The 72,089-nt window shown below is 36.6% G+C and overlaps 2 protein-coding genes across 2 annotated transcripts; one reads left to right on the plus strand and one right to left on the minus strand.

Annotated features, from left to right (window-relative positions):
• Nucleotides 1–9,118: 9,118 nt before the first annotated feature.
• LOC103926557 (14 kDa proline-rich protein DC2.15-like) lies at nt 9,119–9,529 on the minus strand. Its single transcript, XM_009335357.2, has one exon. It carries the CDS (start codon nt 9,527–9,529, stop codon nt 9,119–9,121), a length of 411 nt encoding a protein of 136 aa, XP_009333632.2.
• A 28,145-nt stretch (nt 9,530–37,674) lies between these two features.
• LOC125475165 (secreted RxLR effector protein 161-like) lies at nt 37,675–38,328 on the plus strand. The gene has a single exon (XM_048579538.1). The coding sequence runs from the start codon at nt 37,675–37,677 to the stop codon at nt 38,326–38,328; it is 654 nt and encodes a 217-aa protein (XP_048435495.1).
• The last annotated feature ends 33,761 nt before the right edge of the window (nt 38,329–72,089 follow it).

Consider the following 72,089-nt stretch of genomic DNA (forward strand, 5'->3'; position numbering starts at 1 on the left):
CAGGTTAATTGTATTTATATACCTATATGATAGATTTTTTTTTATAATCAACATGTCACATATTAATGTGTCTTGCTTGTAGATATGTTATATTATTTTTTTACCTTTTAGTTAGGTTTCATATGTCACTTATAGGTATAACATACATTCATATATTTGTTACTTGACTTAGGGTAGAATGTTTTGCAAATAAATTTTATGTTAGTATATTAATATTTTTTTGTTATAAGATATTAATTAGATTTTTTGGAGTTGGAAAATGATAATATTAGAAGATTTTAATTGGTTTTGAATATTTTTAGAAAATATAAAATCATTTCAAAGTGGTACCTGAAGTTACAATTTTGGGATAATCTCATACATTTGTTAAGGTTGCTGTTAAGTCAGCTGACAACTAATGACGTGACGCCCACGTGGACATAAAAATAGAAGTTCAACCTCCTCGTCAAATGCGATCAGTTGAGTTCAATGGAAACCCATGACCTTTTAGGTGGTGGTGGTAGTCGTGGATTGAACCTCGATTCCTTCCAAACCCACATCGCTGATTGCTTTCTCCACCTCTCCTCTTCTTCCCACGACCGCCTCTCCCTCCCATGGCTCTTGAGACCTCCTCGACTCCTTCTTTGCATACACCAAGAGTTCAAAACTCTCTTCCTCCTTTCCTCTACCAAAACCCATATCCCATCGTTAACCGATACATTTCCGACCCCGTCGACCTTCCTCACCTACCCTACTGGGCCCATCACGATTTTGACCTCTACTCCTTTGTTCCCGATTCCATCTGTCCAATTGCGCCATCCGCTATTCCTGTATCGTCGCCGTCGATAGTTGCCGCTTCTCTTAGTACCAATCCACCGTCCATGCCATCTGCAACAACGCTGTCTCGGGATCCTTCTCTCAGGATTTGTCAGATTCGTTAACAGACTGGGGTCGAGGGAGCTCCTAATGGTGAAGATCAAAGGGCAATTATTTTTTGGGAATATTTTTGAAATGTCATATGAACTTGTACATTTTCTTTTCAATTTGTCGTATAAACTAAAATTTTAAGCAATTTGTCATCCAACTTTCCAAAATTATCAACTTGTCATCTCACCCCAACTCCGTTAAGTTTTCTATCCAAAATAAGTCATGTGCCTTGCACTGTTGCACATGACTAGTGTTCAAGGGTATTCATGCGGATCGTTGTCTTCGAGCAGCGTATATGCATCTACAACTCCATTTTTGACACCAAACCTCAACTAGTTTCTCATATTACAAAGCCCATATAAAATTTGATTTCATGACATGCTAAATTGAACACCCTAGAATTGTTTTGATTGAATGCAACTTAATAGAAGGAAGTGGGGTGTTAAAATGATAGAAATAACCTTAAACACAAGTCATGTGCGAGGCACATGACTTATTTTGGACGGAAAACTGAACGGAGTTAAGGTGTGATGACAAATTGATGATTTTGGAAAGTTGGTATGACAAATTATTTAAAATTTTAGTTGATATGACAAATTGAAAAATGGGTACAAGTTCATATAACATTTCAAAAAAAATCTTTAATTTTTAATTGTGTAATAGGTGTAAGGGAGAGGAGGGAATTGAGGTCGTGGGATGCACTCTCGGATGACAAAAACTTCACGTACCAAATATTGAAAACCAAGAAACTTTAGGGTTAGTAAACTGAGATTAACCCTTTTTATTTTTTATTTTTTTGAACAAACGATAATATCTACACTAAAGGGTGAGAGAATGGGCCCAACCTCACAATAGGCTAGCAATAATATTGTTCAAAATTGCTTTTAATAAGAATCGAACCTTAGACCTCTCACTTATCAATGAAGCGGAATACCACTAGATTGTAGTACTAAGTTGTTATAGTTCTTTTCAAAAAAATAAAAATAATAATAATAACAAATAATAATAACAAATTGGCGGTAGTGTTTTTGATATTGAATGCAAATTTTCAACTATTCGATTTTGTCTTCTTCAGACTTAACTTTTCGTTTAGTTTGATGTGGTTATGTGGTTAAATTTTGTATTGTCTTTCTGTTAGGTTTGTAAGTTTCTGATTGTTTTCCTAATCAATATATTCCTCATTTTATTTCATTACCAAATGTTTAGTACTTTAAAAAACTACTAATTAAATGGAATGAAGTTGACAAAATTATTAGATCCAAAATTAACATAAATAATTGAAATCATTATACAATAAAGTTATTAGATCCAAAATTAACACACTCGTGTCACATTCTTTAATATAAGTGGAGCCCAGATACACTGATACATCCATCTAAGAGAATGTGTTAGCAAGTGGGGAAGGCTTTACAAGATATCGTAAAGAAGTAGGATTATCTCCTTTTTTTTGTTTTCTCTATCTTTTCCTCTCCTCCTATATGAACGGTCACAGTTAAGCCACGTCAACATCTTATATTAATTTTTTTATGGAAAGAGAAAGATAAAATAGAGAATGTGAGAGGCGGCGATGGAAGAGGATGAAAAGACGAGAGGAGAGAATCCTAGTCCATTGGTAAACTTATATCATGACATCATGTGTCCTTGATATAATGCTATCTACAAAGTTCTCTGTACATTATATTGTATGATTGGTATGAGTGGTGACGTTGTATCCATGATGTGTAAGTTATTCTTCAACAAATGTGTGAATTTTATTATGTGTCTAAATTGCATAACCTATCTTTATCATACTCGGAGAAATATTTGAATTCATTCTTTATTCTTAAGATAACTAGTATTAAAATTCAAACACTAATCAGGTTATTGAGTTAAAAATTGAGATGTGATTTTTACATGCATTTTTTAGCTTCTCACAGACTTTTCTTTCTTTCTAGTTATCGAATTGGACTAGTTAAATAAAGGTGTGTAAGAAGTTAACAAAAGTATGTGGGTATCATTTTCCTAATTTATGATGAATGTCAACTTCTTTCATATATATGGCTGAGTTACGTCTGTTTAGAATTAGTATAATAAATTGAAGGTAAGAGGATGCAAAGAAGAATATTTTTTTTTCGGTTGAAATACTGTTTCGGCCCAAAATAATATTGTTGGGCCGAGCAGCAGGTTGTGCTCGGCCCAAGGGTGTGTCAAAAGCTATGGGCCGAGTAAATAAATCCCGGGCCAGTTGGCAGGGTCGGTCGAGTCCTATCCTAAGAAGTAGTCCGGATAAACAGAAAGGGTCGAGGAAGTCCTGGAGCGACTAGGATTTCCGGCCGGCAAAGAATAGAGCCTCGAAAAAGGGGAAAGTTCAAAGCCTTAGTGGGAGTAGGTTTGTTCGAGGTAGAGTTGAAACGGGACAAGGACTCTCAATCCAGATAAGGATGCAATTCAAGGAATGAGGTGCTATAAATACAAGAAATCATGCAACAAAGAAGGCCCCTTCAATTCAGTATACAATTGCCCTGCGCAAAACCTCTCAAAATACCTTGAGATTTTTTCCTTTTCTTGTTCTGCCGACACACCTTCAGTTTGGATAAACAGCATTGTGGAGGCACCCGGTGAGCACCTTCAGTTTGGATAAACAGCACTGCTGCCGCAGAATCAGCCGACCGAGACGCACCTTCAGTTTGGATAAACAGCACTGCGTTGAGGCCGACCGGTTACATATCTAAGTCTCGGCCGAGAAGGGTTTTCGACCCCTTGTCGGTAGAGGTCACCTTGCTAGCCTTCTCGGCGTGGTCAGGTGTTACAAACTGCGTTACTCGACGTACTGGATGCCGAGTGATTTTATGATTGGATACTCGCAAGTAAGTTTCAGGGTTCGGCATTCCGACGGCCGAACTACATTTACCATCAAGACATACATCACATTTGATTACCTGTGTCCATATAGTTTGGTCTCGATTCGACGTGCTTATACTCTTACGAATATAATCACAGTGACCGAATCGGGCTCCGACGATTTGTGAACTCTGCCGAATTAGTAGCCTTGTCTTCAGTCTATAGAACCCAGAGACCGAGAGTGTTCCTTCCTCGGTCGCAATCGCAAGATAGAGAAGTCAACGACGCGCTCAACGCGACATCAACGAATTTTACTCCTCGGCCGAGCTCGGCCGACGAGTTGGCACGCCCCGCATTCAACCGAAGGACGTAGTTAGCTTATTAGTTACTCGGCCTGCGCGCCACGTAGGTTTTGTAATTTTTAGAGTCAACAAATACAAAGAACAATATTAGTTGTTCATTTTTAATGGTCTAATTGTAACATCCCACATTGCCCAAGGGAGAGATCTTTAAATGTATATTCTCATCCCTACCTAGCACGAGGCCTTTTGGGAGCTCGTTGGCTTTGGGTTCCGTAGGAACTCCGAAGTTAAGCGAGAAGGGGGCTAGAGCAATCCCATGATGGGTGACCCATTGGGAAGTTGCTCGTGAGTTCCCAGAAACAAAACTGTGAGGGTGTGCTAGGGGCCCAAAACGGACAATATCGTGCTACGGTGGTGGAGCGGGCCCGAGAAGTGATCAGTCCCGGGCAAGCCCAAAGCGGACAATATCGTGCTACGGTAGTGGAGCGGGCCTGGGTTGTGATGGGAGCCTGAGCCGGGATGTGACACTAATATTATAGGATAATCAATATATACGGTATCAGATAGGATATCAAAAATTGATGTGTTCTTTCATGACATTTGAATATTGTACATTTGATTGTATTAATTAGGGTAGTGTTTTCACACACCTTTATCACATGATATACACTTCCAGTTTTATAGTCGTTAGATTGAACAAGTAACACAAATTAATATTCAGGATTAACAAAGGGTGTAAACAAAATAACAATGTGTTGAAATCACAAGCCATTAATTATGGGATGTGCTATCCACACATTCCATTTTACTTCTCACACACCCTTGATAATTTTTGTCCGTTGATATTCTTCAATTCATCCGATCCAACGATCAAAAATTAAAAAAATATGAGAAGTAAAATAAGGTGTGTGGATATCACATTCCTTAATTATACACTGATTAGCTAAGTGGTCTACTCACCGGATGATTATACAATATATAATTATATATCCTGCATAATAGAAGAGAGGGAAGGAGATTCAACGTGTAGGATAACTGTGGGTTGGTAGGCCAAATTAATATAAATTTGTAATTTATGGAAGAAAAATCTTAAGGCCGTCCTATATTCATTGCGTAATGGTCCATTTATGCATGGTTCTAAATTAAGTCCGCCACTACCTAGCTAGCATTAAGATTTAATAGTGCTATTCACGCATTTACTTTTATCTTTTATACACCTTTGTTAATTTTTTTTCATTAATATTCTTCAATTCATTTGATACGATATCAAAAAATTAAAAGAGGTGTGTGAGAAATAAAAATGAGTGCGTGGATAGCACTCCCCAAGATTTATTAGTGTTTTTTTTTACATTGAACATGAACGGTTGGCTTAGTCCCCCAACTTGTATCTTTTTTGCTTATTTTCATTTATTATCAATAAAATTGGTGGAGAAGGGACATGCGAGGGGTTTTTGGCTGTAATGGTTCTCATGCCTTCGAGAGAGGGTAGGAGCCTCGCATGCGACCATGACTAAAGAACTAATTTCACCTAATCTTTCTCCATTTGAAAAAAAAAAAGAGTTTTTTTATTTTTATTTTTTTTATTTTTATTTTTTTTATTTTTTATTTTTTTGGACAAAGGGTAAATTTCATTACTAACAGACAACACAACAAGAACAAACAAAAGCCCTAATACAAGATTAGCCACCAAAAAGAAGAAGGGCAACAAAACACGGAGGACAAGGCCCAAAGCTAGCTTTGGAGCCCATCCCCCACAAAAAACAGAACAATGAAACCCAAATATATAGCTCCTCTTGTGCCTGCAATCGACACCAACAAAAAGCCCTACAATGATTACCACGATCCGTCGCCCTCCACCATTGCTTGAGATCACGCCTGGAAGAATCCTATAATTGATGAAAAAGAAGAACGCATCATCTACCAGGGACCACCATACTGATCGTCGTCACGAAACAAAGGAAGCCGGCATGAAGAAAGTGAGCAACATCGCCACTAAGGGCGAACACTGGAAAGGACCACCAAAAGTGGAACTCTCTCAAAAGTGGAACACTACGTACCACCAAAAGTGAAATTAATTTATAATAGATTTATTGTTTGACTTAACATAATCTCTCATTTTTATGTTGTTGTAATATATATGAGAAAGAGTCTAAGGAAACTCTCTCAAAAGTGGAACTCTCTATGAACTCTCTGACACCTCATGTTTTGGGCACAATGTTCTATAAAGTTGGCACTATAATTAAGGTTAAACTATAAGGTGGTAGAGAATCCATGGAGAGTCCCACTTTTGAGAGAGTAATGCTAGAGAGATTAAATTTATAGACAAAAATTTGTAAACTAAATAACATGGAAATTGATGATTGAATTATTAATTAAGCATTTATAAACGTGCTCATTCATATTGGTGATACATTATTTAGTTTACAAATTTTGTTTCCCTAGCAGTACCTGTCTTAAGCATTTCTCTAAATACATTAAGAGTAATACTACGTAGAAGAAATTTGTAGACTAAATTTGCAAACTAAATGATGTGTCATCAATAAGAAATAAGCACGTTAATCAACACTTAAGTAATAATCAAATCATCAACTTCCATGTCATTTAGTTTACAAAATTTAGTCTACAAATTTAATCTCCCTAGCTACCCCCTAAATCTATTTTTTTTCCAAAACACAAGCCGATATACACATATTGGGATATGAACAAAATGTACCGACTTGTATTTCAGCCATATATATAAAACTTTATCATACATAAAAAAAAATGTCTGTTCATCATTTAGCTTTTTTATTCCTTTAATTAATAAGCATTATCGGGGTTCAACATTTCATAAACTATATACTAATCTCAGGCATGCACATATTGTCATATATGTTATGCCTAAGGACTAGGATTCTCTCTCCTCTTAATCTATCTATTCTTCCCTTCTCTCCTATTGAAATGGTTACGATTAAGCCATGCCAACATTTTGTTTTGAATTTTTTATATAGAGAAAAAGACAAAAAAAAAAGTGTGAAAGGAGATGAGGGATGATGATGATAATAAGAGGGAAGAGAATCATAATCCGATGCGCAAACCCAAAAACGTGTTCTCATTATTCGACCTCCATGGGTTGGTGTTAGATTGAAATTCTAACATCACCATGTTTCCCAATTGCTTAATTTACTAGCTAGCAAACAATGGCCTATATATCATTACCAGAATTTAGGGCCTGGCCTACAAAATTTTGCCCAACGAACACGTTTTTGTCTGGTGATGGAACTTTACTCGACGTATTTTTTAGTTGGTACGGTAAAACTGGTCAATATTTAGAGTTTACTCAAAATCTTTTATACAATGGAATTATTTGTAGGGCAAAGTACAATTCGTCAGGCAAAATTTTGGCTTCAAATAATTATAACTTAGCTTGGTGAACTCTTTGATTTGAAGGATATAGTCAAGTGTTGGCATATTTTCTTAAGTTACAGATTCAATACTAGGAAGAGGTAGTATGTTTATTGATCAGTCTAAGTATGCAAGATCACTTCTTAAAATGGCAAGTATGGACACTTGTAAACCTGCTTCAACTATTTTAGAACCTCACGCTCAGTTGTTGGTTTCAGAAGGAAGTCCAGTGGCTGATCCTACTTTGTACAGAAGCTTGGTAGAAGCACTTCAGTACCAAACATTCACAAGGCCTGATATTCACTTAGTCAATGTCTTTTGTCAATATATGATTAAGCATACTGATGTACACTTCTTTCTTGTTAAAAGGATCTTAAGATATTTGCAACGCACTTCGAATTGTGGTCTTACCTATACATCTTCTTCTGGAATTCATATTTTCAGCATTTTCAAATGACGATTGGGCAGCAAACATAAAAACTAGAAGTCCATCACTAGGTATGTTGTGTTTCTTGGAGACATTCCTATTTCTTGGCAGTCAAAGAAGCAATCTTATATATCTAGGAGTTCCATTGGAGTAGGGTATAAGGCTTGGGCACACCGTACAACTGATGTTTGTTGGATTAGGTTTGTTTTAAAGAATTTGAATGAGTTTTTACCTTCTCCTTCGTCTCTGCATTGGGACAACCTTTCTGCTATGACTTTAAGTTCAAATTCAGTGTTCCATTCTAGGATTAAACACTTGGATGTAGACTTTATCATTTTGTTGGATAGAGAGTACAGAAGAAAGACATCACTGTACACTATGTTTCCACAGAACAGTTGATGTCAATGTGTCATTAGTTTAGTGGTCCGTCATTTATACATTGATGTCCATATGTAGATATCCCAGCTCGCTTATATGGCTCATGCCAAAGAAATAACTACGTATGTAAGTTTTCATGCACATGTCCTTATTTTATTGGCACAGAACGTCATATGATAGTGTATTAGGTCATGTAAATTGCTCTCTCAATATGGGGTTGTGTTAGACCTTGTGGATCCTCCAAGCGTGGGATTTTGTTTGCTACCCGCTCATAAATTAGTGGAGCAAGTGTAGGTTTTATTTCACAAAATATCGGTACTAATTAAGGGGCAGCTATCACCTAATTTACTCATTATAGAAAAGCATATTTTCGATCAATGTGGAACAATTATATCTTATTGCCAGTTCTTAACAAAAAATTACTAATCTTTAAATTAATCAATTCACACACCAAAGACGACCTATCTAACCGAACAATTGGTTAAATCTAGAGATTCATTTTTACCATGCGGTTGGCATATTCAATCCCTCTTAAAAAGAAAGTGATCGAGCTTTCCATTCAGCTTAGGTAAGAGAGCTCCCGTGCATCAGTTATCAACTTATTATCTTCTAACTTTTTTGTGTGCGTATACACATATTTTATACACACATGGTGCGTGTATGTATACAGAGAAAACGTTAAATATATAAAGCATATATAGTACACATTGAAGTCCAATTTAGTAAGCTTCAAACTGCCTTAGGGAATTAAAATTCGAATTATAATCTCAATGTAAGAGATATTGAACACTTGGCAGAGGGAAAAAAAAATCGTCTAGTTAACCAAACACGAGAAAGAAATCAACCTAGCAAGTTTTGCCTCGCATACGAGAAATACAAATAGGATACATGATATAGTTGCTTATGCACATTTGAAGCCCTCGGGGACATTCTTTGCACAACCATCAATCACCAAGCTCAAAGCAATGGGGATGTTAAGGTTGATACCAAGAATGTTGGCTTTAATGGCAGTGCAGAGGCACACAGCAACTTCAAGGTCAACAAGACCTTCAAGCAAAGCACAACAAGGGTGATCTGGTGGGTTCCCAACAACTGCCCCAACTGCCCCATTGAGCAACTTGGCACAAACCCCCAACTTTAGGCTATCTCTGGGGCAGCTCTTCGGGGAAGCACTTGGAATTGGGTTTGGTCTAGGGTTTCTGATTGGCTGATGAGGCTGCTGAGAACAAGTGTAACAGCCACTTGCAAGGACACAAAAGAGAAGGTTGATAGAGAGGACTAAAGCAAGGGTTGAAGATCTTTTGGAATTCATCTCTCTCTCTATATATCTTGACTAGATATGTAGTATTTTTTGCGTTGTGATAATGACGATTGTCAATGTGGTATTTATAGAGTGCAAATTGGAATGATCGTACTATTGAACTTATATATTAATTGGACATAACAATTACTAACAAATTAACTAAGTATATATTCACAAAGTGAAAGCAGCATGTGAAGCATGGCTGGCATAGAATTTAACTGCTAGTGCTCGAGATTCCACACCAAATTTGGGAGGTCTTGAGTACATGTTAAATATTTGTTATTTTAATGTATGATTAATTATTTTTGGTTATTTGGATCACAAGATGACCAATTGCCTTTGGAGGCACACCTGTGAACACCATCCACTTCTTGTTCTTATATACATATAATATTGATTTATTTGGTTAATTACAGAAAGATGACTAAATTATTTCTAAATTATATCGACACACCAGATCATTTCGTGGGAAGAGTGACCTTCAAGTCCTCATTTGATCACTTCCTTTCCAGTGTCTATGCGTGTAGCATGTATGCAAGCCCATTCCCGTACGTGCAGAGAGGGATACTAGCTCAATAAATCCCAACTGTATAATTTTTAAGACTCTATTCAAATATTATCGTTCTAAAACTTATTCAAATCATAAATGATCTATTTTCTGAAAAGAAAACTATAAATACTTAAGATGTCTAACTATGATATATATATTGCCACCAGTTGTCCCTATTTTTTTTTTTAAGCTATATATATATATATATATAATTAACACCTCGGAATAGCCTTACTGATAGAAAAATAAAAGAAAACATTAATAGAGATGAGGTGCTTGGTAACTGATAAGATTTTTAGTCCCTACAAAAGAGGGTTAAAATGACACACAATACTTGCAAGAGAACAATGTGGTTGTAGTAAGAATGCTTATGCAAGGTCATTCTCACATGGATTATTTAAAACAATTCATGCAAAACCAAATCTTAATTAATTACTTGAAACAAAGTTTGGAAAAAGTTGATTTTGAATTTTAAAATATTAAAAACTTATTTCAAATAAACTAATTAAAGAAATCAGCAAGAGACCAATTTTAAAGAAAACAATTTGAAAGGAAACGGTTTTGAAAGATCAAATTGTAAAAGCACTAGAGTTTTGCCGTCACCTTAACAATCCTATGTAATTTTACCAATTACTTATGAATTACACATGCAACTTTGAAGGTTAGGTTTTCCTTATGCATATCTTCCTTGTGATATTCAAGTAAGAACATATATCTAGCATACAATCCGCCTGTGATATTCATATCAAATGTAAACATGCAAGGCTCATTAAGTTTTGTAAAAACCCTTTGAAAAACCATACAACCCTTAAGAGATATTCGCCTTAAGTGAAATTACAATTACCAATTACAAGAAGCCCTACTCAAACCTCCGGTGATATTCCAACCGAATTAATTGCATCCAAATATCCGATTACTTATCTAAACATCTTAATGGTAGCTAATCATTAAGATATAAAGACAGTATAAACATAGTGATTAATAATTCAAAGTATGCATGCATAATATCATAAGCAATTAAATAAAAACTACATATTCATGCTAAGGCTCATGGTCTTGCCCTGAAAGTTAGTTACACATATGCATAATTGAAATCAAAGGAATTTTTTTGAAATAGAAAAAGAGCGAAAACATCTTGCAGAATAAAGTCTTCAATTCACCAGAGCCTTCGGTAATCTTCTCAAATTGTGTGCAAAGAATTCCTAAGGCCAACCACCTTTATTTATTGTACTACAATCTAAATCCTTCCTAGAAAAGGTCTTAAAATAAAACTAGAAAACAAAATAAATTAAGAGAAACTAGGAAACAATGTCCTAGTCAACAAATGAGAATCTGCCATCAAATTGATCAGCCACATTTTTGGCTCAAAATAGCTCCAAAACAGGCCCAAGATAGCTTATTTTGAAGCTTAAGATGTCTTGAACATATTTCCAGAAGTTGGACCCAAAAGATACAATCTTGGACACCAAAAAGCTCAAATAAAACATGTTTGCATGACGACAGCTTGCGTGAACGACAGCTTGCGTGACGGAGTAAATTTCGTCGTGCAAAGTATGTTTGCGAGATGCAAAAAAAAAGACGTCGTGCAAATGGCCTTTGCGCAAGGGCACTTTGCGCGACGCAGGCTGGTTACGCCGCGCAAAGACGCTTTGCGGGACGTAGGTACACTTGCGTCACGCAAAACACCTTTGCGCGACGTCAGCTTGCGTCGCACAAAGTGCTGTTGCGCAAAGGCCGTTTGCGCGATGTTTTGTGCGTCACGCAAGATTTTGGTGCCAAACCAGGAATGCTTTACTACTTTTTCCCTAACTTTGAGCGACACAGTTGCACCTACGTCGTGCAAAGTTTTTTTATTTGCCCTTTTGCTTTTCTTTTGGGATTTTTGCATTGCCTTTTTCTTTTGTGGTATCCACTTGTGTAAATGTTTTAAATTGACGATCGAATTAGTTCATTGTATTCATGTAGGGTTAAAGAGTGTAGCTGTAAAAAATCATCAAAATCAAAGTTAAAACAACCATTAAATTGTGATTTTTCGTTTATAGCCGTCGAAAAGGTTTGTCCTGTTACTTAATATCTGAATTTTTGTTTTTTGCAATTTTTGGCATATGTGATCTCGAAGTATATACAAATAAGTTTGATGGTTCGATCGTTGAAATTAGTTTCGTACAATGCGTATCCCATCAAAACGATAGATTCCCTAACACTTAGAGTTTATTAATACTTTCATCAAGTATAACATAAGATTTTGTGGTATCCACTTGTGTAAATATTTTAAATTGATGATTGAATTAGTTCGTTGTATTCATATAGGGTCAAGGAGTGTAGCTGTAAAAAATCATCAAAATCGGAGTTAAAACAACCGTTAAATCGTGATTTTTCGTTTATAACCGTCGAAAAGTTTTGTCCTGTTACTTGATCTCTGAATGTTTGTTTTTTGAGATTTTTGGCAAATGCGATATCGAAGTATATACAAACAAGTTTGACGGTTAGATCGTTGAAAATAATTTGGTACAATGCGTTTCCCATCAAGTTAAATGGTATATATATTTACTAAGTAGATTTTATTTTAATTTATTTATTTTGTACTCATAAGCAAAAGGGCAAAAAAAAAAAATAAATAAAGAAATCTTTGCGCGACGTAGGTACAACTGCGTCGCGCAAAACATCTTTGCGCGACACAGTTCTACCTACGTCGCGCAAAGTTTTTTTTTTTTTGCCCTTTGGCTTTTCTTTTGGGGTTTTTGCATTGCCTTTTTGTTTTGTGGTATCCACTTGTGTAAATGTTTTAAATTAACGATCGAATTAATTCATTGTATTCATATAAGGTTAAAAAGTGTAGCTGTAAAAAATCATCAAAATCAGGGTTAAAACAACCGTTAAATCGTGATTTTTCGTCTATAGCCGTCGAAAAGGTTTGTCCCGTTACTTGATATCTAATTATTAGTTTTTTGTGATTTTTGGCGTATACAATCTTGAAGTATATACAAACAAGTTTAACGGTACAGTCGTTGAAATTAGTTTTGTACAATGCGTATCTCATCAAAATGATAGATTCCCTAACAATTAGTTCAAGTATAACATAAGATTTTGTGGTATCCACTTGTGTAAATATTTTAAATTGACGATCAAGTTAGTTCGTTGTATTCATATAGGGTCAAGGAGTGTAGCTATAAAAAATCATCAAAATCGGAGTTAAAATAACCGTTAAATTGTGATTTTCCGTTTATAACCGTAAAAAAGTTTTGTTTTCGTATAATGCGTATCCCATCAAAACGATAGATTCCCTAACACTTAGAGTTTATTAATACTTTCATCAAGTATAACATAAGATTTTGTGGTATCCACTTGTGTAAATATTTTAAATTGATGATCGAATCAGTTCGTTGTATTCATATAGGGTCAAGGAGTGTGTGTCACATCCCGGCTTGGGGCGGATCACTTTCCAGGCCCGCTCCACCACCGTAGCACGATATTGTCCGTTTTGGGCTTACCATTCCCTCACGGTTTTGTTTTTGGGAACTCACGATATTGTACATTTACGGAACCCGAAGCCAGTGAGCTCCCAAAAGGTCTCGTGCTAGGTAGGGATGAGAATATACATTTAAGGATCACTTCCCTGGGTGATGTGGGATGTTACAATCCACCCCCCTTAAGGGCCCGCCATGTCCTTGTCGGCACACACGCGACCAGGGTTAGGCTCTGATACCAAATTGTCACATCCCGGCCCGGGGCGGATCACTTCCCAGGCCCGCTCCACCATCGTAGCACGATATTGTCCGCTTTGGGCTTACCATTCCCTCACGGTTTTGTTTTTGGGAACTCACGAGCAACTTCCCAGTGGGTCACTCATCATGGGATTGCTCTAGCCCCCTTCTCGCTTAACTTCGAAGTTCCTACAGAACCCGAAGCCAGTGAGCTCCCAAAAGGCCTCGTGCTAGGTAGGGATGGGAATATACATTTAAGGATCACTCCCCTAGGCGATGTGGGATATTACAGTGTGGCTGTAAAAAATCATCAAAATCGGAGTTAAAATAACCGTTAAATTGTGATTTTTCGTTTATAACCGTCAAAAAGTTTTTTCCCGTTACTTGATCTCTGAATGTTTGCTTTTTGAGATTTTTGGCGTATGCGATCTCAAAGTATATACAAACAAGTTTGACGGTTCGATTGTTGAAACTAATTTCGTACAATGCGTTTCCCATCAAGTTCAATGGTATATATACTTACTAAGTAGATTTTAATTTATTTATTTTGTACTCATAAGCAAAAGGGCAAAAAAAAAAAAAAAAAAAAAACTTTGCGTGACGTAGGTAAAACTGCGTCACGCAAAGTTTTTTTTTTTTTTTTTTTTTATATAGTTTTTTTTGTGTGTGTACCCCTTTTGCTTTTCTTTTGGAGTTCTTGCATTGTTTTTTTATTTTGTGGTATCCACTTGTGTAAATGTTTTAAATTGGCGATCGAATTATTTCATTGTATTCATATAGGGTTAAAGAGTGTAGCTGTAAAAAATCATCAAAATCAGAGTTAAAACAACCATTAAATTGTGAATTTTCATTTATAGCCGTCGAAAAGGTTTGTCCCGTTACTTGATATCTAAATGTTTGTTTTTTGTGATTTTTGGCATATGCGATCTCGAAGAATATACAAATAAGTTTGATGGTTGGATTGTTGAAACTAGTTTCGTACAATGTGTTTCCCATCAAAACGATAAATTCACCAACACTTACAGTTTATTTATACTTTCATTAAGTATGACATAAGATTTTGTGGTATCCACTTGGGTAAATATTTTAAATTGACGATCAAATTAGTTCATTGTATTCATATAATGTAGGAGTGTAGCTGTAAAAAATCATCAAAATCGGAGTTAAAACTACTGTTAAATCGTGTTTTTTCGTTTATAACCGTTGAAAAGTTTTGTCCCGTTACTTGACCTCTGAATGTTTGTTTTTTGCGATTTTTGGCGTATGCGATCTCAAAGCATATAAAAACAAGTTTGACGGTTGAATCGTTGAAACTAGTTTCGTACAATGCGTTTCCCATCAAGTTCAATGGTATATATATTTATTAAATAGCTTTAAATTTATTTATTATGTACGTATAATACTTAAGAAATTAAATAGTATGTATATTTATTAAGTAATTTTAAATTTATTATTGTAGTACGGATCGGGTTTTTGTTAGAAAAATATATTATTATGGGTTTTATGTAAAAAAATTAAATTTAAAATGAGTAAAGTCACGTTTTCAATAAATTTTATAATTATTTTTTTTAAAAAAAAATTATAACTTGTGCGACGCCGTAAAGAGGTCGTTGCTTAAAAACACTTTGCGCGAGGTCAGCATCTATCCCTCTGTCGCGCAAGTTCTTAAAATTGTGGCGGTTCAATTGTTAAAAATAGGTGCTTACTTTGAATTTTCCCACATTACACCGAACAAAATGGGAAAGAGTCCTCTTCCCGACTACACCCAGCCAGTCTCCTCCTCATCCTCTCCTTATCCTCGCCTCATCCTCTCCCATAGCCTTCCTCCTCAGCTTCCGATCAGTCTCCAAGCCCCAACAGCTCTCCCATAACGACAAGGACTTCGATTCCCATTGCGTCGAGATTAAACACGAACTGGAGGAGAACGACTCCGATTGTATCGTTATTAAGAACGAATTGGAGGACGACGACGCAGACGAGGTTTAATGGAAAAGAAATGGTATTTGCACATTGCAATTTGACCAAGGTAAGACTAGAAACAACTAAGAATTGAAATCTATCTGTTTAAATTTCTGTGCTTCATTGCATATGTACTGATGACATAATTTTGTGATAGCTGACAGATAGGGCATCTGACTATACTTCTCATTCGTCTGAATATGAGCAAGATAATATATGGTATGTTGGATACGCTTGCAGTTAAATTATTCTGATTGACTCTTCGTTTTAACTTTAATTTTTCTTGATGAATGCTTAGGCCTTTCACTGTAATTTATCCCTGTAGCTTTGTTTTTTTCTTTTCTATTTTAATGGAAAGATGTGAACTTTGAGTATACTTATTGTGAGAAGCTTATCAACCTGGTGTTGTTTTCTTTGTTTTAGGAATTATGCGAAGGTACTTACTGATTCTGAAGCCCATTCTCTTGTTAGCCCCAAAAGTAGATCTCTCTCAAAAGGTGTTGGAATCTTTGTTTAGCATCTCCAAGAGTCCTGAATATGAACCAAAAACCATGAATTGGAAGAATGTTGCAACTAAATTGCAGTCATTGGCATCTCTGGCTCAGTGGAAGCACAGCAAGTCAATTTTGGTACTGAACTTGGAACTCCTGATGCTTCTTTTGCATTTACATCTTCTCTTGTGATAGGGATTAATTTCCTTTTATAGTAATGGTTTATTTTGCTCAGAATGAAGGTTTTGATTTATTTATTTATTGAATGTATCCTATTGTTTTCTTTTGAACGAACTGTTATCTATCCTACTATAGCAATGCCTTTATCTACCCAAATATGTAAATTTCTATATTTATATCTGTTAAAGGAAACAAAATAGTCAACTAACATATATGGCTTGGAGTGATTGTAGGACACAATAAGAGATTGGAGTAATTGTAGTGATTGATTGTAATTAGATTTCTTTTTACCTAGAATAGCTTCGCATCCTTGTATAAATTACTACCTATGTACAGCTGCTCTGAACAGCACCAAAAGGAGGCTATGGCGCCCACAACCCTAATTCACGAAAGACTTTCAAATGCAGCTACTGCGACGGAGGCTATCCAGTTGAACGTTGTTTTTTCCTTATTGGCTACCCTGAAGGACACAAATGGCACGGAAAGAATGTGCAGCCCAGAAATAGGCGTGCACCTCCAGCCTCCAACAATGTTGAGACACTACCATTGCCAAAGATTGACACAACCAAAGCACCAATCTCCAGCAATCAACCAACGTTCACACCCGAGGAATACCATCAACTCATGGCCCTTCTTCGCAATAAAAATGGTACCAATCTGCCACTGGTACATGCAACAGGTATCTATACACCCGACTGCAATTTTACACAACATTCTCCGCATTCAACATTGTATTGGATCGTGGATAGCGGGGCCACATATCATATTTCTCACTTATCACCCAGCCATAATCACACTAGAACCCAGCATGATTTTGTTGGGTTACCAAATGGCGGACAGGCTACGATTAAATGCATTGGATCTATTAAACTGTCACCCAAGATAACCCTTGATGGAGTTTTGCAGGTACCACAATTTCGTGTGAACCTATTGTCTATGAGTAAATTAACTTGGGCATTGAAGGGTGTTGTGATTTTCTACCCCGGTTTTTGTGTTGTGCAGGACATGGCTACGAAGAAGATGATTGGCCTGGGCAAGCAGTTTAATGGACTCTACTACCTCACTCCAACACAAAACCCTCATCTCGCCAACCATGTTAACCATACCTCGACACTGTGGCACCAACGTCTTGGGCACCCATCCTCGGCTCCTCTTCACTCTTTATCCCAGACCATTCTAGACATTATTTTTGATTCTACACATGTTTGTGATGTTTGTCCTTTAGCAAAGCAAACTCGTTCATCTTTTGTTTCCAGTTCAATAAAATCAGTTGCACCTTTTGATTTGATCCACTGTGATATTTGGGGGCCGCACCAAATCCATACACCCTCTAGGGCACGTTACTTCCTCACCATTGTAGACGACTTTACTCGTTTCACATGGGTTCACCTCATGCGCTTTAAATCCGACACACAAACCATCATACACTCGTTCTTTTCTTGGGTCAAAACCCAGTTTAATCGTGACATTAAAACCCTTCGTGCAGACAATGGGGGGGAATTCATATCTCTGCGATCATTCTTAGACACTCACGACACCCTTTTTCAACAAACCTGTGCCCACACCCCTCAACAGAACGGAGTCGTTGAACGCAAACACCGTCACCTTTTGAATGTTGCCCGTGCCTTACGATTTCAAGCTAACCTGCCCTTAAAGTTCTGGGGGGAGAGTGTCCAAACTGCCTGTTACCTTATCAATCGCCTTCCAACACCCCTACTTTCCCATCAATCTCCCTATAAACTCTTGCATGGGACACTTGATGCGAGAGTTATGCGCACACAAATTAAACCCTCTTTTTGTCAATTGTAGTAAGTATGTAAGTAGGGATCGTTCTTAACCGGGGATTAGGAGGGATTGCAAATCACTTGGGAACTGACTCAAAAACGTAAAATAAAGTTTAAAACACTAAACTAGACTCAAAGAATGCGAAACTAAACGCTTAGAACACTAAAACAAACCAAAAGACTCAAACATCACCCAAAACACTCAAAACTGCCTTAAAAACACTTTCTGGGCAGTTTTGAGCACCTTGGTGAATTTGGACGAATTTGTGCAACAAATTGAATCAAAACACTTATAAACACAAACTAAGACACTTTCTAACTAATTTGGACAATAAAGTAAAGGGGGATTGGTTTTGGATGAATTTGAAATTAAAACAGAAACTTGGAAACAAAACAGATTGTAAAACGAATTTGATGGAATTAAGTGGATGGTGAGATGGCTAGGAGGTTTTTTCTCCACACATGTTACACTTGCATATAAAACGATTTCCAATTGCTTTTCAATAAACCATGATGCTCAACACCCCAAGTTAACCGTGATGCACTAATTAACTCTCAAATTTTCCTTATGTTATTGAATTGGATGATGCATGCGACAATTCAAATCATTCTCCAATGGTTCTCAACATGAATGCATAGAAGAGATACAATGAGAGATCATTATGTTCTATGAAAATTATAAGTGTTGACGAGGCAATTGTAACTATGAATGCATGATACTCTTGCCAAGAATTCATTTAACGCGATTGTTTATAAGCAACCTCCACTACTTGTGAATATAAGTTCATAACTATTAGGTGAAACTCACTTATATTCTAGCGTCATATTCATGCATGAAAATTAAGCGTGCACTCTCAATAAACATACATAAATAAGTTATCAATCAAACAGTTAAACAAATTGAATTCACAACTTATGAACCGCAATTAGAAGTAATCAAATCATATTGCAAGCATAAACATATATTTCGAATCCCCCCTAGCCAAGGGGGGGTTTAGTTCCTCATACGTACAAAACAAAGAGAATTGAAATTAAACATTGAAATCAAAGAAACACCTAAACATTCCAACAACTCAAACTTGAATTGTATGAACGTTTAGGCCCTCTTATCTTCCTCTTTATTGTGGCACAAGGTCTAAGGATAGTTTGATGGTGTGAATGGTTTGGGGAGTGGTGGAAATGGAAGGATGGTGTTGGATTGTAAGGGAGAAGGCACGGCACAAAGGGATTTTCTGGAGTGTGAATTGTGTATGAATGGGAATCTCCTTTGGTAATGGGAATGCAAGGGTTTTTATAGGAGGAATGGAGGTGTATATGGCTGTTTGTTTAGAATGCATGTGGCTGGTCAATGATGGAAAACAGCTAGGAAAGCATGTGAAAGCTGGAATTGCATGTGTTAGCATGTGAAAGCTGGAAATGGGATGGGTAGCCACGGCATTGAGTGTGGATGAGCTGGAAATGCATGTGTTAGCATGTGAAAGCTGCAAGGATGGAAGAATGATTATGGGTGCATGTGTTGAATGATTTCTTGGTGAGGGGATGCACGGCATGGGTAGGAATGGGTCTTTTGTTGATGATTGTGTTGGTGATGAATGTGGAGTGGCTGGAATGATGAAAGAATAAAGGGTGCATGTTTGAATGATTAAAGGGGCATGTGGGTTGGAAATGCATGTGGAGTGGCTGGAACAAAGGGGGAAGCACGGCATGGGTAGGAATGATGGCAGGTTGTGATGATGAATGCATAAAGGTGGAATGACATGTGCTTTGACAGCTAGGTTATGAGATGCACGGTTAAGGAAGAGAATGGGAGTGCATGTGGCTGATTTGTGGTGCAAAGTGAATGAATAATGAAATGGGAAATGCATGTGGGTGAAATAATGAAGGAAATGCATGTGAAATGGCTGGAATGAACATGAAATGCACGGCTAGGTTGGTTGAATGATTATGGGTGCATGTGGGTGAATGTGTGGCTGCATGGTTGTGTTGGTGATGAATGTGAACTCTTTGTTCTTCATTTTCATTTCTTCATCCCTTTATTTATTCCTAGCCTCCTTTGGTCTTCAATTTCGTCCATCTACTTGGCTTTAAGCATATGCAATCCATTTAATGCCCCAAACTACTCCAAAATGCACCAAAATGCACTTTCTTGCTTCTTTAGCCCTTTGGACCTACAAACACACGAAAATAGCTTAAAGTACTAAAATAACTAAAGAAACACAACGTAAATGCACTGAAAACAAGCAAACTAAGGCGCATAAATATGCTCCTATCAACACTACCTGTCTACTCTCATCTTCGGGTTTTTGGGTGTTTATGCTATGCTACCAACCTTACTCCCTCACACAAATTTGATGCTCGTGCTCGTCGCTGCATTTTCCTGGGATATCCCCTTGGTCAGAAGGGCTATCGTGTTTATGACCTGGATAGCAAATGCATTTTCACCTCCCGCGATGTCATCTTCCATGAACACATTTTCCCTCTTGCTAACTCACCACCAGAACCTGACCACCATTCTCCAGTCTTACCTGTTCCCCATGACGACCCCACTCCTGCACCTTCAGACCTTCTTCCCACTATTGATCTACCTTCCTCACCCACTCCCTCACCTGACATCCCTCCTCCACCCCCAAACACCGCTACCTCGCCCACTCTTACGCCATCGACTCCTTCGCTTCCTCTTCTTCCCCTTCGTCGCTTCGAACGCATTAAACAACCACCTGCCCACCTTCGTGACTATCAGACCCATCATGCTGCTTTGCTTCAGTCCAGCGCCATCTCTTCTACCATGTCTGGCACACGCTATCCTCTTCACCGATATGTTTCTTATGCTCGTCTCTCTCCTGCTTATCGCTCCTTTGTTCACAATGTCTCTTACTTAGTCGAACCAGCCTCTTATGAGCAGGCACGTCATGATCCCTCACTGGCTTGCAGCTATGAATTCTGAGCTTGAAGCCCTTGAAGCAAATCACACCTGGACTTTGGTTCCTTTACCCCCTCACCAACGCCCCATTGGATGTAAATGGGTCTTCAAAATCAAGTACCATTTCGACGGTACCATCGAACGCTACAAGGCTCGCCTTGTCGCCAAAGGGTTCACACAGCGCGAAGGTATTGATTACAAAGAGACATTCGCCCCCGTTGCTAAGCTCATTACCGTCCGCTGTCTCTTGACCATTGCTGCTGTTCGCAGCTGGTCTCTTCACCAAATGGATGTCCAAAACGCTTTCCTTCACGGTGCACTGCATAAGGAAGTCTATATGCTACCACCTCCTGATTATCGTCGACAGGGGGAGACTATGGTTTGTCGACTTCACAAGTCATTATACGGACTCAAGTAGGCATCTCGCAGCTGGTTCCAATGTTTTTCATCAACCATTCAAGAAATTGGCTTTCAACAGTCTCATGCGGACTACTCATTATTCACTAAGGTTTGTGGACACTCTATTACTGTAGTGTTACTCTACGTCGATGACATGATCATTGCAGGAAATGATGAGGAAGCCATTAGTCAACTCAAGCAATTTCTTAGTGGATGTTTTCAAATTAAAGACCTCGGACCAATAAAATATTTTCTTGGTGTCGAAGTTGCACGGTCCAAAGCTGGGATCTCCATTTGCCAACGAAAGTATACCCTGGACATATTGGAGGAAGCTGGCTTGCTTGGCGTAAGACCTGCCAAGGTACCTATGGAACCTAGATTTAGTGTTGACGACAACAGGTGGTGATGCCCTCAAGGACCCGACTCGATATCGACGTTTGGTTGGAAAATTAATATATCATACCATTACAAGGCCAGATATTATGTATGCAGTGAATAATCTCAGTCAGTTCATGCAAGAACCAACACTCCATCACCTTAAGGTAGCACATCGTCTTCTCCAATATCTGAAAGAAGCACCAGGACAAGGGTTACTATTCCCTACAGAGAATCAACTTAATTTGATTGGCTACTGTGATGCGAATTGGGCTAGGTGTCCGATTACACGTCGATCAGTGACAGGTTTTTGTATCTTCCTCGGTAAATCACTTGTGTTGTGGAAAAGTAAAAAGCAAGTCACGGTGGCAAGATCTTCAGCAGAAGCCGAGTATCGCTCCATGGCTGCAACCACTTGTGAGCTTACTTGGCTGAGGAATTTGTTGAACGATTTGCGTGTAAACCATCCTGAGCCAGCAAGGTTGCTTTGCGACAATCAAGCTGCCCTACATATTGCAGCAAACCCTGTGTATCATGAACGAACCAAACACATAGAGCTGGATTGTCACACTGTTCGTGAAAGGATTCAGAGGGGAGAGATCAAGACTTCTCATGTGCAGACGGGACGTCAAATAGTAGACATGTTTACAAAGCCACTGAGAGCACCCATCTTCCTTTCGCATCTTGGCAAGTTGGGTGTTATTGATATCCACACTCCAACTTGAGGGGGAGTGTTAAAGGAAACAAAATAGTCAACTAACATATATGGTTTGGAGTGATTGTAGGACACAATAAGAGATTGGAGTAATTGTAGTGATTGATTGTAATTAGATTTCTTCTTACCTAGAATAGCTTCGCATCCTTGTATAAATTACTACCTATGTACAGCTGCTATGATATACAAAAATACATCAATACAAGCTATTTTATAATATCAATGTCTTATCTTTGTTCTTTCCTTCTTTATTTTTCAGTGTAGCTCAAGGAGATGAATATCATGCATTCGGAGGAACTACAAAGGAGCACTGGGATCCAATGAGGTCCTACTATCAGAAAGTAAGATGGTTTTAACACCTTACTTTCAGCAGTTATTTTAGTAACTTACTGATGAGGGAACATTTTTCTGCAGGCTGCAACGACATATTAAAGAGGAGCACGGGAACATGCAGGTTACCTCGCTGAGCAGGTCTGGGCTTCTCTAAGAGCACAATGTTGTTTTGTTGTTTGGGAAGTGTGCTTTCTGCGTATTGAAAAGAATGTTGTGCTTTGAGGCATGCATGTCAGTTTTTGCTATTGGTCGTGGAGTGGTTGTCCAATGTGTTCTCTAGATTTGTGGGCTTACATCCAAGAAAGCAGCATTAAATACTTCGCAATAACTCAAAGTTTGCACCTTGCATATCCATTAGTTTCCCTCTATCAATTTCCTCATCTACCCAATGGTCTAGGAAAAACCTTACCCTAGGTTGATGCCCCTTGAGTGTTAGTTTAAGGTTCTTTTTCCAAGAGGGCTAAGCCTCACGGACAAATGTTTTGTAATGTATTTAGTTATATTTGATATAAAAGGAGTTGAATTCAAGTTGAGATATTAATGTTACCTCTTATCTTTCGATTGGCTAGGGGAAGGTGCAAACTAAATTGGCACAAGTGTAGACGAACTAAGCTAATGTTCTAATCTGTAGAAACAAGGGCATAGAAAATGTGATAACAATTGATTTGCATGGGCAACATGTCAAACAAGTCAAGAAACTTTTAAAAATCCATCTACTATTTGGAACTTATGCACAATGTAATTGTTTGCAATTTTCATTTTGCTTTCTCTTTGAACAATTTTGGTCTGCAATTTTATTAGGTATGGTCTATTCACTTGTCTGCTTTGGTACAGCGGTTCAATTCTTCAGGGTTATCATAGGGTGCGGGTCGCATGGTTATGAAGCAATCGGTGGGGGTTTTAAATTCTCTTTGGCATGAATTTTTTGGGGAAATAGTGGAATGATTGGTAATGCATATTAAATTGATCAAACTGGTGGCCGAGTTAATGTATGTGTAAATAAAATGTCTCTTACTTTATGATGGTGCCTTTTTTGTATATTGCTACTGTTGTTTTGGTGTTATTTAACTCGATTGTATATTGATTAGGGATATGCTTTTTGGAGCGGTTGAACGCTAACATCTGTTTTCTTTTTGTGAAGTTTGAGTTTTGATAACAACTACTAGAGGTTTTATTTTTCTCTTCTTCCCCTGCCATGGGGGTATTTGGCTATAGCGTAATAAATGAAAGTAATGATCTTTGAATTTTACCTTCCCATCTTTTTATGGAAACATTGTAAGAAGAAATCTCAGAACTGTCCAAATTATATCTTGGTTTCTTTAATTGGATTATTTGATCTCTCAACTTTATAAATATAAGCTTCGTTCAAAATTTTTCTTACTGCTTGCTTTGTGTAGGTCATCGAAATTGCTGAGAATAAAGGTATTCAATGGAGGGAAGAGAATTGACGAATGGTATTACTCTAGGTTTAATAGATTACTATTGATTTTGTAGTGGAACTCATGCTTTTATTAATTTCTTTTAGATTTTAGTTTTGTTGTTCAATGACTCATTGACTTGTATGTTTCTGTTGTAGGAGCTTTGGTCTATGCTAGAGTTTATGATGCCAGATCTTTTCACTACTAAGGATGTTGACATGAAAAAGCTATTAATTGGTGAAGATAGAGATTTGATTGGCCACATGAAATCTATATTGGGACCCTTTATTTTGAGACGCTTAAAATCTGATGTTATGCAACAAGAAGTTCCTAAAATACAGCGGGTATGTTTATGACTTTATGCCTAGTCATTTTATAATTATATTTCTATGGTTCAAAAAGTGTATAGATGTCGCAGTTGATCACTCGTTGTCGGAGTGTGACCAATGTGCATCCCACATTTTCAGCAGCTACTGCTTTAGTCATGAGTGCTCCATTGATTAGGGAGCCTGCACCTTTTACTGAGGCTACTCTTACAGCGTCCCAGATTGCGGTCCAAGAAGCAGCCCAGGAAGCCCAGATTGCAACCCAGTTATCGGCCCAGGACGAGAAGATGAGTATGATCTTACGGGCCTTACACATGTCCGACCTTCAAATCCCGATGCTAGCACCTGATCTTGCTCTATCTTTGATCCTCCAGCCACATCGCCCAGCCGATACCCAGTAGCCTATTGTATCAAACCTAGAAGACTACTTGTAGTTTTTGTCTTTTTTGTTCGAACATCTTGTATGTACATTTTCATATATTCTATAATTAAATACTTTTTCTTGGTTTATTAATTATTGTTTATAATTGAATTACAATATTTATTAAAAATTAAATAAAAATATTTTTGTCAAAAAAAAAAAAAAAGAAGAGGGGTTTGCGCGATGAAGAAGCAACCTACGTCGCGCAAAGGCACTTTGCACAACGTAGGACGTGCGTCTCACAAAGCCTCTTTGCGTGACTCATGTTATTTCTTTGTTGCGCAAATCCTACTGTCACTACCTTGGTGCGATGGTTAGCGTGCGACGAAGTTGTGTCGCGCAAACCCTTAGGCAACGATTTTGACTTTGCGCGACGAAAGTACCTACGTCGCGCAAAGTGATTTTTCTACTAGTAAGCCCAAAAACTTCATTTTTGCTCAGAAGGAAGTTGCATGTTCTACATTGAAAATATAGGATAAAATATATAATATGAAATCGACTCATTAGCAACCCAGACGATGTGTGATAAACTCTTAGAAGAGAGAGAGAGAGAGAGAGAGAGAGATAACTTTCATAAATTTGTGTACACTTAATAAAACCATATGGTAAAAATGATTCTCAGTACATGTAATTATAACAGCTAATCGTATATAACAATATTTCAACGTACGTGTAGTAGCATTTCTAAACATGAGCATATGACATGAATCTATTAATAGTGCCTCTTCTATCTCAGCTGGGAAACCAATTTGAGAGGTGGAACAACGATCGAAAGAGGATGCAATCACTTTGTGAAAATATCTGTAGTACGTGGTGTGCATTCAGCTAGAACATTTTGTTTCCAAGTAATGCTTCATTTACCACAATCTTCATGCTGCATTTCTATAATCTTTCTAATAAAAAGTAGAGCCCACCAACACGTATGGGCTATTCTCTATTAAAAAAATAGAACAAATGTGGTTAATTAAAAAAATGTGATGAGAATAACATTTTTTATTTATTTTATGCATATTTTCTCTAACAAAAAGAAAGTCAATATCCAAATGTTTATCCCCTATAATAAAAAGGCTTTGAATTTAATGTCAGTTTGGAGGTTGTACAAATACACATGCAAATCACACAAACTTTACTTATCCATGAAATATCTGCAGCTGTGTTAATCAAGGCATGATACTTTGCCTCGGTAGAACTTCGACAATAAAAACCTTGTTTCTTGGACTGCCGAGAAAAAGTAGGTCCAAGAAATCCAGTCCTAGACTTCTAATGTTTATGACGTGGACTTAATCTACGTCACTAAAGCCCAATAACTGCTTGGATCGAGTGGAATAGGTGATTAATTTAAAAAGTTAACCATTTACTACTATAATCTAATAATATTCTTTTTCATTTATAAGTAAGCATTACTACAATATTAGCTTTAGGTGGCGGATATTAGAAAAATCCTGTCGGATAAATTATATCCGACATATCATTTAATTAGTGGCGGATATTAGAAAAATCATGTCGGTTATATCCGACATAAATTCCTGGTGGATATAAAAAAAATCCTATCGGTTATAACTGACAATATTTTTGAATCCTTTTCGAAATATTTTTGACAGATTCTGGCGGTTATTATTTTAGTGTTCTAACGGTTATAATCAACAGCAATGAAAATTTTATTATTTTAAAATGTTATATTGATTAAAAATAAATAAATAAACATATGTTTTAAATTTTTTTTTTTTCACTCATGATCCTAAAGTCTAATGAACCCAATTCCCACAAGTCATAAATTTTCTGAGAGAATAATAACAACAGACTACAATCTGAAGTTCTATCATTTTTGTAATAAGGATTATGCTCCCTCACAGGCAAGCAACAAGATACAAAGAAATTCAAACAATTTTTTTCAATGCATCACAAAGCACATTGTCTAGCACATAAACACACATGAACATCTGGTATACTCTATCATGTCTGATTTTATTATTTTAAAATGTTATATTGATTAAAAATAAATAAATAAACACATGTTTTAAATATTATTTTTTTCACTCATGGCCCTGTCGGATATAACCGACACGAACAAAGCAAAATTTTGGATAGCCTCCAGAATAATCTCATAATGTTTTTTTTTTTTTTTTTTTTTTTTTTTGCGATTTTTTACACATGCTATCTCGGAGTATATACAAACATATGTGACGGTTGGATCGTTAAAACTAGTTTCGTAGAATGCATATCCTATCAAATTGATAGATTTAACAAACACTTAAGAGTTAATGTTATTGTGACAGCCCGTTCCGAATTATTTGTATCGATGGCTTGAAATGTCTATTTTACCCTTGGACGTTGTGTAGTGTCATGTGGTTTTACTTTGGATGTGGACCATTTATGTTAAGTCCCTAATATTTTGGAACCAATTAGGAACTTAGACTTAGGTTTTATTTTCTTTTGTTTTGGTTGGCTGGCATCTGGACCACACACACACACACCCAAACCCTTTTCCGTTGACCCTCTCTCTCTTATCTCTCTCGGATTTTCTTCCATTTCCGTACAACTGTACGGACAAACCTCAAAGCAACCCTTCCAGTCGCAGGTCGAGATCGTTGTTGGTGTTTTTGAACTCCTTGCAAGCCTAGGAGTTGATCTATACCTTTATTTGGACTTAAAATCTTCGAAAACCCTAGTTTCTTGAGAGCTCTGATTTGGATACTGTTCATGCAATTGTGATTGTGAAGTTTTTAGAAGTTTTTAAGCTTCTAGGGAGCTTTAGAATGTCTTCACGAAGCTTGGAGAAGAAAAACGAAGTGTTTTGGACGTCGGGAAGTTGAGTTTGGCGAGTTTCAAGTTTGGCCAGATTTTCGTGGGTTTTTCCGGCAAGATTCTGTTGGATTTAAGTCCTAAAAGTGGTAAGGTTTCGTTCTACTCATTGTAAGCTTCATTTTGGTACAAATTTCATGGAATTTGGTTGAGAAATGGAAAATATATGAAGTTTTAAAGTTTTTCCAGAAATCGGCGAAAATTCAAGTTGCAGACAGAGGTGACCGGCGAGGCTCACCGGAGAAGGAGACGAATATTCCATCAGAGTTGATAGAATATTCTAACAGCGCCAGGTAACGCCGTTAACTTCTGTTAAGGTTTTAACGGAATATTCCTAACTACCGTTAACTGTCCCGTTAGGGTTGGCCGCGCGTAGGGATGCGTCTGGCCGTGCCTTGGCCGGAGCGTGGCTGCGCGTGGGTGGTCGGAAAATATTTCTAAAAATATGTGGATGTTTGTGGTGTTGAGTAGATCACGTTGGTATATTCAAACACCCTATTTGAGCAATGTATGAGAAGTTATTAGCTAGTTTCGTTTATGTGCTTTAAATTAATGTTTATATAGTTGTTTCGCATATAGGTGAGACCTATCCTCAGGACGAGTGCAGTCAATCGAGGCTTGGGGGCTACGACCCTTCCACATACCAATGAGTGGGCTTTTGGTTTTCCGTATATACCTATATACTTGAGATTTTTGCCAAAAAATCGAATTAAATGAAATTATGTTTAGAAATGCCATGCATATTGATTTATACGTAGATCCTTGAATTAATATAGTATGCATAAATGTGATTTGACGTTGTGGACGCTCAGGTAAGTACCAGGTGAGTTGTAGATTGTTTATGTAAATTGATAATTATGTTGAGATGTATTTTGAGCTCATAAACCTGCACCCCGGTGTTAGTGCTCCCGTCCAGAGTTAGGGCATAGTCCTTCATGTAATGTTCACCTCCTGCACTATACGCTCACCTTGGATCCAAGTTAGGTGCACATTCCTGTCGTACAGACCACTATAGGTGGTTCCGACTCGTAGGTGACTCGCGATTATTCGCACAGTCTTCACGTGAACATAGCACTTGAGCGTATTTATTTACACCCAGTCTTATCGTACAGACCACTTTAGGTGGTTCAGACTCGTGTGCAGGTATATTTGTTGAGATGTGGATTTGAGCCGTACAGGTCACGTTAGGTGACTCTAGCTGACATATCATTTGCATTGATTTATATCACCTAACTTATATATTTTTATGCTGAGATATTCGACATGGCATATTTGTGAATTTTGGCTATTCTGAGCATGGTTGTGGTATGTGTGTGTGTGTATATATATATATATATTCTATTTTCTGAGAAATTATACAGGTTTTACGGTGAAGGGTTAGAACTTTTGAGAAATGAAATGATTTTGAAAAGCTTTGTTTTTGCCCACTCACACTTTTTGTTTTGCACCCCTTCAGGTTTTAATTAGGAGTGCGTTTTGGTGGCTTGTGAGGAATCCACGACAGCTCTGACAGATTATCACCATTGTATGGTCACCCTTGGGTGTTGTATAATTAGTTTTCGTCCTGCTGGACTTCACTTAGGCTACTTATGCTTTGATTGTGAATTCACACTTATTACGTCTTACACTTGTTCTTATTTAGTGCTCTAGTTAGTTTGGTTTTTATTTATTCGCATTTCTTATATTATTATTGTTTCCACACTGTGCACATAGCTACGTCACTCTCACGTGATGGGCAACACGTCTTGATTTTGGTTGGGATGTTTCAGGTATACTTCCATAAAGTATAAAATAAGATTTATCCACTAACGTAAATATTTTATATTGAAGATTGAATTCATTCATTGCATTCTTATAGGATCGAGGAGTGTAGTTGCAAAAAATCATCAAAATCGGAGCTAAAATAACTGCTAAATTGTGATTTTTCGTTTATAACCATTGAAATTTTTGGTTCCGTTACCTAATCTCTGAATGTTTGTTTTTCTGCAATTTTTTACATATGCAATCTTGGAGTGTGTGCAAACAAGTTTAACGGTTGGATCATTGAAAAACGTTTCGTAGAATGCGTATCACATCAAAACGGTAGATTAAACCAACACTTAGAGTTAATGTTATACTTCCCCATCAAGTATAAAATAAGATTTTGTGGTATCCACTAGTGTAAATAATTTAAATTGAAGATCGAATTCGTTCAGTGCCTTCTTATAGGGTCGAGGAATGTAGTTGTAAAAAATCATCAAAATCGGAGCTAAAATAACCGTTAAATTGTGATTTTTCATTTATAACCGTCGAAAACTTTTGTTTTGTTACCTAATCTCTAAATGTTGTTTTTTGTGATTTTTTACGTATGTGATCTTGGAGTGTGTACAAACAAGTTCGAAGGTTAGATCATTGAAAAAAGTTTCATAGATTGTGTATCGCGTCAAAATGGTAAATTAAATAAACACTTAAGAGTTAAATGTTATACTTCCATTAAGTATAAAATAAGATTTTGTGGTATCCACTAGTGTAAATATTTTAAATTGAAGATCAAATTTATTCGTTGCATTCTTATAGGATCGAGGAGTGTAGCTGTAAAAAATCATTAAAATCGGAGCTAAAATAACCGTTAAATTATGATTTTTCGTTTATAACCGTTTAAAACTTTTATTCCGTTATGTAATCTCTAAATGTTCGTTTTTTAGGATTTTTTACGTATGCAATCTCGGAGTGTGTACAAATAAGTTTGACAGTTGCATCGTTGAAAAAAGTTTTGTAGAATGCATATCGTGTCAAAACGGTAGATTAAACAAACACTTAGAGTTAATATTATACTTCGATTAAGTATAAAATAAGATTTTGTGGTATCCACTAGGGTAAATATTTTAAATTGAAGATCGAATTCGTTCATTGCATTCTTATAAGGTTGAGGAGTGTAGCTGTAAAAAAATCATCAAAATCGGACCTAAAATAACAGTTAAATTGTGATTTTTCGTTTATATAACTGTCAAAAACTTTTGTTCTGTTACCTAATCTTTGAATGTTTTTTTTGTTGTGATTTTTTACGTATGCAATCTTATATTATCTACAAACATTATGGAAACTAGTTTGTACAATGCATATCTCTGTTAAATTGGCTAAATTTTGAAGTGGGAAAAGTAATTTGTGCTAAATTTTTATTTATATTTTTCAAGTATTGATTAGACAATATTTAATTTGTGTGATTAACATTTTCATGTATCTTTTTGTTTCTTTATCGCATATTTTACATGGGTTATTATCTATTAAACCAAGCAATTATTTATTTAATTTTTAAAAACGTATTCTATTTAAATACATATTATTTATTTATTTATTAAACCAAACAATTATTATTTTATTTTTTAAAATTGTAACAAAATTTTGGTGGGGAATTTAAAATTTTGGGAGGGAATTTTGGGGGGGATATTTGTCGCAATTTTTTTTTCTGTCGGTTATAATCTATAGTAATGAAAATTTTCTATCGGTTTTTATTTTAAAAATATTTATGTCAGTTTTATACTCCAATCCCCCAGACTCGCACCCACTTAGACGCTCTCTCTTCCTCTCTCTCTTTCTCTCTCTTTTTCTCTCTCTTTCTCTCTCTCTCTCTCTCTCTCTCTCTCTCTCTTTCATTTATTCATTATTCTCTATTCATTTCTTCATTAATCTTCCAAATCTTTCCAATTCCTTCTCTGAAATCCCCAACCCCAAACAAGAAGTTTTCGAAAACGAGGAAATGATCGACCAAGAACCCAACGCGCCGACTCCGATAGTAACGGGGATGATCGTCGACGATACATATGAGTTCTCGGCTCCGTGCTTCTTCGACTTCATATGGGACGAGAGCGAAGACGACAAGCGCAAGGTCGAGCTCTCACTTATGCTCCTTCACGTACATCTGCTTCCTTAATGCTTCTTTCTATCTTACTTTTTTTCTATTCCAGTTGTGGTTTATAGCTTTATACCTATGTCTTTACTGCGTCTTCTATTGGAATAAGTCAATGTTTAAGAGAAAAGGAATGTAAATATTCTATAATTATTAGTGCCTTGTTTAGGAAGGATAATATATCCTTTATTTGTTTCCTTTTGTAACAAGGATTGTATGTACCTATTTACATAGAATTATGGAATATACAAGATTAAGCCGTAAAATTCTATTTGGCATCGGAGCCTAGTCATAACCCTAAAATATTTTTTTTTCTACTGTATCTGCTGCTGCTGCGTTTAAGGCTGTAGCTTTGAGTTTTTCTGCTGTGTTATTTGCAGCACAAACTGAGAGCTGCAGGGGTAAGTACTTGTTGTGGTCAGCAGGGTATTGTGTGCATGTTTTCATGGCAAGCGGTCAGGAAGGAATGAGGCTCAAATTGGAGGGTCGGTCGCATGGTGCGGCCGACAACTCAATTTTGAGTCCAGTTGTAATACAAAGTGATGCTTCAAATGTACCGAATACTGTAAAGCTCAATGGATCAAATTATCCTCTTTGGTCCAAAGTATTGGAGATGCATATCGTTGGGCGTGGTAAGAAAGGATTCGTGACAGGAAACATCAAAGAACACAAGGAGAACAGTGCCGAGTATGAAGCTTGGGAGACTGGGAACGCCATTGTAAAATGGTGGTTGATTAATTCCATGGATCCTACCATCATGGGTTTTTTCATCCATCTCCTTATTGCTAGAGAAGTTTGGGAAGAAGTTGCTCGAACGTATTGTTGGAAATGTGCCCTAAAACCAATCATATGATGATACTTTACGGACATTTCAAACTAATGTAGTTTAAATATAAAGGGCAAAGATTATTGTTTGAGCCGTCTCATATAAATGTTATATGCTTAAACGATAAGTCCAAGGAATATGTGATTGGAAGAATGCGATCTAAAGAAGTTAGATTCATGAGACCATTCTTTCGTTGACACATCCTAAACGTTCCTGATCATAGGATTGTCAATTGGGCATTGACAGTCCGTTAAGATCAGTACGTGCTATGTCTTCTCTCAGGGAGAGTGACTAGTCTCGAGTCATTGGTGTGTGTGACATCAAGACAAGTACGTAGGTGCTCAATAGAGAATGAGTTCACTGAACACGATCAACGAAGAGTTCTCATATTCATGTCACATGAGAACTCATGGTTGGGATAATGCAAATTAGTCTTTTGACCTGAGGCATCACAGTTGTCTTGTGGTTAGGTCCATAATCTTTGATTATGTCAAAGTCACTCCATCAGGAGGGTGTCCAAGGCATCGTTGGGGTTAAGCCACTTAGCCATGGACGCAAGTGAATGCGCAACAAGGGATCTCTAACCTTCAAACTGTTTGAGGGAGAATACTCTATGATATGATTAAGAATCTTTGGCCAAAGTATGAATGAGATTTAGGAATGTGTTCCAAATCACATTCAAGGTAATCATATAAGCACAAGACTCACATTGGATAGTAGACATGAATAAACTATCAAACCAAACAATGTGGTCAAGAGTATTGTATTAGAGAAAGACCGTATTGCATTTGTAATCCTAAAACTGAATAGGTTCTCCACCTCTTCTGATTAGCTTGGGTAACCATGACATGCTGCTAGGCGTCAACCATGGTTTGTGGAAGCCCTAAAAGTGTATTATCACTAACGGGAGAATTGAAAGTAAGTTTCAATTCACAATCGATTAGAAAGAGTTTTAATCGCCCACTGCCTCGCTAAAAGGAACCTAATGGATCGTTCACCGAGTAAGGTAGAGTTTGAAGAAACAACGGAGATGAGTAAGAATAATTAAATGGTTTAATTATTTATCTAAGGCTAGGATTAATTAATATGTTAATTAATCAAACGAATAAGTTCGTTAAAGACCTCGGGTTAGTTTTGGGCCGCAAGGCCCAATGGGATTTGAATGTCAAGCCCATTAACTCAAGTTGTATGACAACTTGAATAAACAAAGGGCTTGAAAGCCCAATAAACCCTATAGGCTTGCCATGTTAGAAGAATAGGGCTTTTGGTCCATTAGGTCACTTATTTGAAGGGACTATATAAAGGACTTTATAGCCTAAAATTTACAATGGTAATTTTTGGGGAAAGGATGAGAACACAAGCTCTCCTTTCTCTCTAAAATTTAGGCCACCTTGGAGGGATCATCTAGCAATCAAACTCCTCCAAGGTCACTCATTTCTTCTCATTATGCTGGTGAATCATTAGAGTTCTCAATTTTGGGAACTGAGACCTTCATTCACCAAATCTGAATCTAAGGATGCAAGGATGAAGTCCCCTCTCTTGGGTGATTACTTTGCTTATGCAAAGAGGAACTACAAAGGATGACCTCATTTGTTTTAGCTTGGTCACTATCTCGGTTGAATTTCATGGGTAAATGTAAAGTGCATACACATGATCCGCCTTTATGTTATTGCATGCTATTGATGTTGCTTAAATGAACATGTTTTTCACAAATCTTCCTTCACGTATTACAATAGGTTTGATATTTCTTAGATTTATGAGTTGAAAGTGAAGTCATTCAGACTTCGACAAGAAGGGAGGCCTATCGGTGTATACTATGCCGATCTTAAAGTCGTTTGGCAAGAATTGGATCAGAGGAGACCAATCAAGATGGAATGTGAGGGTGACTTGAAGACACTTCGAGAGGAGATCCAACTAGATCGTGTGTATGCTTTCTTGGCAGGGCTTGATGATATATTTGATAAGGTGCGTAGTGATGTCTTGAGATCACAACCTTTACCATCTGTGGAGGAAGTGTTCTCTGTTGTGAGGCGGGAAACACAACGCCATGCAACGATGATTGATAGTAATGGCATTGGGAATCAGGGAGGAGTTTTTTCAGTGGCTATGGTATCCCGGCCACCTTCGGGTAACCGGACCTTTAAGCTTTCATCATCAACAACTTCTTGGCCATTCACTAGGGAAAATAAGGATGACTTGAAGTGTACTTTTTGTGGGCAAACCCGTCATACAGAAGATACATGTTTTCAGAAACATGGAGTACTTGACTGGTTTCTGGAATTGAAGAAAAAGTTGCATGCCAAGGAGCGAGGTGCTGGTGGCACAAGAGGAGGCCGTGCATCCGTGGCTACTGCTCCCAAGGATGTCGTACCCCCCTTTGGTGATCCTAGTCACAGTTTGCTGACTAGGACCACTCCTAGTGACACCCTGTCCATTCCAGGTAGTATGGGGCATGCGTTTTTAGCCTCTGATATGGAACATCATACAGGTTAGATTTTGGACTCGGGTGCAACCGATCATATGACTTTTGATAAGAATTTATTTACTAGTATGACAACGAGTTCACGGAAATGTATTGCAACTGCCAATGGACAAACAACACCGGTTTTAGGGGCAGGAACAGTGCACCTCATACCGGCCCTTCCTCTTCATCATTGCTTGCTTGTTCCCTCATTGTCTCATAATTTGTTATCTAGTCCTCAAGTTACTGAGCAATTAGATTGTGTTGTGCTTATGTATCCACTTTTTTGTTTACTTCAGGATATTCAGACCAAGGTGATAATTGTGTGTGGCACTAAGAGAGAGGGGTTATACTATGTGGATGACGTCGTTCTTGGCAGAGCTAATGCAATTCGAGCATCCCGTACCAATAATTTATCAGAAATTTGGTTATTGCATCGTCAGTTAGGACATGCTTCGTTTGGTTATTTAAGGTGTATGTTGTCTAGTCTATTTCATGCAATAAAAGAATCAGACTTACATTGTGAAGTATGTATTCTAGCAAAGAGTTATCGTGCTTCGTTTCCTTCTAGTATGAATAAAAGATTATTACCTTTTGATCTTGTGCACTCGGATGTTTGGGGTCCCTCTCCTGTTAGTACTTTGTCTGGCATTAAGTGGTTTGTTACCTTTGTAGAAGATTGCACACGTATGACGTGGATTTATGTGATGAAAAATAATAGTGATGTGAGTATGGTGTTTCGGTCATTCTCCAAAATGGTTGCAACGTAATATTCCTTTGTTATTAAGGTTCTCCGCTCTGATAATGGAGGTGAATATATTGGTTCGAGTTGTCTAACTTTCTCCGAGATCAAGGAATCTTGCATGAAACTATTTGTCCTCATACCCCACAACAAAATGGGGTTGCGGAGAGAAAGAACCGTCATATCTTGGAGACTGCCCATGCCTTGCTTATTGGTGCATTTGTACCTAACCGGTTCTTGCATGATGCGGTCACTTATGATGTGCATGTCATTAATCGTATGCCATCCCGGGTGTTGGACTTTCTTACACCTCTCCAAGTGTTAATGAAGTTTGTTCCAGTCGTGTCCACCCATACTCTTACTCCCCGTGTCTTTGGGTGTGTAGCTTATGTTCATATTCATAAGATTTATCGTAGTAAGTTGGATCCATGTGCACACTGGTGTATTTTCCTTGGTTTTGCTCCTCAACAGAAAAGGTATAAGTGCTACCATCCAGAAACTCACCATATGTATGTGACCATGGATGTTACTTTTTCGAAGTCCGAGTATTATGTTTCGATTCCATCACCTTCTGATCACTAAGGGGAGAATATTATCGGTGATCTTGGGTGGTTCGAAATATGTGGCTCAAGGGGAGAAGGAAGCTGTGAAAGCTCTCGGCATACTACAGAAATGAGCTGTGAAGGCTCATGTCAAGAGCCTACCGAGCACTGGAGTTTTATTCAGCCACCACCTGAGCCCTCTTGGCAACAGCTTGCCGAATGTGATGAAAAAAGTCGGCATGAACTTACCGAGCCAATCACGCCAGTGCCTACCAAATCCGCAATCCCCTCTCTCTCGACTTCGATAGTGCCACCCAATATGTCTCCTCTGAATATCCCTGAGGTAAGTACTACTGATACTTATGTAACTAATACAGATAACATTGTGAGTACACATATAAGTTGCCACCAAGGCAAAATTGTGGTGTTCCTCCTGACAGGTTTTCTCCTAAAGGAAAAATGAAGTATCCAATTACTAATTATGTGTTGTGCTCGAACCTTGGCCCGGAACGCCAAGCCTGGGTAAATAATATAGAAGTAATCCAAGCACCAACCAGAGTTGAGGAGGCCTTGAAGGATCCTAAATGGGCTGCTGCAATGGATGAAGAAATGATGGCATTACATAAGAATGATACATGGGAGGTAACTGAAGCTACCCAAAGGAAAGAAACCGGTTAGGTGTAGATGGGTCTTTACAGTTAAATACAAGGCAGACAGATTAGTAGACAGGTATAAAGCAAGGTTAGTGGCAAAGGGTTATACTCAGACTTATGGTGTTGATTATCAAGAAACTTTTTCTCCAGTGGCGAAGATGAATACAGTACGTGTTCTAATCTCTTTAGCTGCTAATCTGAATTGGCCATTGAAACAATTGGATGTAAAAAATGCTTTTCTTCACAAGCATTTGGAAGAAGAGGTATATATGAATTTTCTTCCAGGGTTCAATACTGGAGGGAAAACCGAAGTATGTAATTGTTAAAGTCACTTTACAGACTTAAACAGTCACCTCGTGTATGGTTTGGAAAATTCACTCAAGTGATGAGAAGAATTGGGTATTATCAGAGTCACTCGGATCATACATTATTCGTGAAACAGAGAAGTGGAAAATTGACGGCCTTAATTATTTGTGTAGATGACATGATAATAATGGGTGATGATACAGAAGAGATGATGAGGCTAGAGTGAAACCTGGCTGCCGAATTCGAGATGAAGAATCTAGGAGATTTGAAATATTTTCTTGGCGTGGAGGTTGCTCGGTCATCTAAAGGTATTTTCTTATCTTAACGTAAATACGTTCTGGATTTATTAAAAGAAACAGGAATGCTGGGATGTAAACTGGCGGACACTCCCATCGTGGAAAAACATTATTTGGGGAATTATCCAGATCAAGAACTGGTTGACAAAGGTAGGTATCAAAGATTGGTAGGGAGGCTGATTTATTTGCCTCACACTTGTCCAGATATTGCCTATGCTGTAAGTGTGGTAAGTCAATTTATGCACTCACCAAGCGTGGATCATGTGGCGGCAGTAATGAGAATCTTGGCTTATTTGAAGTCTGCACTTGGTAAAGAGATCTTGTATGTGTGTCATGGACATATGAGGATTGAGGGTTTTACTGACGCTGATTGGGCAAGTGATGTGACTGCTAGAAGGTCTACATCTAGGTATTTTACATTTGTTGGAGGTAATTTGGTCACTTGGCAATGCAAGAAACAAAATGTAGTATCAAGATCCTCTACTGAAGCCGAGTATAGGGGAATGGCACAGGGTGTGTGTGAAATTCTTTGGTTACGGAAGTTACTTTGGAGTCTCGGTTTTAAACAGACAGAAGTAATGGAGTTTTATTGTGATAATAAGTCCGCTAGAGATATAGCTGAGAATCCAGTACAACATGACAGGACTAAACGTGTGGAGGTTGACAGACATTTTATCAAGAAAAGTTGGAGAAGAAGATTGTGTCAATACCATTTGTGAACTCAAAAGAACAACTTGCAGACATTCTTACCCATGCCATGTGTAGTAGGCGTTTTGATGATTCACTAGTCAAGTTGGGCATGAGTAATATCTATGCTCCAACTTGAGGGGGAGTATTGGAATAAGTCAATGTTTAAGAGAAAAGGAATGTAAATATTCTGTAATTATTAGTGTCTTATTTAGGAAGGATAATATGTACGTTATTTGTTTCCTTTTGTAACAAGGATTGTATGTACCTATTTACACATAATTATGGACTATACGAGATTAAGTTGTAAAATTCTATTTCTTCTTCGTCAGGTTTTTCTCAGATCTGTTGATTTCGATTTTAGGGCTTTTTGCTTTTCTTCTCTCAATTGTGTAAAATTTCTGTAAACTTATTGGATTTTGAGGGTTTTAATTTTGGTTTCGTGGCCAATTTTGTCACAATTCCAAACATTTCTTGCAATTGAAATAGATTAGGAAGCGATACCGCAATCTGGATGCTTGCTCTGTTTTTTGGAGTTTGATTATCAAAAAACGTTTCTTGCAATTGAAATAGATTAAGGGCTGATATATTTTTTACTCTTTATGTTAACATAGAGAGAGAGGATTCTTAGAGAGACCAAGAAAGTTCTCAATTAGGCAACAATCTTAGGCATTTAAGGGCGTTGTTACTTGTTGAAATTAGATTTAAACTTTCCGGATTGTCGTTCTTTCTTTCCTAAATGTGTTTCAGAATTTGAACTAGGTTTTATGGTATGAACTTGACTGGAATTTTTGTTTGACGGAGCAATAGATATTCAATTTGTGCTTTTTGGATGATTTTTGTCCTTGATCAATAAGAACAGTGGCAATGTGCTGTTTGTAATGGGTCGTATATATATATTTTTATTATTAATATATTTTCTGTCTGTTTTATGCGACAAGAATGCTTTTATTTATTTTTTATTAATATCTTTTCTGTCGATTATATCCGACACAAGTTCTGTCGATTTTAGCCGACAGAGAATGCTTTTATTTATTCATTATTAATTATTTTCTGTCGGTTATATTTAACACAAGTTTTGTCGGTTTTAGAGTATTTTCTGTCAGAAAATTTATTTCCTGACGTTGGCAATTCTAGAGTATTTTCTGTCAGAAAATTTATTTCCTGATGTTGGCAATTCTATCTCTTATTATATCCACCACTGCATCCATGTTTTGTCGGATTTTGCTTATATCCGACAGTAATATACGTTTCTTGTTGGTTATCATAACGACACTAATAAATGATTTCGTAGTACTGAAGTGGTCTTAGGTTTGATTCTCGCCAAAGGCGAGTTTGAACCATATTATTGCTAGCTCACTGTGAGGCTAAACCCACCCCCCATCCCTCTTAGTGTACATACTATCGTTTGTTGAGGGAACAAAAAAAAAAAAAAAAAAAAAAAAAAGGGTCTCTAAATAATCATTTAACTAAAATAACATTAATAGGACTAGTTAATTTGATACAACAAATTGAATGTCAATTCTCTCTTCAGATCCTCCTTCGTCTTGGTTCCTACATGGCATTTACTTCAGTAGATGTTGACACACCCCGACCGCAATGACACAAGTTATGAGGCCGTTATGTGCTAGCTGACACTAAATTGACCATATGGCACCATTGTGAGATGGCGTCATAAGCCAACTTAATGACGAAGCCATTGTAAGATATTTATGATGTGCAAGAATTTGAACAAAAAGGTCATTAATAATAAATCCAATGATGGTACAAAGTTCACTTATCAACTTTCCCATTTGGGGACACAAATTATCTTGGGATTAAATCCCGTTATTATCGCATCATATGAGAGCAGCTAGAAGTTTCACACAACAATAAACACATAAAACTGCAATGTTGTGCATAATCAAAAGTGCGATCATGCAATTATTACAGTTAAGATAAAATTGCAGTAAATGAACCATCACCCTAAATCCAAAACTTGCAGTAAATGAACCATCATCCTAAATCCAAAGGATGAAAGTCTCACTGTCAAGCCCAACTCGTCACGACCAATTTTCTCCTTATTCTCGTTACATCCTAAGGGGCTCAACAAAACAAAAATGTGAGTTGACCAGTTTTATCACGTCAAAATCATTCGAATATAATAACCCCTATTTTGAAATCATATATAGTGAAAACTACATACATATTAATGCTACAATAATAGTAGTCAAGAACAACTCAATCTTGCTTGTCATATTAATGAAAGTAAAGCAATCACAAACAAAGTAATGTATCGCAAGCAGGTGAAGTGGTGTCTGCCTCATCGATATCTAGAGTCTACTAGCAAATCTAGCCTCTAATAGAATGGAATGCACCTGCAATAAATCCTACGGCCGTAGGTAGCTATACGATATGTATGATAACCATGTGGTGAAAATAAATGACCAATGATCTCAAGATATCATCTAATATTAATTCAAGTATAAGTCTCGTCAAAGATTATCATAAGCAATATGCATCTGCATATAAAAGCATATATAAATATAAAATAAAAACATTTGAGTTTTCAAAGGGGTCCACTCACAAGTAAGCAGAGCATCATTCGTCAATAGGTTCCTTGCCTAATCTCTTTTTATCCTTTAATAAACCTGTGATAATCATATAAAGCTAAGTTAAGCTTTAATCGACATTTTATGAAAAATCACCCAAAACTACCATTTAGGTAATGAATTTTCACAAACAGAGGGAGCCATGTCATTTAGATTACCAAAAAACCTAAAGATAGGTCACGGGTCCTGCACTCACCACCATACACGCCGCCACGCGCCACTGTGCTTCGGTTACACGCCACCACTCCCACCTCGGTAGTGTCACGTGCCACCGTGGTGGTGTCACACGCTGGAAAAACACCCTGGGAAACCATCGCATGTGAACATGCCGCTGTACTCGCCGTCACGGTTCAGCAAGTAGACATCTTGCCGTCGCTAGAGCCACGCGCTGGTGCGATGAGGGTTTAAAGGTGTTTATGGGAATATACCTCTGTCGTTAAAATATTCTATCAAGGTTAACGGAAATCCAGGTCCTGCCGTTAAGGTTAACGACGACCGTCGCCAGCAGTCGTCTGTCCGTGTCGGAAACTGCAAAAAGGTACCGAGGGTTGCAGAGGGTGAATTTAGTCCCAAATTTCATGAATTTCACGTTAGAACTTGTAGAAAACACAACTACAAGGCATCAGGACTTATTTTGTACAGATTTATGAGCAATGAGGGTCGAATCCACCTCGGATTCGGCAAATTCCCTTTTGAAGGCCTTCGCCGAATTCTGGAGATGAAAAGCAGAGTGCATGTATGTTAAATCTTAGTAATTTCTAGCTAAAATTTACATGTAATAGGGTATCTAAGTACATGGGATTGGTTCAAGTTGGATACGAGCTCCATAAATCATTAACTCGCCAGAGTTTGCTCGGAGAAGATGACCAGAAGTTGGGCACATGCACAAAGAGACATGTAGGAGTTAGAACTCGAAAAATAGGCTCAAATCTCACCAATTTCAGTCCACGTCGAAGAAGAGATTGAGTGAAGGCATTGCAAACCAAATCGACCTCAAACTCAATGGCAGTCTTGCTAAAATTCAACGTCGAAGCTAGGCATGCATATGCAGAGAATAATGAGGCTAAGAACTCACGGATTCAAGCTTAAACCAGCTGAAAATTCACTTCCAACACACTTAGAAACCCAGAAATAAAGGAGAAGGGAAGAATGTCACCAGAGATTGAAGGTTAGAGCTCGGAGCTTTCGAGTTCCATGGCAGGTCACTACGCAGTGCTCCGCTGGCACATGCAAAGGTATAGCTAGGTTCCTTTAGTCCCAGAGATTAAGGTTTCAAGGTTTTGGGGTTGGATTTGCTTCAGTTTCGAAGAGAAAAGGGGACAAGAGAAATGAGGAAGGATTGTATGTGAAATTACAAGTTTACCCCTCAATTTATTTTAAGTGAAATAAGGAAGGAAAGAAAGAGAGATGGAGTGGGTATTATCCCACTTAAAAATAATTTTAAGTGAAATTACAAATTTACCCCTCAATTTATTTTAAATTACAAATAAGCCCTCGAGGCTTCGATTCATAATTTTCTTTCGACATAAACCTATCGCACGAAAATTAAGGTTATAAAACTTAAGAAAGTATAAGAATATTAATCTCAAGTTGAGGCTTGAAAATTGATTAAGACACCCATTTAAGGGCAAAATGGTCATTTTATATGTTTTGGGAATGAAATACAATATTTTAAGGAATGGGTTGTAACAGATGTTGGTTAAAGACATGTGGAGATTCCATTGATATGGACTGGGTTTACTTATTTAATTATTGTATTTTCATTGAATAGATTGTTGGGGGGCATTTCTAAGGTACGGACTTTAGAAACCGACCTTTGCGTACAGATGGAAATCAGATGATCGTAATTTGCTGAGGTCATGGTAGAATTGGGTTGTTGTGACTAGGTGCAATTAAAAATTTAAAATTTTTTTATTCACTATGTATCTTTTGGTTGGAGAGGAAGGAAAAGGTGGGTAACTAAAGGATTTTGGCGCACTGAAGAGAGAAAGAAAGGCGGAGAGAAGGAGTTAGGGTGAGGAATTGATTTCAGCTGGATTGAAGGTGCATTGTGACTGTGACCTGGTAATCTTATACCTTTAATTTTTTTGGTTAACTGGTGTGTTGTTATCACCGAGTTAGGGAGAGATTAAGGTTGTCTTTGTCGGGAATGAGTGGTAGAGAGAAGGAGCTAGTGAAGCCTGGGAGGGTACAATTTTAAGTGGATTGATTGGGACCCGGTAAATCCTATACCTTTAATTTTTTTTTAGTTCACTGGTGTGTTTTTGTTGGAGAGAGTGGGATAGTGGGAGAAGGGAACTAGGGTGAGGAATCGATTTCAACTAGAGTGAAGGTATGTTGTGACTGTGACCTGAATCTTGTACCTTTAATTTCTTTTTCTTTTTTGGTTCACTAGGTGTGTTTTTGTCGTCGAGAAAGAGAGGCAAAGTGAGGAAGCTGGTGAAGGGTGTGAAGGCTCAAATTGGTGTGGATTGGAGTTGTGAAGTTTAGTCTTTGAAGAAGTCCAAAACCTATGTTATAATCCATTTCCATTCCATTTCGGTATTTATAATTCTGGGATTTGAATTATAATGGTGGTTGGTTACCACTAGACTTGATTGGAGTCGTGAAATTGGACTTAATATATAGGTGCAAAACTTGTGTTAGGTTGTGATAAGGTGTGTAGATTTGTAGCAAGTAGACATAGAAGTGTTATTTGATAGGTGATGAGTTAGAAACAAACAAAATTGTTGTGGAAAGAGAAGATGTAGATGGAGGGGATCAATCTAGTGTAGGGATCACCCTGGTGCAGGGAGGGTTGAATTAGTTTTTCCAACAGTGGACGATGAGTTTAAATCGAAACTGAAAATGAAGTTTGAGTCGTTGGATGAAGGGTACACTTTTTACAACAATTATGCACTTGCATTGGGGTATAGGATTTGGAAGCATAGTAGTAAAAAGTCAGTGATGGTGAATGTTGGTTAAGTAAAGAATTTGTTTGTTACAAATAAGATAAGAAAATGGTAGATGCTAATCCCAAACCTAATAAGAAAGGTAGGAGAAGAGATGCTAGAACTGATTGGAAGGCAAAATTTGTGTTGAATAAGGGAATTGGTTGTGAAAAGTTTGATGTAATAGTTTTTCATGAAAGACACAACCACCCTATGTCAAGTACGTCAGAAAAATTTAGATCACATCATTAAGTTTCAGAGGCAAAGAAGACAATGATTAAACAATGTTTGCAGGACAATATTTCCTTAAGTAAACAAGTGGGTTTATTGGAGGTGCAAAATAGAGAGGATTGGAAATATTGGTTACACCCCTAAGGATATGTATAACGCTGAACAACTGTGAACTCATGTAACCAGGCATGATGCAATTGAAAGAGGATTTTGAGGATGAGAAAGAGAAACCTGATTCATTTTATTTCAAGATGGAGGTTGATGAAGGCGAAGCACTTGTCAATTTGTTTTAGGCGGAATCTAAGTCCTGACGTGCTTACGACCATTTTGGTGATGTCATTATGTTTGACATCACCTTCAACACCAATGTGTACGGGATGATATTTGCTCCTTTGTTAGGAGTTAATAACCATGGTTAAAGCACGGTATTGGGTTGTGCATTCTTAAAAAATGAAAAAATCGAGAGCTTTGAGTCGTTGTTTGAAGAAATGCTTAAAGCTTTGCCGGGTGGGCCACCATAAGTCATAATTATGGATCAAGATGCAAACATAACAAAGGCTATTGGCAACAAACTACCAACCATCTTTCATCGGTACTGCATATAGCATATTATTAAGAAGTTCAATGACAAGGGTTAGCTGGATGGCGTTTTCAAGGAGTTGCATGATTGCATATGGGATATCAAAAGAAGAATTTGAGGTAAGGTTGAAGGCGTTGGTAGAAGAACATGAGTTGGTTGGTAAAGCATGGCTTGAGGACATTTATGATTATCGTGCAAATTAGGATTCGGCATTTGGTAAGCACACTTTTCCGCAAGAATTTTGAGCAGTCAACGTGCGAAAAGTTCTCATTCCTTTTTCAAGCACTATATGCATAGGAAGCAGTCTTTGATTGAATTCATCATTAGGTTTAATCGAGCCCTTGGATGGCAACATCAGAAAGAGGTGGTTGGTGACCATAATGATGAAAACCGTGCCCCTTCATTGTAGTTTCACACCACAATGGAAGCTTAAGTGGCCAAATTGTACACACGGTTTATGTTCGGAAAGTTTCAAGTGGAGGAATTGAAGATTTTGACTTGTTTCTTGAAGGAGAAGTCAAGGGATAGGAATGAGCCACTGTACAAAGTACTTGAGAGGGTTGTAGGGGTGAAAAAGATTAAGAGGTTAGTGGTTGATAAGAGCTTGGGTTATGCTAAATGTAGCTACAAAGAGATGGAGTTTCGACAAGTTCCTTGTCGTCACATATTGGCCTACTTGAGAATGAAACAAATTCGGCATTGTGCTGGACACAGAAGGGAAAGAAATGGGCAAAGACGTCGACAATTCTACCGTGTTGAAAAAAGGTTAGTTTTCAAGAAAACGTTTACAGTTGATTGACAAGGTGGTGATGTCAGAAGGAGGTAGTCAATTTCTGTCTCAGACTCTGTACAAAGCTAAACTCTTTGGTTGGTGGTAACCATGGTTGGAAAAGAAAAGAGATTGAAGAGGGATGTAGAAGTTCTCAAACCAAGGTGCTTGAAATCCCATTCAAGTTAAAAAAAAAGGGGTTGAAAACAATTACAAAAGAGAAATGAAGTCAATATCAGAGACACATCGATGGTAAGAAGATGTCCATATGCAAACATAAGGTATGAAACGAAATTAATCATCGCTTATGGTTTGGCTCACAATATATTTGTGGTTGTAATATTTAAAACACGATTAGATTGTTTTGTTATTGTCCAGTTATTGCCTGACCGAACCCGAAGAACACACACAGGCCACACCGAGCGCCTTTCCTAGTGATGTTATCGAAGAAAATGAAGATGCTGGCCCTCATCCTAATTCAATGCTAACCCAAAACAGTAACGCTCATTTGACCACTGGAAATTCAGGAGTGCTAGACTATCTTTACGAATATATATTGAATGACCCATTAAATAGGGTCTGAAAAGTAAAGTGTGCCTAGTCATTTTTTATACAAGATGTCTTAAGTTTGCAAGGGGATGAACTATTATTTTTCTGTGGTCATAGTTGGTTGTTTTAGATTGTTTATGTGTGTAACAATAGTGATGGAAATTGTGATACACTAACTATGACTTGTGGTGAATGTATATGAATATTTGTAACACCTTATGAAGGTTTATGAAAATATCACTTGCGTCACTTACTGAAGATCCTAAGGATCATTAGCTGCCTTATGAGCTACCTTTATGTACTTATGCTCATTGTACTCACCACCATCTCTGACAATGTCATCCACATGTGAGGCAAAATGCAGTCCCAATCATATCCCAACCGAATCTGATGGAGGTACGAATGAAATTTCTCAAACCCATCATAAAAAGCAGGGTTATACTATTATTAGAGATACTTATTTGCCCATGAAGTGACTGACCTATGGCGTACATCTTCCTCCTCTTGTAGAACTCGTTCATCATACTTATGCTTTCAACTATATATAGGCGTTTGTACTGGGTCGATTTGTACAACGCCTCGTTAAACACCAAGGTGAACTCTTTTTTGATGCACTTTTAATGCCACAAAATGATAGAGCGTGAGTTGACACAAAATTTTCTCTTGGCTTCTGCAATTTGATCGGTCGGATCATTGAAATCATCATCATTCCCTAAAAGAGCCATGACATATGTGGTTGCCATGGTTGTAGACGAACTAAGTGTTGGTTACTTAATTATCCTTGACTTCCACTATAGATGATCAATTTAGATGTCTTTAAATGCCACACAACAAAAACTAGATGGAAATGATAGATTTATGACGGTTTATTGTAGATATATGATGGCTTGTGAATAGTTGTGTTAAGCTTTCAGGTAGTCAGTTTAAAACGAGTTTGTCATCAATATTCCTTCCAATTCCTTAACCTTGTTTGTGTAACTACATTAAGAATGTACTGTGGATGAACTAACTGTTGGCTATTGAATTGTCCTTGGCTTCCATTTATAAATGATCAATATAGATGTCATTAAATGTTACACGACAAAAAATTGCTCGATGGGATGGATACACGAGGGTCTGTTGTAGGTATATGATGACTTGTGAATAGTTATGTTATGTTGTCAAGTAGTCAGTTTACAAGGAGATTGTCATCAATATTCCTTCCAATTCCTTAACCTTTTTTGTGTAACTACATTAAGAATGTATTGTGGACAAACTAAGTGTTGGCCACTTAATTGTCCTGGGCTTCCATGTATAAATGATCAATTTAGATATCATTAAATGCCACACAACAAAAATTGGAAAGAAAGGAAGGATTTATGATGGTCTATTCTAGGTTTATAATGGCTTGTGAATACTTGTGTAAAGCTATCAGGTAATAAGTTTACAGCTAGTTGGTGATCAATATTCCTTCAAATTCCTTAACCTATTTGTGTAATTGCATTAAGAATGTGTTGTGGTAGTTACAAAATTTTCAATTTGTATACAATATCATTTAATACGCCAAACAATTGACGGTTTTGCATGTGTGTGTGTGTGTGTGTGTGTGTGTTTATGAGCTCTTATGAAGAATTGTGTCTACTCTACTACAGTCTTGTCCATTTGGTCATAAATTTTGATATTCACAAGTGAGACAAAAACTCAGTAGTACACATAAACATATCACCACTCCCATAAGACATTCTACAAACATTTGTGTTTCAAAAAACATGTACTTATCCCACTCTTGCATGCAATCTTAAAGACATTGTATATACAACTAAGAACCAAAAAACATGTACTCATCCCACTCACATAAAGTTAATTTGGTGTAGCAATACCATAAGTAAGGACCTCGTCTACAATTACATGATGAATGGCATGATCATTGGGTAGCACAAGGCATAAAATTTAAAAGAAATAACCTCTTCGTGTACATCAAGTTTCTTCTTCAATTCCTCTTCCTCCTTAATGTAGGTGCGGCCCTTGGATTTGTCAATTGGTTCAACTGCATTCAAGTATTTCATGTGGTAGATGCCAACAAGCAACCTCGTTGCCTCGGTTTTAATTCTTGGTTTGCCTTTTCAAAAGTTCTTAACTCATTTCAAATACGTTTGACTTCGCCAACGATCTCAAGGTGTTTACTCTTCCAAAACAAAGCAGACTGTGTATGGCTATTTATACCTAAAGAAATATGCTTGGAATGACGCGTACCACCACTTTTGTAAGGATGTGGCTACTTCTTACCACAATTTGATTCTTTGACATGGGTTGTATTGAGGGTGATTTCATGCTAAGATTTGGATTTGGGTGTAGAACAAACATATTTGGGATTGGGAGTACTAAAGGCGACTGGATTTGTTTTGGGAAGTGGTGTATTAATTGGAGGAGGCGTTATGAGTGTTGGTGTATTTCAGAGGATTTGAGATGAATTTTTATTGGTGTTGGTGTATTCAATACGATTGGAGGCGATTTGGGTGTTTTTACCATGATTGAGTGCAGTTAATGATTAATTAAAGATGCAAAGAGAACAAAATGAATTTAAGAGAGGGGATTGGAGTTTGTGGGAATTTGTGGAAAGCAGTTAGGGGGTTTGGGTGATAGGATGGGATTAAAAAAGGGACTTTGCTGTCTTCTACAAAAACAGACAGATTAGGTGGGAAAAGGTCCCCTTGACTTTTCATTTCCCACCTGCATTTTCTGGCTCAAATTATCCACGTGATTGCTTCAAGTTATGCCATGTGATAAAAACGTAAAAAATAAGAAAAAATTATAGAGGCGCTCGGGATGACATCCTCTACATTGTGATTGTGTCCATAAAGTGGTATAGATTTTCGGAAGGATCGAAACAATCGTGAATAGTGTTTTCAATGAGATAGGGCAAAAATTTGAAAAAAAAAATGAAACAATTATTTCATAAAAGGGAAAAATGTGAAAAAAATAGTACAAACACTCGTATTGACAAGGGCTACAACTTTTGTGAAGGACGGAAGTCCAAACCCATAACCCAATAATGCAGAATCTGTAGTGATCGATACTAACTGTCAGATTGTCGTTTATGTTTACGCTTTGATTGGGCATCAGCGTAAGGGCTTTTAGGTGATTTTTTTTACAAAGTAGCATCTTTTAGTTAATAAATTATTCATACAGATAATGAAAACAAATTCAAATAGTAAAAAAATAAATTCATACAAATAATGAAAAAAAATTAAAACAGGTTAAATATATAAAAAAATTAAATTCAAATAGTAATACCATCAATAAGAAATTATTCATGAAGATAATGAAAACAAATTCCTAATACTTTTTTAATGTGTTTTCATCTAGAGGCGCGTGTGCCCCACACGCTGGCCACTGCAGTGCCACGTGTAGCCAACGCACCGCGAGTACAACTTGTACTTGCCTTCTCCGATGAGGCAAAGAGTGACATATTTCTCGAGAAACCTTCTAGAGCTTGATTCGAGCTCATTTCTAAGAATCGATTTGTGCTAAACCTTCACCAAAACATGCATGGAGTACATAAGTATGATCATAAACAACGAATGGAAACAGTACATGAATATGAGCCTAAACAACGATTGGAAACCATTTAAGGTGTTTTCGAAGCTAACCTTTGTTGGAAACGACAATATTTCTTGTCGGGAAGTCGAGTCATGATGGTGCTCGTAGGTTCGTTGGTTTCCCATTCGATTTTCTGGAACGAAGGGTAAGGTTAAACTCTGCATTTCAAGATGATTTTTCTCTAGACTTGCAGAGATAAGAAGGGCAAGAGAGTGAGTTGTAGAGGCAAGGGATTAAGATGAAACAGAGGGGGAGGTAGTGGAGAGATGGATAGTCTGAGTGTGGGGAGTGAAGATGGCTGAAAGAGAGTAAGGGGAAATGAGGGGGTTTGCACGGGGAAGAGGGACCCACAAGTGGGTGGGTCCCACGACATACCACTCAAACAGAAACAATATTAAAATAATTCAAACGGCAGATAGATATTTCAAACTAGTTGTGAAATTACCAATATTAAATATTATTTATTATGATTTACTTGACACAATTTTTAAAATTAGTGTCATGAAAAGGAAATTTATAGTTATTAATATTCAAGGGGCATTTATTTTCAAATTGTCTGCTGACCCACTACATCTTTGTATGGTTGATTAGACAGATGACTCAATAGACACAATTTTTTGTTATGTGACACTCCATGAAGGACTTTTAATATAGTAAAAAAAATATAAGCACTAACGATAAAGACAAAAATCATATCACAAAGTATTAGAAACCAACCTGTATGAAGATTAGAATTTAAAAAGCAAGTGAAAAAAAATAAGAATTTAACAAACATTTTTTGCAGATGGAAATGATCCATCATAAATCTAAAATATGTCACTTAGTACTACGGTCTAATGGTATTCTTCTTCACTTGTAAGTAAGGGTTCTTAAGTTCGATTCTCACCAATGGCGAATTTGAACCTCATTATTACTAGCTTATTTTGAGGCTAAAATACTGCACAGTAATAAACAGCTCCATACCATTATTTACCACAATTTTATAAATTTAATTTATAATCTAATTTTTTGTGTGTGCTAGATGTAAAGACAAACGAAAAAAACACATATAATGGTGCTGACAAACAAATTTTGTAGACACCAAAAGTTTTTGTGTCTAGCTGCAGTCAAAAAGTTGTTAGTTGACCCCACTTGGCATGGTTCCCGTGCCCATTACTGTTTTGTGTCTTGGTTTTTTTATATTGGGCATCATAGATGGTGCCTTCTATGGAATGATAACTGTTTCAGTCCTTTAGTGGTCAAACAGACACAAAATTCTCAATTTTGTCCTTAGTTTCGTACCCAAAGCCCATTTTTCTTTTAGTATCATAGCCTATGCGTCCACAATAGGTTGTTTCTTCTGGGACGATTTTTTATGTACGGTTTATTATCATAATGTTTCACAAGCCGTCATCCCATGCGTAAGAAATTGACTGGCTGGACATAAAACACCCACGTTGGTAAATGAAAAGGTGGGAATAACTGCAAAGACCTCGCCTCTTGGTGTGCAAACCTTTGGTGAATAGGGTATACCCTCTTTTTGCCACGTTTGGATGACTACTCTCAATTAAGGAGGCGTTTCATTTCCCTAGGTGCATGTTGGAGGCTCTAAGTTTGCATGCATAGATAAATGCAAAATTTGGAAACATTATCTTGTTAGTTATGTTTTGCACGCCACCTTAATCCTCTATTTATAGGTGGTGTTAATTTTGCATAGCATAATCTCTTTGATCTCTCTTCACTCAAACCCCAAGCTAAAAACTGCCACTTGCTCTTTCACTTATTCAATGGCTCACAACTAAACATAAGGGTTGGTTTCATAAATTGTCATATACATTCATTGAAAATAAGGGTTCATTTCAAATATTGTCACAAACATTCATTAAACAGAAGAGTTGGCTTTAGATTTTCTCACATAAATTCATTGGCATAAGGGTTAGTTTTAGATATTGTCACAAACATTCATTCAATATATAAAATTGCTAGGGATGCTACTTAAGTCATCCAAAACGAGTAACAATCTAGAAGGAGATTATGAAAGAATCCCCAAACACATTAAATTCATCCAAAACAACTAAAATTATGGAGAAATAATTTAAAAACATCCACAATGACCTAGTTGGCTAACAAATTAAATTCATCCCAACAAACTAGAAATTGTCTCAACAAATGAAATTTCTCCAACACCATATATTACCAATATAATACTTGTTTATGAACTACCATTGTTCTTCACTAGTCATTCTACATTAATCAGTTTCTAAACTAAAATTATCAATCATTCACCACTTACTACACATTGTGAATCCCATGCAACATGTTGATTGCAATCCTCAGTCAGAATGCAGGGACGTTGTCTGGCATAATTACCTCTAAAGGAAGGCTAGCAGACAACAATTCAATCACTTTTTAAGTGAAAATACTATTAGTTTTTGAACTTACATGTATCATGATAAGGATACCTAAACGTGGGTTTAAGCCAATTAAGAGTCATGGCCATGTCAACAACTAATCTCTTAGTATTAAGGGATTATGGGAACGTTATACATAACCACATTCGAATGTGCAAGTTAATTGGTATTAATCGATCCCATGATAGCTGGGATCACATTAGGAATATACTCTATAAATATGACACCAGACACATGTTCACTTGATCACTAGACTATCACTAGTATTGGACATAAGGGCTGTGTGAGTAGAAGACCTTAGTATTCTCTTCAATGCATTCATACTATTCTTCATGGCTTCTTCTGGTATGTGCATATATATATATATATATCAATCACTTTGAACTAACATTTTTTTGTATATTGTTATCTTAGTTGTGAGACTAAATGCTTAACCTAACATTTGGTATTAGAGTGATTTAGTCTCACTGAGATTCAAGCTTTTATTGTATATAAATGTCTATATTTCACAGTGTTCTTCACTGATTGTAGAATAAAGGAAGATCATGTATGGATTTGTTTTCTTAGCATAATTGATCGTATGAAGTACATCAAAATGGGTTCATATTGAAATGTTAAACTGAGAAATCAAAAGCATGGAAATTTTGTAGTTCATTTAATCATAACATGCATATAAGATCTTCTAAAGAAGGCAACGTATGAATGGTTTGATTAATGGATTAGGGCATAGTTTTTGGTGAACGGTTAACTATAGTTCTGATTCTTGTCTAAGGACCCGAGTTTTGAAATATTTTTAACAAATAACTAAATGGCTATGCATGGATTAAGTTTTTGTAGTAAACGTTCCTTACCCAAAGGTGTTGTATCTTACTGTGTTTTTCCTACCTCATTGTTATTCTAATGTCTCTTTTCATGGCTTCTTCAGTGAATCCCACTTCAATGAATTTTTCCTCTATTGAGCATTTAAGTGGGGGAAATTACAAAAAATGGAGACAGGACGTAGAGATCATTCTGGGACTAATGGACTAGGATCTTGAATTGAAGGAAGATGAGCCACAAGCATTGGATGACAATAGCACCGTTGAACAAATGCTGAAATTTGAAAAATAGGAGAAAGCGAATCACATAGCATTGTTGGTGATCAAGCGATCTATTGGTGAAGCTGTTAGAGGATGCATTCTTGAACTGACAACGCAAAGGATTTTTTGGAAGGAATTGAGGCTAAATTCAAGGTTTCATAAAACAGAGAAATGGGGAATCTCATGACTACCTTGACAACTTTAAAATATGATGGGAAATGCACTGTCAGAAAGCACATCCTTAAGCTAGTGGAGGTTACTGTAAAGCTCACGGACCTGGAGGTCCCCATTGATGATGCTTTTGTTGTTCATATTGCCCTTAATTCCCTCCCAGACTCTTATGAACAACTAAAGACATCATACAACACACAAAAGGAGAAGTGGAGCCTGCACGATCTCATTTTCATATGTGTCCAAGAAGAGAGCAGGATCAAAAAGGTGTCAAATGAAGTGTTGAATTTTTTAAGGGCTAACACTGTGAGGAAGACTATCTCGACATCTGGTAAGCCATATAAACCCTTATCCTATTCTAATGCTGCTGGAAATGATACTCCCTCATCCTCCAAGGGATCTCATGGTTTTAAAGGCAACATTGAAAATATTAAACGCTACTTTTGTAAAGAATTTGGGCACTTGAAGAGGGATTGTGATAAACGAAAGAAATGGGCCCTTAAGAAAGGTAATAAAATTGAAAATGTTTTTGTTTATGTTAATGTTAATCTTGTTGAAGTCACTCCAGATTCTTGGTACTGGTTATTCGGTGTATATTACCAATTCCTTGCAGGGATTCATAAGAAGGGAAATTTCAAGAAATGAAGTCTACGATGTCCATGTCGAGTTGTCAAGTGGTTTCATTTTAGAGTTGCTAAATGTTCCTAGGTTAGCTAGAAGTTTAATTTCTGCATCAAAGCTTGTAAAAGACGATTATGCTTTTGTGGGAGATGAAGAAAGTGTATGGATTTAGAAGAAAAATAATATGAATCTTTTGCTTGGTATTTGTACTTTAAACAATGATGTTTGGAGGTTGAATTGTCAAGTAATGCTAAATACAAAATGTTTGGCGGTGGAATCAAATTTGTCTTTGAAAAGATCTTTGAATGATGATGGGTCTTCTATGCTTTGGCATAGGAGGCTTGGACATATTAACAAGAAAAGATTAGAAATTCTAGTTAAAAAATAAATGCACCCAATGTTTGATTTTAATGATATGCAAAATTGTATTGACTATTGGAAAGGGAAAATAACAAACACAAAGAAGATTGGTTCAACAAGAAGTCTTAACCTCTTAGAAGTCATCTACATAGATGTTTGTGGACCTTTCCCCACACAAACAATCTGCAAAAATGACTACTTTGTGTCTTTCATTGATGATTTTTCTCGGTATGCATATATGTGTATATATATATATATATATCTTATATCTGAGAAAAATCAAGTGTTTAATTGCTTTAAAATTTTCAAAAATGAAGTGGAAAAGCAACTTGAAAAGACAATTAAAATCTTAAGATCAGACTATGGAGGGGAGTATTATGGCAAGCACACAAAGAAAGGTCAACAGAAGGGTCCAATGGCTATATTCTTGGAAGAAAATGGGATTCAAGCACAGTATACCACTCTCGGAACACCATAACAAAATGGTGTAGCCGAGAGAAAAAATAGGACTTTGATTGAAATGGGGAGATGCATGATCAGTAGGACTGATCTTCCTATGTTTTTATGGGGTGAGGCGCTTAAAATGGTAAACTATATCTCCAACAGAGTCCCAAGTAAGTTAGTGCACAAGGCTCCATTTGAACTTTGGACTTTAAGAAAGCCTAGTTTGAATCATCTTCACGTATGGGGCTATAGGGCAAAAGAAAAAATGTACAATCCAGAGGCAAAGAAACCTGACCCTAAGACTATAAGTTGTAGTTTTATTGGTTTTCTAAAGAGATCAAAATGGTATAGGTTTTATGCTCTAACCTTACATACGAGAATATTTGAAACAAATAATGCAAGATTTATTGAAGTGGAAGAATTAAAAGGAAAGGATGCTCGTGATTTTGTTTTTGAAGAAGAAGAGGTTGTGACAACAACTTCCCCAAAGTTATCAACCAAAATTAATTTTGCAACCCTTGACACGCAAAATCAAGTGCATGAAGATTTTTCTCAAAGTAATTTAGGTGGGGCAACTGACTTCCAGCATGCATCAAGTAGCAACAATACACAAATCTCCAACGTGCAGCATAATGGAGATGAAAATCAAGGTACAACTGCCATGCAATCATTGGTGGTCCCTGAGATAAAGAGGCAGCCTCAACGTACAAGAAAGTCACCAATTTCTGGAGGGATTCTTGTTTATGTAGGAGAAGCTGAGAAACTAGAGAAAGTTGATGATGACGCACCTGAGTTTCAGCAAACTAATGGAGATAAAACTGAACACGATGAAGGCATAGAGATTGATCCAGTCACCTTTAAGCAAGCAATGGCAAGTGAAAAGGCTGAAAAGTGGAAAAATATCTATGCAAGGGGAAATGGACTCTATGTATTTGAATAAAGTGTGGGTCTTGACGGACGCAAATGAGTCCATAAAACCCATTGGGTGCAAATGGGTATACAAAACGAAGAAAGATTCAAAAAGAAAGGTTGTGAGGCATAAGGCAAAACTAGTTGCCAAGGGGTATACTCAGAGGGAATGATTGGATTACTTCGATACATTCTCACTAGTTTCTTCAAAGGATTCTCTCATAATCATCCTTGCTATAATTGCTCACTACAATCTAGAACTCTATCAAATGGACGAGAAAACTGCTTTCCTTAAAGGAGTCACAGATGAGGAGATTTACATGGTCTAGCCACCTGGATTTATTGAAATGGGGCAAGAACAAATGGTGTGTAAACTGAGGAAATCGATTTATAGGTTGAAACAAGCTTCCATGAAGTGGTTCTTAAAGTTTGATGATAAAGTAACCAGTTTTGGATTTGTTGAAAACAAAATTGACGATTGCTTGTATCTCAAGGTATGTCGCTCGAAATTTATCTTTCTAATCCTATATGTTGATGGCATTTTATTAGCAAGCAATGATCTTAATCTCTTGCAGGAAACAAAGAAATTGTTGTCACGAACGTTTGAAATGAAAGATATGGGTGAGGCTTCTTTTGTTCTGGGCATAGAAATTATTCGTGATAAAAACATATATCTTTTGGGTCTTTCACAAAAGACCTACATTGAGAAAATGCTAAATAGGTACAACATGCAAGATTGTTCAAAGGGTGAAGCGCCAATGAGCAAAGGAGATAAGTTAAACAAGTCTCAGTGCCCTAGTAATGAGATTGAAATACGAGGGATGGAAAACAGGCCATATGTGTCCATTGTTGACAATCTAATGTATGCTCAAGTGTGCACTAGATTGGATTTGGCTTTTGCCATAAGTATGCTTGGGAGATTTCAAGCAAATCCAAGAGAAAAGCATTGGACAACAGCCAAAAAGGTTATGAGGTACCTACAAAGAACAAAAGATTACATGTTGGTGTATGGGAAAACTGAGAAATTAGAATTGGTTGGCTACTGTGATTTTGATTTCACAAATTGTGAGGATGACATAAGGTCTACAAGTGGGTTTATTTTTCCTTTGGTAGGCCGTGCATTAGTGCAAAACAAAAGACCTTGGTTACTTCAACAATGCAAGTTGAGTACATTTCATGTTTTGAAGCCACACATCAAGCTAGCTTCTTAAGGAATCTCATCACTAGAATGAAGATTGTTGAAAGCATAACAAGACCAATTGTCATTTTCTGTGACAATAAGGAAGCAGTGTTCTTCTCCAAAAACAATAAGAAGTCCTATGTAGTGAGGTAAATGGATGTAAGCATGGATTAGTGCATTCATCATTTTTCTGTTTTCATGAAAAATTGAATAAGCATGGATCAGTGCATTCATATTTTGGTTTTAAACAACGAATTCAAGATCATTGTTTTAGTTATTGTGTGTATGCGCAAATATATATATATATGCAGTGTTTGAAATGATGAATTACTAATCAAACGAGGTTTAATGAGCTGGTTATTGTAAAAGGCTTATCATCGGAACCAAATAAAGGCTTGAGAATGATGTTTGGTTTGATCAGTGGGAGTGTAAATAGTAGACATGTTAAATATGTTTGTTTACCTTGTTAATATCATGCATGAGTAGTTTTGGGGGATGTGATCTCAAAGTGTTAGTACAAATTATGAAGTACGAATTTTATGGGGTTCAACTCTTTGAAGTTATTCATCGCATATATGAGTTATTGTACAATTGACATGACTCATGCGATCACTTAAGGGATTGGTTTAATGCGTTGGACAAGGAACATGATAAGTGGAAGTTCAAAAGTGGGAGAATGTTAGGTTTCGAACTTACACGTATCATGATAAGGATACCTCAATGTGGGTTAAAACCATTTAGGACTCATGGCCATGTCAATAACTGATCTCTTAGTATTTAGGGATTATGGGAACATTATACACAACCTCATTCCAACGTGCAAGTTATGGGTATTAACTGATCCTATGAAAGCTGGGATCACGTTAGGAATATACTTTATAAATACGAACGTCCCTGCTTACCAGAGACACATTCACTCGATCACTAGACTATCACTAGTATTGGACATAAGGGTTGTGTGAGTAGAAGACCTTTTGTTAGTATTCTGTTAAGTGCATTCATACTATTCTTCATGGCTTCTTGAGGTGTGTGTGTGTGTGTGTGTGTGTGTGTGTGTGTGTGTACACTGATTCAATCACTTTGAACTAAAATTTACTTGTATATCGTAATCTTAGTTTTGAGACTAAATGCTTATTCTAACAAATACCACAATCCCCCTTGTGCCATACAACAATTCAATAATTTCATAAACAATTCACATAAAATTCAATCATTTAACTAACCTCACTAACAATTCAATAAAATATCAACTCACCCGTTGTTTTGCTGTGGTGACCTTGGACATACCATGATGGGCCAAGTCTTAGGTCCATTATTCACCTCTTGGGACACGCTTCGAAGGACATCAGGCAACACGTAAACAATGAGAGCCAATTTCACACTCACTTGACGTGTGTGGGTTTTAGATGTGGTACACAAGTATTCTTCCAGTTGTAAGATTCTTCTCAATGGCATCACAATTGTCATCAAGGTTGAGGGGCATGTACACCCTCTTCACATTGACCATCCATGATATACAAAACTCTTCCCCATGCCCCTTCACTATTTGTAACAGAATCGATAAGAATTTTTTGGAAGCATCGCCTATGTGGCCTCAATTTGCCTTTTGAGTTATCCTCGCATTATGGTAACGCTCACAATAGGACTATCCACAACTGTAAAATAAATCAAGAAACATGTACAACACTTCAAACATTCGAAAACACATTTAACCTCAAAATTATTACCAAACTGTACAATTTTAGCAGAAATTTTGTTGGATACTTTACCAGAAACCAGTAGGTTGTGTTGGTGGTAAACACTTTCCATACCCTTCAAGCCTCGTTCACATGCTTTCATAAGAGATACAGATTACCGCTTGCCTTTGCACAACATCCTCCTTCAGCTCACCTTCTTGGAGTTTTTGGAACTTTGTGACTTCAAAGATAAAAGTCGTATGGCGAACCACTTTTGTCTTCTTCTTGCCTCCCCTCCCCACTCGGTTTCCATGAAATTTGACGCCCCCTTGTGCACTAGACTGTCCTTTTTATTCCCACATGCTACCCATTAGTGTGTAAATAACAACCTCATCATGGGAACTTTGGACTTCTTCGTACTCGTCCAGTACACATTCTCCAAGCAATCGAACCATCTTCTCTCATACATTTGTAGGACTAACTCAATCAAAAGTCCCTAGAAGTTCATTCAAGCCATCTTCCTCCACACCTCCCACAACCTTCTTCCATCTTGATTCATTGGCTCCTTACCATTTGCCTTCATTACCCCCATTTTGACCACCCTCTTCTTCTTCTTCTTCTAGGACAACATTTTGTACATCACCACCACTTTCACTACCATCTTCTTCTTATTTTTCCTCTTCTTTTCCTTCTTCATCTTTTTCTTCTTTTCCATCTTTTTCTTCTTCTCCATCCTCTTCCTTTTGTTTTTCCACATCTTTTTCTTCTTTTTCTTGGTCATTCTTCTCATCCACATGTTTTTCCTTAATTTCTCTCCTCAATTCCTTAACCTACTCGGTCAACTCTTCCTCATTCTTTAATACCTTCCTCTGAAATATCTTTCACATGCTCCAAACCGGCCAAAGCCACCTTTAACTCCTTTATTTGTATTTTCAACTCACCAACATCATTTGTATTGGGGGTCAGGATGTCAAGCATCACTACATCGACATCATCGCACCGTGTCCAATAGTCTGTGTTCCTCTCTGATTTAGTCGGCACTATCTCCCGATTCTGAACTGCCTGTCATTTAATGCCACTTATCAAAATTACATATCTCATCGATATATTTTGTACAAGCATTCATCAACATTCACAGATATTCACATTTATTTATAAGGTTCATAAATCTTCAAATAAAGTGATACCTCTCGGCTCTCAGTTATGTACATCTGCAGCCGCTCATGAATCAGCTGCTTCATCGTTGTTGACCACCGAAGAATTCTTAGGATGGCTATCGTATCAGTAATCTTGCAGTAACATACTGGCTTCTCTAGTTGTGGAATTATTTCGTATGCCCACACCTGCACATGCATTGAATTAATACTCAATCACAATACTTTAACCATTATTAGTACTCAATCAAAGTAACAAATAGTACCTGAAAAGCATAGCAAAACCATTTGTAGCCCTATCCAAATCTCCGCCTCCTCTTACTTCCCCTACCTTCTTCCTTTTCCTCTTCTCATTTCCTTCCACATCACCATCCATTCTTCCTCTCCCTCTCCTAGAAGTAGCAAAAAAGAGGTTGTCTTGTAGTTTTTCAAAGGATATTGCAACCCATGAATAACTATTAAACCTATCCATGTCGTCTACACAGTGGAATTATTCTAGGCTCATAGCTACATTACTCTTCGCCCTATCAAGACACCCTCATCGAAGTATACTAGCCCTATCTTTAATAGATCATCCTTATTTTCGCATTCTTTAAAAGACCTTTCAAGCTCGGCATAAGTTACCAAAACCTCTTTACTACCTTTCTTGGCGTGGTCTTCGCTTGACCTTTGCTCTTCCTACCCTTACCTTTGCTACTTTCTCCAACAAAACCAAATTTCTCTAGAAAAAAACTTGGTCAAAACCTTAATGTTGGAAGGCTCTACCTCTATATCATAGTGTTCATCACAACAAAGCCTTATAATGAGGCAAAAGTCCTTCGTGAACCAGGTCACTTCACAACCTATTAAATATGTGTCCCTGTAAATCTTTCGCCCCTTGATGAGCACTCTACGGAGTGACATTTCGTGCACCAATTGACCACTAAAGGTTAGTCTATCGACACTGTTTAAGTGTCCAAAGCATGATGCCCTAAAACCAGCAAGTTGTGCGTCATTAAACTTTTGATGCATCACACCTAGCATGACATGCTTAAGAAAGCTTGTTAACCATTCCTCTATATGATTCTTCCTCTTTAGTTGCTAGTTGAACACCCTGAGTTGCCATCTCCTGTATACATAACAATACAAGCATGCAACCTAACCAAATTAGAAAATATATACCCTGATAACAACCAAATTCAACAATGTATTTTCATTACAATACATCTATAGTGAACAAACCTTCATGACATAAGCAATATCAAGTTAATTCATAAAATTAATAAAGATTTCATCAACACAAATATTTCCCAACTTAACAATATAATTTCAACAAAACGAAATTGAACGACCTATCCCTTATACACAAACCGTCAACAACATTTTATCAACCCACATCCCACCAAAATTTCCCAAAAATTCCACCAATTTCAACTCATTTTATCAACCAACTTGCATAATTAACCATAAACACTAAATAAATTAATCAAATTTACATAAATAAAAAAAAATTATTTCTAGGGTTTGGAATTTCCAAACTCACAAAATTTCAAATTTACTTTAAGGAATGAAGTATGACGTTGACTACTAGGGAAGTAAGAACTCTTAACTCAATCCAATCCAACAAGCACCACGTTCTTTCTGTGGAACCGACTGCTCACCCTCAAACCAAAGTTGCCTGAATTTGTAAACTTCTGTGTGGATGTGTAACGAAGCCAGAAACGATAAGCACAACAATACTACGACTTGGCTTTAAACAATAAGCGAATTTTCGAAAGGTAATCAAGTTTTCAACGAGAAGGATGTTTGAGGGCTGGCGAGAGATGATGGGAGGAGAAGACAAATTTAAGATGGTAACTGTTGATATCGAAAGGAGGGGGGAGTGAATTCATGCCATGTAATTAATGATTGGTCATTTATGACCCGTTTCATCCTAAGCTCATTTTGATAGATTGGCTTTCAGCCGTTATGATTTGATCTAATGGCCCACATTTCGTCCGTACACAAGGTCTACAAAGTGCGGTCCACACCTTATAAAAGGCAATAGATTGTTTCGCCTTCCCCCAACTTGTCTTGGGTTGCTTGTCTCTTTTTTGTATTGGGCTTGTTGTAATATTTGTTCTATGGTTAAGCCTATTGTAATATTTGTTCGATTATAATCTAATAGGTATAAACCTTTTAAGTTCCCTCAACCCTTGTTGATTAGGTCAACCACAACACTGTATTCCTCCTTATCAATGAAACTTTAGGTACCATTTGGTACGTTTGGTGTACGCTCAGGCCGGAATGAAACGAAAGATTAAATGACAATCGTACTCATCCACTCCGATGAGTTCGACAATACCTGAGCCACCGCCAGCACGTTCAACATCATCCCTCACATCTTCCTCCTAATCCTTGCCGTCTCATCCTTCAAGCGACCATCTGCCACGTCCTTTCACCGGCTTTCCCCGGTACCCTTATGTTGTTCCTGTTTGTTTCCTGAGAAAATTTCCTCTCTTTGACTTTCTCAAGAACCCTTTATTCGATCTGGGTTTTCTTTGTTTTGCTATTTTTCTTCTTTGAATATAAAAATCAAACGCAAAGAAAATTGTTTTTTGTTGGGTTTTTGTCACTCAGTTTCCCAGAAAATTTGAAGTGCGATCAATGAAGCTTGATTTCCCGGAAAAACAAGAGAACTCAATTTTTGAGTTGATCTGTTGAGGTAAATTTCGATTTTTAATGAATATTTTATGCTAATTGTGTAGAAATGGAGAGATCTCTGGAATTTTGATTAATTTTGTTTAATTTTCGAAGTGAAATTAATGAAAAAGAGGAGGGGCATTGTTGTCCAAAAAGTTATAATTTTGTGTTCCATGAGCTAGAATAAGTCGTTCTAGGTGGGGAGGGTAGCACGAAAAATTGACTAAAATCCGTTCCATAGGACAGAGCGTCTTAGGCAAATTGGCGCACCGAATGTGGGACGAGTGCGCCTCGTCCCACTGCGTTTCGTCACATCCCACATACCAAACGGTATCTTAAATTTCCAATAAAACAGAATTGAATGCGAGTGCAACATCTGGCCTTGTCGAAGTTAGATACTGCAATATTTTCCCAACTATCATTGAGTAGTTTGTTGGATTTGGGGACTACATTAATCCACTTGTGGGAAGCGTGGCGGATCACATATACATATATAATTTATATTAACATGCAGGATTAACTGAACTGTAGATTTATCTTAAACATAATAAATATTAATCCTTAAAAAAGATGAGTTCTAGACTATAACCTTGTGTAAGATTAAAATTCAATTTTAGTCCCTAGTACATTTAATCATATCATTCATTAGTTATATTTTGATGTTTTATTTATTTATTTATTTTTATTTTAATGTATTAATTACATTTAAATTTAATTTTTATTTCATTCATCATAATATATTTTAATGTCTACATTTAGGGAACTAATTTTTTTATAATATATATTCCGATAACAATTTTTTATGTTCTTCATTTAGGTACATTATTACATTTGAATATTTTGGTATATCCATCGGTACAAACATATAATTACATTGATTCAATATAATGCATTTCATTACATACATTTTGGTGCACACTTTTGATTATTGACTTTTAGGTACATTAATTCAATATATTATATTTCGGTACATACATTTTGGTACATACATTTCGGTATTGACATTTAGGTACATACATTTTGGTATTGACATTTAGGTACGTACATTTTGGTACATACATTTCATGCGTACATACATTTCGGTAGTGACATTTAGGTACGTACATTTTGGTACATACATTTAGGTATTGACATTTAGATACATTAATTCAATATAATACATTTAGGTTCATTATAATATATTTCGGTACAATCATGTAGGTACAAATATTTCAGTACACAAAAGTCAATTATATATTTCGGCACAATCATTTCTGTACACTTATGTATTTATATATTTTTGTATCACAAATTTCTTTTAATATTTTCTCATTTACATTCATTTATAATTAAAAAACTAAATATGTGCATATTAATAAAATTAAAATTTAATGTGGAGAGATTAAATAAAAATACACATTAAATAACAAAAATTGAATGTAAATTTTGATAAAAGTACACTTCAAGGGATTAAATTGAATATGTAATCTAGCACCAAGTTTTTTTGCTTTTTAATTTTAATCTTTTACAAGGACTAATGTTCAAAAACCCCTTAAATTTAATCCAAGCAATAGTGTTTAATCGATGCGTGTATTTAAATCTATCACATACTATAGCCCTCCATGAGTATCCACATGAATTATTGTCCGGTTGGCAAAGCAAACTGATGAGCAGCTCTGTAAACTGTTGAAGCAAGAAGGCTTGTGGTAAGGACAATGAGGTTACACAATTGGCCTCATTTTAATTTAACTTCATTGAAATATTCAAAAAATTAGGTAATAACATCTAACAATGTATATTAGCTACCAGATTATGTTTGATCTGATTCAATACATATGATGAACCTTAGTTATGGTATTCTAATCATATACCAGGGTAGCAAACGCTGATAGATGAAGGGACGTACAAGCATGAAACTCAAACAATGTGTACCTGAGCAATCCTTGATTAACCTTCAGGGGTCCAAACATATGAAGAAACATATATCATGATGCAACTGATTTTCATGCCACGAAACCACAAATTATAATGGGGCTTAGTGGAAGCATTTGTAATTGAAAAACATGAAATTTATTCCCCAATAAACCTTCATGAAACCAGGTTAATTTATGCATGTAGACAAGCAAATTAATAAGTTTCTAGTACTGAATTACATGTCACGACAGTTACCTTCATGAAAAGCTTCAACACTTGTAGACAAGATGAAGCTTCACGAACTCTTGTGAAATAAAATCCATACCATGCCATCTCAATTGAACCTAATTAAATAATCTACACATGTAGGCAAGAAGATTATCTCTTTTGTTATAATTAAGATGCAAATTTGATCTAAGAACTTTGAAATCACAGTTCCCTACATCAATTAACCCAGCTTGCTTAGTTGACGCAAGTACGTAAAGACATTGATCAACTTCAACCTTGTCTCTTGATGAACTAACGTCATTAGCCACCACAAGAACCTAGTTTCTCTTCTCTGCTAGTGTTGTATAATCCCTTTCTAATGCGCTAATATTTTCATATATTTTTATCATATATTTCTTTTGAAATTTGTACATTTTAATGGGTTAAATGTACTAAACTATATTGTTTTTAACTACATGAAAAAGGAGATAAAACGAAGACTTGGGTGCCAAGAGTAATTTTCCACGTGCATAATTACTAGAAGCAATAAAGCATGGACGCGAGAGAGAGTATGATCATGTGATGACCTATATTGATTATGGACCAGTTATTGGAAATACAATGGTGTGAGAGTTGCCAAAAAACGGTTTAGGGGCATTAATTGTTAGTTTACTATTTTGTTCTTTTCTTCTTTACAAGGACCATTTTTTTTTTTTTTGGTCAAACGGTAGATATTGTTAGGTTAAATGTTAGGTTAGTCACAAACGGAGTTCGAACCCACACTGTGACATCCCACATCGCCCAGGGGAGTGATCCTTATATGTATATTCTCATCCCTACCTAGCACGAGGCCTTTTGGGAGCTCACTGGCTTCAAGTTCCGTATGAACTCCGAAGTTAAGCGAGAAAGGGGCTAGAGCAATCCCATGATGGGTGACCCATTGGGAAGTTGCTCGTGAGTTCCCAAAAACAAAAACCGTGAGGGAAGGGTAAGCCCAAAGCAGACAATATCGTGCTACGGTGGTGGAGCGGGCCTGGGAAGTGGTCCCCTCCGGGCCGGGATGTGACAATTTGGTATCAGAGCCTAACCCTGGCCGTGGTGTGCCGACGAGGACATCGGGCCCCTAAGGGGGGTGGATTGTGACATCCCACATCGCCCATGGGAGTGATCCTTATATGTATATTCCCATCCCTACCTAGCACGAGGCCTTTTGGGAGCTCACTGGCTTGGAGTTCTATAGGAACTCCAAAGTTAAGCGAGAAGGGGGCTAGAGCAATCTCATGATGGATGACCCACTGGGAAGTTGCTCGTGAGTTCCCAAAAACAAAAACCGTGAGGGAATGGTAAGCCCAAAGCAGACAATATCATGCTACGGTGGTGGAGTGGGCCCAGGAAGTGATTCGCCCCGGGCCGGGATGTGACACACACCGTCATGCAATGACTCGACACTTTTTCACCACAGTGATAAAAGGCCACTTGCTTCTTAATAAGGACTTAAAGTTAGGATTTTAATTTAGGAATTTTAAGTGGCTTTTCCTTCCATTGCCGTGACTTATATAAGAAGAGTATTGCTCCTTATTTAGTTGAGAAACAAAACTATATTGGCAGAGGAGTCTGCGGCACAACAAGGAGAAAGAGCTACTTTGGAGTTTTTTCTTTGCTAGGACTATGATGTAACCTGACCATGAATACTTAATTTTCTTGTGACATTGTTATTATCAAATTTTTATTTTATATTGAATATCTTTTGCTATTCGTAATGCGCTTGATTTTTTATTTAGATGCTTGACCTCCATCTAGATTTTAATTGAGTTGATTTGATGCAAGTGAGAGTAAATGTCACACTTAACTTGGGTTTAGCTTCATGCAATTGATACCATAAACACTTATTTGTAGATACCATGCAATTACGGTTTCGTGTGATCTTCCAACGATTTTCATAGAGTGTAATGGGTTCTTACTTGATTGAATTCATCTATATGCCATAGAGGGTTAACATGTAATGTAAGCATACTTTGTTATCACGCCCAATTGCCAAACAACACATATGAAGATTGTTAATGGATTGCCATAAACCTGATTCTCTCTATAAGCTATGTTTCATGCCTTGATGCCAGATATTTGTTATCACACTCAATTGCCAAACAAGAGGTTTAATAAGATAATTATATATGCACCAGCTCATCAAATGAAGCTTAATTGACTAGTAGGTTACACATATATATCACATACCGTTCGTGTTGCTATAAATATTGTCAAGCCTAATCCTTTATATATTAGTATAGAGTTTTTGTTCCCATTATTATGTAGCGAAAATTAGTTCAAACAGAATTAAACCAATAGATGTACTGTACAAAAACTCATATATCATCTCATTAACCACGATTTTGCATGGCCCTTTATGCAAAGAGATTCTCATTTTTTTTTCCAAAAAATAGGGATTAGGTTTTTTCCAAAAAATGGGGATTAGGTGTGAAGCCCACTTCACATCGAACTTTAACGATCTGAACTATCTAGTTTGTAAGTCTTGATTCATAGATAATCCTTGGGAAAATTCAATTCAATCCAAAATCATTTGCCAATTTAATTATCAAGATAAATTGCCACTGTTTTTTATATAATAAAGTATTCGTTAATTTTTTTGAACCCAATTAGATGTCTTAAATATTTCCGATTTGGCTAATATTTTGCACGGATGATCTATAAGGTGCAACTTGAAAAATAAACGATTCGGATAATTAAAATTTGATGTCTTGTGGACCGCACAACGAATCCCTATTTTTATATAAAAAAAATAAAAATCTCTTCCCTTAAAAAAGAATTTAAGACATCTAATTGGGTTAAAAAAAAATTAACGAATACTTTGAAATATTAGCCAAATTGAAAATATTTAAGACATCTAATTGGGTTAAAAAAAAATTTACCAATACTTTGAAATATAGATAACAATGAAATTTTATTTTAATAATTAAATAGGCAAATGATTTTGGAATGAATTGAATTTTTGCAAAGATGATCTATGAATTGAGACTTACAAACTAAACGGTTCAGATCGTTAAAGTTCGATGTGGAGTGGGTCCCACACCTAGTCCCCATTTTTTGGAAAAAAAATAATAATCCCTTTGCATAAAGAGCGTGTATATATATACATATGCACCTCGGCATGCCTTCTTTATGCATATGATATCGATACTGATGTTTAGTAAAATTTAAACGTGCAATGCAAACTCTAGATACATGATCGGCTTTAGAAAATAACATGTACTTGCTTGATCAAACAATTGCGAGGACTTATGCATTGTTCTTGTCATATTAGCGTATCACTCATAGCAATTTGCAGTGAATTGTACGCGAGTTTCATATAGAATATAATGAACAATATTTAGCTACTCAAAGATGAGTAGGAATTGTTGGTGTATTTCATTAATATATATACACACATGAAATTGAAATATGGTGTTGCGTGCATGATGGGACAAAGGCTGCAGTGCCTTGTGCGAAGAAGCACAGCCAAAAGCTGCAGTGACATGTCTCTTGGATTGAAGAAGCATGGCTGCAGTTCCGTGTCTTTTGGATTGAAGAAGCATAACTAAGGGATATGTCCCTTGAAATCAGAAAGTTATGACTTCTTGTAAATGTTTATGAAACCAGGTGGTAGCATAGGGTCATAATAGTGCTAACTAGATACAAAATTTTCTTTTAGAAAGCTATAATATGATTATGTGTGTAGTATTTTCCAGTTTTGACTGATAAATACATAGTTTAAGGTATGGAAAGGCCACTATTGCATTTGTAAGAACCTTGAGATACTTACACTAATTGAAGGTTAAATCGAAAGATATTTTTTGTATGCATGAACACATGTGTATGATTAAAAATAATGATAGAAAGATTGATTCATTATAATTGTTCTAGTTTTATATTTTGAGATAGAGGAGAATTGTTAGATATTTCCAAGTATATGAGCATATATATATTATTGAAATAGGGAAGGATTGTTGGTGTATTTCATTAATACACACACACATACACATGAAATTGAAATATGGTGTTGCATGCATGATGGGACAAAGGCTGCAGTGCCTTGTGCAAAGAAGCACAACCAAAAGCTGTAGTGCCGTGTCTCTTGGATTGAAGAAGCATGGCTGCAGTGACATGTCTCTTGGATTAAAGAAGCATGGCTGCAGTTCCGTGTCTTTTGGATTGAAGAAGCATAACTAAGGGATATGTCCCTTGTTATGAAATCAAAAAGTTATGACTTCTTGCAGTTCCGTGTCACTAACAATGGGATTGCATCTTTTCGGAAAATGAAAGGATGCAGCAGGTTGTGATTTTAATTAAAAGATGCATCCATTCGATGGTAATGATGCAGGAAAGAATATGACCTTTTATATGCACATTTTGATCCATCTTCAAAGGGTTTTATAGTATCTATATATAGCCTAAGTTGGCTGCATATTCATATATACAATTCTTCAAACAATATTTTTTTACTTTCTTTCTCTCCATCAAAATCATACAGTTTCTTTTAGAAGATTTTAAGGGAATTTCATTTCTAGCTAAACTAAAATTCCAAACTTTGTTGTATCCTGGAAGTGATTTGCTTTAGAACTGTTAGCAAACTCATATTAGAGTGGGGGCAAATATCACTTTAAGGAAAACGTATTAACGTGCCTCAAAGTCATTTTTCTGTCTAATTCTCAACCTTATTCTTACAGGAACTCGTACTCAAAAAATTTCAAAATTGTTTGTTGTCAATTTATAGAATTTCGTGTTTATAATCAGAACCGTTCATATTATAAATCACAATATAAAGATCGTCTCTGCAATAAATCAATTAAATTAAGGTCGTTTAGTCATCAAACTATTTAAAAACAAATGAACGATATTGGTAAAAGCATTATGAACCGTTTATGTATTTGTTACAATAGATTGACCAAACGACCTTAGTTTTAATTTATTTTTTTTGCAGAGATGATTTTTATAATGTGATTCATAATATGAATAGTTCTGATCATAAGCACAAAGCTTTGCGATTAGAACACTAAGAATTTTGAGTAGGAGTTTTTACTCATCTTTGAGTAGCGATTAGAACACTAAGAATTTTGAGTAGGAGTTTCTACTCATCTTTGAGTAGCCAAGTATTGTTCGAATATAATTCATGGCAAGAAGATTATTGTAACGATACCTAGATTGCAGCGAACAATTCAGAGAAATCTATCATTGCTCATTATATTTAAACTTTACCGAATTGGTCCTAATAAGACTTGAATCAGATTGAACTATACAAACATATAGAACATTAAAATTGACATCTCAATTCTTGTTCAAAAATATCATATGCCCATTTTGATACATGTCGCCAAAACTTACATAAAATTGGATCCATATTTATGAGATACTGAACTGAAGCATGACATTCAATGTAGGTACATGCTCTGCAATGATCAATGCATCGCTTATGTACGTCTTAATCTTATAATCAATTTAAGCTTTTAAGGATCCAATTAAATATATACTAACCAAACTACAATATCATAAACCATCATGAAAATCGAAGTCAATGAAACAAACCATTTTGCTGTGGTAGATGACTTCGTTCAGCTTGCTAAGTGGAGGTCCTTGTCAATTTTCCAATGTGAGATCGGAATAGATAGGGTGAACTGTCAATTTAGTCATTGAATTATTATCTGAGTGAAAATTAAGTCCTAAACTATATTTTCAGAAAAATCAGTCCTTAAATTTTAAAATCTGTCAATTACATCAAAGAAATATATTCGAAGCTACTATATTTAATTTTTCATCATTGAAGTCATGTTACTTGCATTTGACACACATTGGAGGGTCAATGGTAATTTTACTTCAAGAAATAATGTATGGAGTTAACTTTGGAGAGTAAATTAGACGTTAGATTCGCAACCTATATGAAATATTAAGAGCTTATAGACGAGGAAAGAACGGTATTACACTCTAAAAGGTGTCTGTCAAGTGACTTAATTTGACGAAAAATTGGATAAAATAATTTTGAATATAATAGAAGGGATGAAATTAGCAATTTTTAATGAATTTAGGAACTTATTGATCACCACTTCAGCAGTAATGTGAAAGTGATTATATTGATCACAATTTCAATAAACCGAAACTATTAGCATGAACATTGAAATAGAAAACCTAAAGCATGCCATGGTCTCCTAGTCATAGTTAATTCAATAAAGCTATAAACCAACTTATCAAATCGTTCTTTATCATTGTTAATCCAATATCATCATGAAATGCTTAAAATCAAAGCCCAGGCTTGGGGTTTGAAAGGCGGTGACGGTGAAAGCAAATATTGAACTCAACATGCACTAAAGAAAAAAAAAACAATCGGTCCAATCTTTGATTATTTTTTTTTATTTGACTGAGACTTTCGGTTTATAAGACCAAATTTGGAACTGATAATAGATTATGTGTGATGCAGATAATATTTTAATTATCATGCCAAGTAGATGGCAATCACACATTGGATTTTTTTATTTGACTGAGACTTTAGGTATATAAGACCAAATGCACAAAATATTTACTCCAGTGCCACCGTTGAGGTTATTAAGAGCAGTTCCAGCATGTGAAATCTCCGTCTAGGCAATACACTATGCTATTCACTCAGTGAACAGTAACTGCCCTTAATGAACAGTAATCGTCTTTTGCATCTTCATCATTGCACTTCCATAGTCTTGACAATAGGCAATAAAATATTCGTATTTTTTTATTTATAAAATAATACAAAATTATTTTAATTGTAATTTCGGATAAGATTTTTAATCATTCTCGTTGCGCTACATGTCATTATCCGAAAAATTAATAAATAATACAAAATACTTTTATTGCTAATTTTGGATAAGATTTTTAATCGTTCTCGTTGCGTTATTTGTCAAAAAATCTGAAAAGACAATTATTGGGATGGATTTCCGATAAGATTTTTAATCGTACTCGTTGCGCCACGTGTCATTATCCGAAAATACAATTATTGGTGATGAATTTCTGATAAGATTATTAACCAATCATGTCGCGCCACGTGTCATAATCTGTTTACAATCTTTGAGGATAGATTTCCATCAGATTTTTAACGAATGACGACATGCCACGTGTCATTATCCGAAAATACAATTATTGGTGACGAATTTTTGATAAGATTATTAACCAATCACGTCGCGCCACGTGTCATAATCTGTTTACAATCTTTGAGGATAGATTTCCATCAGATTTTAACGAATGAAGGCATGCCACGTGGCATTATCTACAACCTAATCCTTTCTGAATCCTCCATATAATCCACCATCCATCCTCACAAATCTCACACCAATTTTCTTAAGATCTCTATCATTATTTATAATTTCTGCTTCTTTCTTACAACGTCTTCTTCTTCCTCAAGGATGATGTGGGAACTCGATCAGGAAGAGGAATAATTGTTTAACCAATTAGAAGGAATGTTCAATCTCTAGGTGGCAAAAGTGAGAGGAAGAAGATAAGGAGCATAGAAGGTGAGATGATGAAGCAAGAATGGGCAGAGCCTCACATTCCCGTCCAGTCATCCAAGCTATGGTCAAATCTGCAGGCCTAGCCATTTCGGAAACCTTGATAGAAGCAGGCAACGACGAGGTACGGACGATTATTTTGTCCGTATTAGTGCATTCCCTGATACGTACTTTAGACATCGTTTTAAAATGGAACAACATTTGTTCAACAAAATCATGATTGCTGTTTGCAACCATGATTCTTACTTTGTGCAAAAGAAGGATACTTTTGGTACTATAGGTCTCCTTCCTCAACTTTTTGTGGC

This window comes from the organism of the source record quoted next, unplaced genomic scaffold (genome assembly GCF_019419815.1).
Source record: "Pyrus x bretschneideri cultivar Hongxiangsu unplaced genomic scaffold, Pyrus_bretschneideri_v1 Contig14, whole genome shotgun sequence".
Lineage (NCBI taxonomy): Eukaryota > Viridiplantae > Streptophyta > Magnoliopsida > Rosales > Rosaceae > Pyrus > Pyrus x bretschneideri.

What these genes read in the sequence shown, in the direction of transcription:
- LOC103926557 (XM_009335357.2), bottom strand. Translation starts at nt 9,529, where the DNA reads ATGAATTCCAAAAGATCTTCAACCCTTGCTTTAGTCCTCTCTATCAAC.
- LOC125475165 (XM_048579538.1), top strand. Translation starts at nt 37,675, where the DNA reads ATGCTGGGATGTAAACTGGCGGACACTCCCATCGTGGAAAAACATTAT.